At 34.4% G+C, this 72,089-nt stretch overlaps 1 protein-coding gene and 1 long non-coding RNA gene across 2 annotated transcripts; both read left to right on the top strand.

Annotated features, from left to right (window-relative positions):
• Positions 1–3,400: 3,400 nt before the first annotated feature.
• On the top strand, positions 3,401–3,922 carry LOC140744659 (uncharacterized). Its single transcript, XR_012102574.1, has 2 exons — positions 3,401–3,565; positions 3,661–3,922. It is a non-coding gene; the product is annotated as an uncharacterized LOC140744659 (long non-coding RNA).
• A 28,486-nt stretch (positions 3,923–32,408) lies between these two features.
• On the top strand, positions 32,409–33,231 carry LOC140744658 (GILT-like protein 1). Its single transcript, XM_073076271.1, has one exon. It carries the CDS (start codon positions 32,409–32,411, stop codon positions 33,042–33,044), a length of 636 nt encoding a protein of 211 aa, XP_072932372.1. The 3' UTR covers positions 33,045–33,231.
• Positions 33,232–72,089: the final 38,858 nt, after the last annotated feature.

Genomic DNA, 72,089 nt, shown 5'->3' with positions numbered 1-72,089 from the left:
GCGCAGTGTAAATGTCACTTTATATGGTAATCCTTGCCTTCAGTAGAACCGGGGCGTTATGGGCCGAGGCATCTTAACGTTATTTTTATGCTGCAGAAATTGCATAGGACACCGACTAAGGAAATTTCATGGCGGTATTAAAATTCTATGCTCAATGACGTGTGGTTTATGTGGAATTTTAATGTAAGCATTGGATATAACATATAATTTATAAAAAGTGTATGTAAACTATGTAATAAATAAGTAAAATACTTTTCTTGCTATAATAAAAATATACAACATGTCGATTGCAACGATATCAGATTTGAAAGAATAGTGTTCATTCAAGGCGTACGAACATGGTCTTGTGTTCGTACAATAAATAATTACAAATTATTTTATTACTTTATTATTAAAAGTCATATAATGCTTCAATGGAACTGCAACGAATTGATCACGAATTATAAATGAAGATAAAAATTTTAGTTTTTGAGAAAATTTTAGTTTTGTAAGTTGTCGTTTTATAAATTCATTCCTTGTGGTTTACTTTAGAAATATCACGTTTATTACGTTTTGAAACAATAAACATCTCGGCTCTAACGTCTATTGCTGCGATACCAACAGTTTCATTATATTCCCATTGCGCACCGCTTTGTCTAGGCTAAGTGATTTTATTTCTCTGAGAGTATTCTTTTGGTGTAGCCGGCTAACCGTGAAATTGAGAACAAACATGCCTCTGTTCCCAAAGGACTTATAAGTGGAAACTATTTCTGAAGCCGTGTTAAGGGATGTTTCCTTTTGGGGAGTAGTTTGCTATTAATGAAAGGATGTAAGTGTAGACGTAGATCTATCATAAACAATTACCTTTAAAGCATTGAATGTATTATTATTAAAAAAGGTGAAAAAATTAGCTAGTTGGATGGTTAAATAATATTTATTTAACTTTGATGAGTACTCGTAATTTTAGCAATTATGTAACAAAACATAAAATTTTACTTAGCACATCGCTAACATGTTGCTCATTTAAATTAAAAAAGAAGTTTAATGTTAAGAGACAAGAGGTGGTTCTTAATATACTGTAAAAAATGATCATAAGTACATGTTATTTGCAACCAGAAGAAGTCATAGGCAAGCATATTATATTGTTTAGAAAGCCCATATCCATACTTTAAAAGAATAGTGCATTTTAAAAGTACAATACTATTGAAGATAAACTCAAAATATATGAATAGATAAAGGAAGCAATGAATGTCCTAGAGAATGCATAAGAGAGCAGATTGCACCAAGAAATTTACTAGTTTGCTTTGTAGTTTTTGCCAAGAAAATTTTCCTGTGTATGTAATATTATTTTTATTTGATACGGAATAGAAAATATTTACATACAGAGTGGATTTTATTTTCAAGCCAAATGGAAAACCTTTTAAGTAAGTTAAAGCCACCGCCATGTTATATTTAGTAAAATAGTTGAAGTAAAATGTATATTCCAGAATAAAGTGTACTGATTCAAACTGCATTTATGTTTTTTTTTGTCAAATAATTTTGATAGTATTTCATAACCTAACTTCAATTCTCCTAATTTTCTAATTTTAGGTTGATTGAAAGCATCTATCTATATATCGGGTATGTTTTGTTACTTCCATTTAAAAAAGAAACGTAAATATAGAATTTTGTACGATATTAAGGTAAATAGTAATACCGTAATCGGTAAGCACATTAGAAAAAAGTATGACTTAAACAATTAAATTTTCATTAAATGGTTCGTAAAAATAATGCAAAAGAGATTGCACCGGTAATACAAGATGATGTTGTTAAAGTAAGCTTAGTAATTACAAATAAGCGCACAAGTTGTAACCGCTAAAAAGGCTTTGCAGTGTTGAAGAACATAGGAGTAAATCATACGAGCTAATACCGTTACTCGTTTTTGGAAACCTATTATACATAATATAGCACTTACTTATCCTTACCCTTTCAGCACATTATCCAATATTATGTTATATTCTGAAACAGAACCTCCGTATCACAGAGGCTCTCAAGACTCATTCCGCTATCTACGGCCACGGAACAAGAAATATTGTCTCCATAAACAGTTAAGATAACTTGTTATGCTCCCTATTCCCTTGTTAATAATACAAAAGCCATAACAATTCTCATTCTCCTTTAATAATGACAGTGCAAAGTCTTGGAAAATGTTCAACTTGCTCAGACAGAAGCAGAATGACCACTGCGTTGCATCCCAGGACCAATTTAGCGTTCTTCCAATTGCAGGAGTTTAAACTTTGTTGCCGAGTTTTAAGGCACGGAAGAGTAGCAAAAGTAAATTGGTGGCATGTAATCCGAATGAAACGTTGACACTGAGCCGCCAGCGACCGACGGCAAGAAAATTGTGAGATCAAATTAGGTCCGCCTTTGAGTCCTCACAATAATAAGAACAGCTCGAAAATGAAAGAGGGCGACTTTTACACTGAAAACTGGAAAGTTGGGGAATTTAATTGAATTCCTTTCCCGTCTGATTCTGCATTTCGCTATGCAGACGACGTTTAAAGTGAGGTGATTTTAATGAAAAAATCATTTCAATTATGATATTCTGGCGAAGGGAAATGGAACTAGAACTATTTTAATTTAACAGATTAAATTAAAGCTTTAATGGAGACAGTTCTTTGAAAGCGAATTTTGCAGACTTCGAAAAAGGAAGAGGTTATACGTCTGCCTTGTTTCTTCTTACAAATGTTACCAGTAGGTTACTTTATAATAAGCGTATTTTATTAAAATATATTAAAAAATACTAAAACAGTATTGTTGCACAAAGGTGTGAGCCTTTACAAGCTAACGCCTTTAACGTAAATGCTAGAAATATTTCTATAGCATTTACGTTAAAAAATGTGTAAAGATTATATGATGATTATATAATATGTAAACATAGTGAAAGGAGATGTTTCATTTTCGGCCATCTCATGTACACTATATCTAAAAAACACGAATAATTTGTATAATTGAAGAAAAATACACATATATTTTGATAACGTAAAGTATTCCTGTTTAAAAATATTTAAAATAAGCATTCCACATTGAAATATTAAATATGGCGGAACACTGTCAATGTCAAGTTTTCAAACCTGTCGATGTCGGTCAGGGAACCTATGTGTACCCCACACATAGGATACTATACTCTTTGGATGTCGGTAATTCTGTATTTCGCTGTTTTTGTCGTAAAGTTATTGTTACCTTAGTACTTTACAACCTGGCTTTTGTTTTGGGTATCCCGTCATTATTTCTGAATTTAATTAATTATTTATAATAATTATAACAAAACTTAACAAAACCACCTTTTAAATAGTATCTGGTTTAAAAGATGTAAGTGACATGTCAAATTAAAAAAGAAGAAGTTGTCAATTTGATATGTATAAAAGTAAGCGTGGAATAAATATGTACTGATGAGAAGATTCCATTTTAATCCTGAATATGTTTCTACTCTGTGCTGCTTACGATTTTGGACTGATTCTACCTTACTTGTTTACCCAGCTTATGGACTCTTGTGATTTTCGTGCGATCGCTGTGGATTGTGTTGACAAGGATTCAATATCATCAGGTAAAATATACATCAGTTAGTTGTATTAATCGTGAAATAATCGTTAATAATTTTAAACTAGAGAGGCTAATCTTTTTACATTTCTCTTTTTTTAGATAATTACATTAGCAAGACAAGAACATTCTTGGGATGACAAAAAAATCAGTTATTATTGCAACTGCATCGCTGGGAAACAAACCGTACTCGTAGGTAGTTGCGCTCACATTATGACCATTGTTTGATGTTTGGGCTGAGCTCGTCACAGGATATTACAGAACCTGCTACATGATTGGATGAAAATATTGATAAGGGAAGATATTGAAAATGAATAAATAATGTATCTAAGTGAAGAATAAGTAAAATATTATCAAATGTGTACTTAAAGTTGTTTTATTTACACACTTAAATGTTTTAACTAAAATAAATTGGTATAGAAGTACATATTGTGAATAAATAAATAAATAAATAAATAAATAAATATTTTGGTATGTTTGTTTTAAGTCAAGATTTATGAAAGTAAATATAATTAATGTTTATCAAATATAGGCATTGTTTCTCAATACATACAAAACAATATTTATATATCTACGCCCATTCGCATAAAAAATATATTAAAAAGTATATAATGTATATAGTAACTTAAAATAGAATGACAGATGACATTATTACTGTAATCACTACCGCCATGATGTTTTTCCACTGTTGTGTTGCAAGTTTAAGTGTAAATTATTGTTTTTTAACAATTAAACGAACATGATTTGAAGAAAATGAACCCCTTCGAATTGTTCTTTGCAAGTTTTCTTAGTTTTTAGTATAGTGTACAAAAGGTGGCCGGGAGCCCATACATTTTGAAACATCTCCTTTTGTCAAAATATAATTTTGTCAAAGTCAAAATTGTATATCTCTTGGCCATCATTTACTAAACTACAGCTGAAAAAGCAAGAATATAAAGCGAGACAAGTACGCCTTTTCAGAGTTTCGTATATTAAATTTTTGAGTCAAATTTTCCGTTGAAGCGAGCCATACTGAAGATTGAACGGTATCCGTGAGAAAATTAATATGGCCGCCCGAGCTACCGATTCAAGGAAAAAGTATGAACAAAATCCATTAGTTGGGTCCCGGCGGACGGTGCTTCCGTTTCGGAAATTACGTTAAAAGCGATACTTCCTGCTCGATAACTGGAGATAGTTGAGCGAATGCAAGAAAAAGGTTCTTTGAGACCCCGTTGTAAGTCTTCGTGCACTAAAAGAAATATCGAAATGGAATTTTGAAGCTTTTTACGCAATTTGTGTGAATTTTCACAAACTTTTTTGGAACATCTTTGTTGCGATATATTTATGAAAATACAAGTTTTTTCATGGATATACCAAAAAGAACCATGTCAATGACAAAACTTTTTGCATCCAGATTTTATTGCTTTTATGTGCATGCAAAATGAAAAAAGAATCCCACATCCCTGATTATCCAAATCATTCATATTTATTCTTCTATCAATTAGTGCACTCATCAGAAAGATGTTTAGGACAATGTGCATGACCATTCTTATTGGTAATGATAAATAACTAACTTTTTAAGAAGCCATTTTAGTTAAGTCCTTGGATTTAGCTAGGAGATTGTATTATACAGCTAGTAATATTGCCTATTAGATATACATAAATATATATTAATATTATTGTCAAGGTATATTTACATCTGTTCATGTTTGACCGTTAAGTGCTTTAGAGAATCATTCAAAGGGTGGAAAGTTACTTATATTGGTTCTTCGAGAGTATTTGAGTACGAGGAAACTTCTTTCTTACTTCGAGAACTCTCGTCGGCATTGATACTGGACTTGTATGAGATATTTGGAAGTATATCTAGGTTTATTAATATTGCATACACTTTTAGTGACGAATATTAACAAATAGGTACTTTTTCTTAGTTATAGTGGAATTGCCGTGTAAATTTATGTTTTCAAACGCACCGCATTGTCTGTCAATCAGTTAGTGCTCGTTTTATTTAAATACTGAGTTCTTAGTATTCTATAGCATTTCTCAACATTAAATTCTACCTATTTGATTTGTCCTGATGAGCTAAGGAGATTTCTGAGTTCCTAGTAACAAGTGAGTGTTTAGTTCACATTAGAAATACCAGAATAACACAGAGGCCTCGTGAGTAAATATGCAGAAAACTAAGCGTATTAAGATATTGCCTCAAGTACCTCTCATAATTGGAAGTAAATATAACTTCCAAATAATTCTAAAATAATGAGACTAAATAAAGCTGTAGCATAAAAAAATAAATTAAAAAATCAGATATACTCGCAGTTTGAAAACCGAATAAATTAGTTGCGTATTCCTGAAGGATCAAGAGAAAAAGAAAAATACTACGAAGTATTCAATATACAAGAGAGCAAGGAAAACAATCATCACATAACCAGTGAAACAAGTACTTATCTTAAATATTTTAAGCATAGGCCCAAAACAAAAAGTACTCGTGTCCTTATGAAATAGTAAAATGAAGACTTATAGTCTGCGTATTGTGTAGAAACATAAAATAGATTTTACCGTACAGCTAATCAACTTTTAAACCCATAAAATCTATGCGATCGAACACAATCCTCTCGAAAGGTACCAGGGCATCAAAACGTAGCAGAGTCCCAAATGTAAATAAGCTGAATAACCGAGCGCTAAAGACTCGCTCGAAGAGATAATCGGTCCAGCCCCAAACAGACGGTAAGCAATTTAGTCTGGATTAAATCTCGATTCCCTTGCAGTGCTCACCCCAAAGTGAATAATGCAGTCGGTTTATTTGTACTGTAAAGTTTGAGTTCGTGGGTCTAATCGAATAAAGTCTATTGAGGGATGTCGGGGACAATTTGGCGGGCTCTGTTCTATTTGAACGCTATATTTGAATAGTCTATGAGTACACGTTGTAACGATTATACCGCCGTCTTGGTTAATATACTCATGTTTATATTTGATGACAATTGTTTTAAGTTTAAAGTTACAGTTACAAGAGTAGTGGTATGAATTTCGACGTTAATCTTGAAGTTTAATTAAAAGCAACATTTTTTTTTGTAATTGGTACGTCAGCGAAGTGTCAATCTTTAGGTTTTTAAAATAGTAACCTCGTCAAACATTGTAAAGTACGACCTAAGTCGTAAGATTCCCTTTAGAAAACTTTCAGCATCAATATCGACAAGTTGCTTATGATATAGGATAAAATAAGTATTTTAATTTATTTTAAAAACCTATAAAATTAAAGCAGGGTTTTTACATAATAGGATGATTACATCCGATAAATTGAAATTACTATCTTTTTAGTACAGTTATTTGAGAACCGATTCATGCTCTGCAAATGATAATCACAAACAATAAGCCTTAATAAATATAAGCCAATCATTTGGCAAGCACGTGTATTGGTTCACATGTCATTTGAACAACTATCAAACAGTTATTATGTATAGTAAGTGATTTCACAGAGCCCGTCTAGTTATTACTTCTACAATGACATATCCGCTTCGTGCAATTTGCTCCGAGGTGCCCATCGATATACTACTAATAAAGACGCATTGGAGGTGCCCCAGTTCCTTGATTTTAATAATAAAGTGATTTAATTCTAAATCGATATCATAACTTTCTTGGAGACAGTTATTTATACTTTGTGTAAAATTTTCATGATTTGCTGTAAACATTTAGTAAATTTAGACTTAAATTGGTTCGTCTGAAAGTTTTATATAAGTCGCGCTAATTCTTAACCTATTTGACATTTAACTTCAGTAAATGTAGTCGATAAATCAAATCCATCACAAAAGAAATACGAGTGTGAAAATGTTCCAAATATATCGTATGAGATTTACCTTTATGTCAAATTCACGTATTGCGAATACGTCTCATTATGTAACCAGACACTACGCTTGGCTGTAATGAGCTCGACCCTTGTCACCGAAATGTGTTGGACATACGACTTGTGCAACATTGCTTAGAACTAATACATACCTACTGGGTATTGATTTCTTCTTACGACTGGGGGAGACTTATACCATACTTCACCACATCGGTCATCATCTTCATCGCCGAACTGTTGGACATGGGTCTTCTCGCAGAATAAGAAGGTCACCACACTGACCAAGTGAGGCTTGGTAGAATTAAAAACTTGAAGTTTTTTTCTAATTATTTCTTAAGTATACAAATTTCCTTATGATGTTTTACTATATTAATAAAGTAAGAGATAGTCAATATGTAATACGCACATACCTTTGAATAATCAGAGTTTTTTTTTGTAATATAGAAGTAGCATACAAGCATGCCCATCTGTTAATAAGTGGCTATTGCCGCCAATTGACGTTTGTTATCAACTCCAGATGAGATTAGATTCTTACATCAGGTTGACCACAGGTGCGTTGCTATCTCTGAGGACTAAGTAGCAAAGCCTCGGATACATAATATATGTACGACTTTATCTCATTTTCTACTTTTATTTTATACAAAAAGATAGTAAATAAACATATGAGTATGCAACGAATGGTCCGTATACAGATTCGTTAGTAGCACACGTAACGAGCCCGACCTCGGTATTGTGTGGCCGGACAGTTGACCTCTCTAATATCACTTGGGAAAATATGAAAATAAATCTGCATTTCCAAATTATTCAGCTGGTGCTTCGTGTGTTTTTAGTTTGTTATGTTATGCAAGTACGTAGTATAAAGCATAGTTGTAATTATTATGATTGTTTCGGCTACTAATAACAGCAGTGTTAAGTGCTTCTATGTTTTCGTTTGAAAGGTGAAGGAAGACATAGGGGGATTTCAAATTTTCGTTCTCAAGGGTAGAAACTTATGTGTGGCCGACCTCAGATAGGAATCTTATTTTATCCGGGGTTGTCTACAGATGTCCATGGGCAGCAGTAGCTTTTGCCATCAGATGGACTGCATGCTCGGTTGCTACTTCTATATTAAAAATAGGTAGTATTAATCCTGATTATGAGCATTCTTTATGATTTTGGGAATCGTAAAAAAACTAATTGATCATTAAATTAGCTCTGTGGTGTGGAATTCTACCATTCTTTCTTACCTTGAGTGTTGCAGGAAGCTATACTTCTTGGGTACGCCAAAATTGTACTGGCTAAATAATTAAAGACAAAAAGTCGGTTAAATTAGCATTAGCTAACTGAATTACCATATGCTAATGTTAACCTTTTAAATATTTCAATAAACAGAATTACCCAAAATATCCTACAATACATTTGCTCCAACGAGAAACTTTATTAAAGAAAACTGAATGTACAATTGTACAAAATATATGTACCTACCTACACACTTTAATTCAGAGTACAATGAAGATGGTACAACCGCAACGTATTAAAACAGCAAATAAGTCTGTCTGTCCGTTGTTCATTCGGCGCACGTAGCAACCCGGAGCGAGTGCCAGAACTATGCATTTAATGAAAATAATACTACACTACTAATGACATCTTTGCACGTGATGGATTTCAGTTCGAGAATTGAAGTTGTGAACGATGGGTCTTTGAAGAGAGAAACATAGGAAGGAGAAATAGAGAAACACAGGAAGGAGAAATAGAGCATTGGTTGTCTATTCCTGCTTTTGTTAATCCTAAAGGTGGTACATTTCTTTGTGGTTGAGCCCGTTCCGTATATGTGGTAAAACTGAGGGTTTCGACTCTAGAAGCACTATACCTACACCTTTACCTACCTTACACCCACTTCTTACAACAGAAGTATTATGCGTTGCAGTGTTCTGGTTTGAATTTTATGGTAAGGGTATGAATACAGGGGACATTTCAACTTAATCCTTAGGAGTAACAACGTCTACCGTTAACATCAAGTTAGATTTCGATCTAATTTGGGGCTGATTAATATATGTTAACTATCTGACCCGGAAAACGTTGTGTTGCCAAATAAATAAAAAAATGTTAAGGGTGAACAATCCTTATCACTTAGGGGTATGAAAAATAGATAGTAGCCGATTCTCAGACCTACTGAAAATGCATGTAAAATTTGGTGAAAATCAGTAAAGCCGCTTTGGAGGAGTACGGTAACTAACATTGTGACACGAGAATTTTATATTTAAGATGGACGATAGTAATACCTTCCTAAGGTAGACTGTACGCTCCTTTGCTACTTCACTGCCATAAAAAAGTTAATTAGCAACAAACCGGCATGATTAAACATTTCTTCCATACATTACAATGTTGCCTACGGAAGTTACTTGTTAAACCTTAGTAACTTATAAACTATTCCTCGGCTAACAAACATCTCGTTCCCTATCAGAACAGATAACAAATATCGCTCTAATTAACTGCACTGGCTATGCGAGCCGCAGATACGCGGCCAATTTGCCCGAGATTAAGTCGTAATACTGCTATACCACCAGGAAGTGTAGGGTGGCCATAATAAGTAAAGTCCCATTAGTGCGGCAACTGTTAATGTCTGCTTTATCCACTAGATGTCACTATCGTTCGAGTATTTGCCTATGGTAGGCTTTATCTTAGTGGTAAATATAAATATTTTTCAATTTCTACATTTTATGGTTTTGATCTTTTACGCCACCCGCGTCGTCGCCTGGCAGTTCTAAATTCGATACCCGGCCAGGTGCACATCTAAGTATATTATATAAGTTTAGATATGTGCTTGAGTTTGATGTTTTTATACTTGACTCCATTGCACCTACATATAGATGTTCACCTACACATAGACACAGGAAATCCTAGGGTGGTGGTAGAAGACATGAAGAAAAACTTTCACAATCATAATATAAGTACTATATTTATATTATAATATAAATCTAAGAAAACATAATAAATATAGTACAACAATCTCACTCTATAATTAAATGCATAGGTAAAGGGAAGGACAATTTACTCGAGATTAAATCGTAATGCCGTATCACCCTAAAGTCAAGGGAGGCCTTAAATAGTGAATAATGTTGGATTACCACATTTATTTAATAGATGTTACTATTGGATTTTAATATTTAGAATATTATTCACAAAACGTATTTGCCCTGAAATATGAATTTCGTTTTTTTTTATTTATTTACCCGCAAACATCGTACAACCTCAGATTCTATAAATGAAATACATTTCATATTTACTCAACTTTCAAACCTTTCCTGGACTTCCACAAATAATTTAAAACCAAAATTGGCCAAATTGGTCCAGCGATACTCGAGTTTTAGCGAGATTAACGAACAGGAATTGGTTTTTATATATATAGATTGAACGGACTGTGGCAAAGTATTCACTACAGTCTTCATACCTGGATATAAAGTAATCCTATTTTACGCGCGGTGCAACGATACAGTCATGTGCTCTTCAATTCACTCTCTTTGTCTTAATTTGTCTGAAAATGTCTGAATTCGAACTGAACGTGATAAAGGTATTTAAAATCAACTTCAAATCTAGTTAGAAGCTGATCCAGTATATACTACGAGTTTATTTTCCTGTATATTCGAGTGGTAAGACAGCTATCGAATCCACCTTCGCTAACGAACGTCGCGGTAGACCTCATTTACCCAAGATTAGCGGTAATACCGTAACACCACTAGTGTAGGGTGGCCATAATTACCGGGATGCGGGTAACACCGCTGGATTTGCAGGATTATTTATTATTTAAGGTGCGACTAAGGCTTGCATCTGCGATTGGGTTCTTGGTTTATAAGGACTATGTTTGTTGCTGTTTCAGGGGAACTGAATTCAAATTAGCGAAACTAAGTCTTAGTCTCATATTACATCTGTATATCTTCGGCAAATGCTATATTGAATTCAACGTTAGATATACTTAAGTAAATAAGTAGCTAACTAAATTACATATTTTAATACTAATTTTGTGATACCAATACTAAAGATAAAGTGTATGTTTATTATTTTGGAATTAAGTTTCATTCTTTGTATCTAAAAAAAGCATTTCACAAATACCAACTGTGGATTTCGCTTTAAAAATATCAGTTTCAAATAATGTTTTGCAATTTTCATTGGATTGTTGCAGATTTTCCCATTTTATGGCGGGTTAACCAAAAATTACGCGTATCTATTGTGTGTATGCGCCATTTGTAAGTAATAAAATCCGTCAATAAACGCAAGCAATTTCCCACTGATCCCTAAAAGTGCGCATATATAAATATCCTTGCAAGTTACGATGGCGCACACCTCGAACAATATTCACTCTTAAATCCTTAATCATAAGGATTTTATCGCGTACCTTGGTGACATAGAACAACTATAAAACAGCGTAGTCCTCGGTGAACCCCTAAAATCGAAACAGAAGCCTCCGTATGCGATATGCATAGAACTAACTGATTAGGTCGGTTACACACGTAAGACAGACGACAATAAAGTCGCATTACATTTAAACAAAGGATCGGAACACGTCTACAGTACTTGATTAATTATTAGGTATTTAAATTATAGAAAAATATTATGCTTTTATGACAGAGCACATTTTCTTCTAAACCTTTAATTTAAAATATAATTGTGTTGTTAATTTTGAATTCATTCAAAGTCGGTATTTTGAATTTGTTTTTGCGATGTTAATACACAAAATCTTAATTTTAATGATTATCTATTTACCTACAGGTATAAGTAATGTCTTTTATAAGGCTCAGTTATATTTGCGTTAGTAGTTGTTGTTGGATTTGTAATAACTATTAAAAATCGCAACAAATTCGCATGTGTGTAGCACCCTAAGCTCAAGAGCCGTAGAAGGCGCATGGCCGACACGGCGGGACGACGCGACAAAGTGAGAAAAATATGGTTGTTCAATATTTATAGGATTTTTATTTCCGTCGTTTAACTTCGTATACACGTTCGTACTGAGGGGGACAATGTGTGATGTATCCAGCTGGAAGTGATAAGCTTGGAAGTTACTGAGACAATGCGAATACTGTTTTATTTCCTATACCAAAGTTAAGACGGAACAGGCTTATTTAGGGTTGTCACATGCCAAACATTACCTATATCATAAATAATGTATAAATATGATTTTATACGAATATATATTCAATATTGGACTGCTTCGGAGTAACAACATTCTATACTTACAATAAGCGGTTTCTAACTCTTATTACTAAATTTATAACAACCAGTTTATTATGAAACCTTGTTATAACAAAACGCTCGGATTGAATATCATAAATAATGGTCGAAACGTTGGCTACTCAAGTGAAATACTCAAGTATTTTATCTTTTATGTAACATATAACAAGAAAGAAGAGAAAGAAATTATTTTATTATTAGAACTTTATCAAATTGCTTATTTGTGGCTTATGTCGAAAATATTACGAAATTTTGTGTTCTGATTATAATACAAAAGTAGTTATTAACATACTTTTTATATCACATTCAAATGAAAATAAAAATAGAAAATAAATAAATATAAAAATAGTGAAGCCATTACGCTCATTACATATTAGAATCAACTTTTTGTAGAACATCAAAAAAACACGTGTCTCACCTAATTCATTCGTGTAACCATTACAATATAAATGTGTTGCCTTAAAAGGAAACTTATATTAGTAGCATTCTAAGTCCGCGTAACTCTCAACATCAAACCTCATGTTTTAATGTATACTCCTAATAAGAGTGTAAGAACTTACATCGAATTAAATTTTCATTCAGAATTAGGCGCGAATATTTTTTGTTGCCGCCGTAAATGGATGAAGTTGAGCTTCTAATTGTCGGGGTGTTGGGAGTGGTATTTATGGTATTATTATACGAACTGGGAATTTAAGGAGATTAATATAGACTTGGTACTAAGCACTTGATGACGGTTCAGGTGATAATTCTACTAGTTGGAGCGGGTTTTGGATTCAACTCCAGACTGGGTTGGTCTTTAACTTTTTTTTTTTGTGTTTGGCTTGGTGTGCATTAAAATGAATGTGGGTGTAATATGGTTGTGTACAGATAACGTTACTATTTTTACTATTTTACGCGGACTATACTGCGCCAAACTGCTAGTTCGCTTAAGTTGTTGCGAGCAGGTGTAGTCGTACAATTTACTATGGCGACGCGATTCATTTCTATATTAAAAGCGGACTAGCAGTTTTACGCGGACTATAGATACGAGTTCTTATAATGATCAGTGATAGTTGTGCCTAGGTAATACTAACCGTACATAGTAATACAGACTTTAGTAGCACATACAGCGTTCCGATATTATCTAGAGAGGTTAAGGTTACCTTTTAAGATAATTTGATAATAAATTTGTTTCATCAGGTTTCTTTTCATACTGGAATACTTTAATCGCAATAAAAAATCATATGTTAATTCAAGCTCGTATAAAAAGTCTTACAACTAACTGTAGTTTTATTTATGTCACATCCAGTAACTTTATATTGGTGGGAGCGTGTACGTTGTTTTTCTTGGGCGGTGCATTCATTTGGGCGGCCTTAGGCGGATAAATAATGCATGCGCCGCAGGGCATCGGTATTCTGCGACTGTGACGACACACGACGAATGCCGTCCAAATAGAATGCTTTTAAATCTTTAACGATTGCTCGTTTCGGTTTTACGTGATGTTGCGTTTTCTGGGAGGTTTCGTTTTGTTGTTTTTTTTGTATGACATGCAATATATATATTTTTTTATTTTGTTGTATAAGTTTTTGATTAAACATTAAAATACCGTGATTTGATTACGACTACTCCACAGCACACCCCAAAGCCTTAATTAAATATTCTATTTAATTTTCAAAACCTGTTCATATCAGTTCTGTATTTTTTATGTTGCCAAGTCTAAATTAAAAGTTAATGGTACTTTACGTGATTTAATTACTAAAATTAGCATTCCTAATCTTTTATATAATTTACTCTTCAGGTGTACTAAACATTTATTCTGCTGCTTCGACTTTTATATCTAACTTTCTCACGTTCTATAAATTTAAACACATGCACTTACACGCACCATATAAAGGTGAAATAATAATTTATAGCAGTAAATAAAACGAATAGTTAGTATTATTCTCACTATAAAATACACAAGTCTATATTGGTATACGCTTACAAAGCCTTCTAAAATGAACCAGTTAGAGACACTCGAGCCAACTTAACGAACTAAATCCAGCAATAAAGTTTTGTCCAAATCTTGCCATCCGAGATTCTTTATTTTATCCGAATTCAGCTGAAAGCCCCAGTTCTAACAGTACATTCTATTCTAAGTCGACCCATAAAAATAGCTTGCAAATCCTTGTAGTTTCCCCGAGTGTTGGCAAAATAGTCGAATAGAGCATGTGATAGCTTAGTCGAAAGTTCCTTTCGTGGGGAACTATTTGGTAACCGTGCGAAATTGATGGCTGCAATTTTATATACATATTTATATCTATCTGATTTTTGTGATTACTATAATTGACATATTGTAACGGAATTTAAATTGCATAATATTTTTTTATTTATTTTAATTTCAGGCTAAATCTCGTAAGTTATGAAGCATTTTAAAGTTACATATCTAAAATTTCCCTCCCTCATTATAATTTGTTATTAAGGTGCACCGTAATTTTCACAAATTATAATTTACTTTAATATTCAATCTTAGACGTAGAATTTTTTACAGGGAATTATTACAATTTTTATGATGAAGTGGCCTCTATAATAATTCCCAATAATATAATTAATCACAATAGTTATTATCCCTTTAAAATCAGTATACCATACAGAGAATGTCAAGTTTGGATCACAGTGCGGCATATATAAAGAAATTTTTGATAATGTACACAGACCTGTATTGTACCTAAGTATCTTTGCGTGTCTATGAATGGAAAAAATCTGCCATCGTTTAAAATATCCCTTACTTCACGTAATTTTAGAAAGCGAGTGCTTTCAAGATAGGTCCCCGGAATCCCAACGGAGTCCACTTTCATACTGTTCGCTATTTACCGCCTGCGTCTAGCAAATCGATATAGCGTCGCAGATGCATCTGCTCTTAGACGAGTTTGTTCGCAAATAAAATTGCGAATATGTGCATCGACGACGAATATATTTGAATGCATATTAAAGTTATAGACCATCTTCTGTCGTATTATCTTTAAATAAATATTTTTGAAAATCGTAGAATGTGCAAAGGTTATGAAAATAAACTTGGATTTTCTTTTTTAATTTAAATTATGAAATGTTAGTTTTCAGATAAAACATTCACTTTGTATAAATCCATTCTTATGCAACAAGATAGCCTATCCAATTTTTACTCACGCGATAGAAGCTATAGGCTGGTCAGCTTAGGTATGATTAAAGGTCATAACTAACCTTAATAACAAATACAATACTACCCCTGAGGACTGAGGTTCTAGCAATTTGCATGAGCGTGTCAACTGAAGTGCTAGAATCTTATGTACTTACTTTGAGGCTAGTGGCACCGCTGTCACAATTCCTTACAAATAAGACTATGGGTACAACTTAGTTTTCAGGGGTAGTAGAGCACCTATGGTTGACCACAAAAAGGGGTCCTACAACTGATTATTTACAGACCCTGCCAATACCCAAACAGGTTCTATTAGATAGAGATAGTAGCCAATAAGTGTATCAGTAGTATTGCAGTCAAATAGTATAAAGTCTGCCTCAATATAAAGTTTAAAGAAATACACAACATATTTCTGCTTCATATCGCAAGATCAAGATTCTTCGCGTTGAAAAATAAGAAAATGTTCATCGTTCATGTTACTTTATGCCACGAAAAGTGCTAGAAAACACATGTCATGTGGTAATTGAGACAAAACATCAATACGGAGTGCCCTCGGACATTTTCAAGTCTAGACGCTGTACAGTAAGTTTGAAAGTAAATTAGATTTCGTCTGCGAATGTAACAGAAACCGTTGCTGGCCTCTGCACTTATCGAGATGTGCTTGCAGGTTTCCGTTGTAGGCGCACGTCACGACATTTATATCGGGTAACATGAGGATTACTTGGACGCGGACGTGTGATATGTTTAGGCGTCTTCCATACTTGGGAGAGGTGGGAAATGTGAGAACATTTTTACTGTATTTTTACTTAAATGTAGGAACTACATTCAAGTATGTATGTTGAAGATCTATAATACTAGGCATACATATTCCACATAATGTATGATGTTCAGCTTGAAAGCAAGTGATAAGTATTGTTCCTACTCAGTCATTTGTACTAGTCACTTACTTTTTTTTATTTTTTTGTGATAATATAGGAGTAGCAGACGAGCATGCAGTCCACCTGATGGTAAGTGGCTACTGCCGCCCATGGGCACCTGTAATCAACCCTAGATAGGGTTAGATATTCCTACCTGAGGTCGGCCACAGATGCGCCGCTACCCCTGAGGACTAAGCTGGAACGCCTCGGAAAAGTATGTCTCCCTTACTGTCACACCCTTCAAAACGGAACACAGCAGCGCCTAACACTGCTGTTATTAGGTAGAATTAGGTGTGGCGGTGGTGCCGCCGGAGTCGAACCACAAAGGGTTCTACCACCTTCAACCAAACTTTATTTAGACTCGTGCAATATCAATAGGACATGTGAATTAAATAGTATATTTCATAGTAAGCATACGTTATGAATAAAGTAAAAGATATGAGTGTAGTGGAAACAGGACACTGAACTTCATATAAAACCGATGAGATCTGAAACGTAGGACTTCTTGGATCGCTGAGTGTACTAAGCACTGATTTTCTTTTTTATGTAATCTGAATTACGATATAATCTTACTCCGCTCAAATAATAGCAAAGGAATATCTAGAAAATATTGCCTGATGTTATCGTAGAAATAGTGACTAATGATATCGTAGAAAAATTCGTTGATTTTTTGTAAGCGTTTACCAAGTTTTGCTTCATTTAATGACCTGAGTGGCTGAGCGGTGACTATACCGGTGTGACATATGGAATGTTCTAAATTGAGGGTTCTAAATTATGTTCTAGTTCTGAGTGCTTGTGTATTCGTCTTAGTGTATTTCTATGGCACTCAGGACGCATGATATATTGCAGTTTCGGGTTATGAGTATAGAGTAGCTTGACCTCCACCGCTAAAAATAGACTTCTTACGATATCTACGGGGAGCGATTATCGTAGCAACCTAGTTCTGCTGTGAACAGGTTTAAAGCGAAGAAAACGCTGTTTTACCGCTATCGTTATGTTTAAAATAAAATAAAATAAAATATTAATAAGTATATCTACTATCGACTACATATAACCCCTCTTCTCCGTTAATAGAACGATTTATCAACACCCATAGAGGCCTGACCTATACCATATCTTATAGGTATTACGATGCATAGACCTTCGTTTTTAAAGGTGTGTAAAGTCTACCAATTTTTAATTAGACCATGTGTTTGTATAGTATAAACCTAGTTTTAATATAGCCTGAACGCACGATAGAACCGTCCCTGGAATCTCGTACGCAATAAAATATGAACGTAACCTAAATAACTTTTTAACAACACCGGGTGAAAATTGCTCGTAAATATTTGAGTTCATTACAGTGATGTGCATTCCGTTTTATTTTCATAAATTTATACCGAAGATTCAGGTTTCATGCAAAATTTAATTTTGTTTCAACATATAAATTGGTAATACGATGCCTCATTACCGATTTATTTCAATAATGCTCTTTTTCCCGTGTAGGTTTTATGTTATATATTATTTTATTGAAGAAAGAAGTAATATCGAAGTGTTAATAAGGATGTCGGCTGCCCGAACTTTGGTTGTTCGAATCCCAGATAACATCACTTACTTTCTAGGTAATGTAATTAGTAGAAAAAGCAGTGATTTGAAACACAGACTCTTAATCGTGGGGTCCTAGGTTTGAATCCCAAGCAGGCACATGCTTTAATGGCGAAGGGAACCTACATGTCTGAGAATTCTTTTAATGTGTGAAATCTACCAATTCGTCAGCATGGTGAACTATGCTCTAAGAAGCACGAGGCGATGCGTCATGTCGCACAATGAGAGACATCATAGGTTATTATCACAATTGAACCATGACAGTTCTACTACCTTTTAATTAGTATCGGTCGTTAATCTATGTAAAATCCATTATACGTATCAAACGATAGCGTCTAACAAGTTCTGTAGAAATTCTCCGATGAAGTCTGGATAAAACCGCTTTTAGAACTAAAAAGATTTGAAAGTAGCTTTCTTAACTAGTTAACCACGTCTCAACACTCGGCGACTCGTTTTAAAGTTGAATTAACTCAGTTCAGTTTGATAAATTTCTACCAATTTGAAAACAGCATCAAAAGGTTTGAAAGCATTTATCATTAAAACTTCGACGACTTCAAAAACAATATTTTATAGAATTTCTTAGTAAAGTGTATAATATTTCAGGATTGCTATGAATGGTTCATTCATTCTATAACTAAAATTGGTAAAATTCGCATTATAATAATTCTAACTAACTGAATGTTTTATCTTTGTTGAGGGAGAGTGTATCTAGTTTTTTTACTTATGATAATTAAGTTCAAATTAGCGATACAAAGTTCTAATCAAGGTTTTTGAATATAACTGTTGATAATATCTATTATTTAAAGGTAAAGTTCTTAGTACCTCCACTGCACCGACATCATCGCCATGCTCATTTTTTGCCTTGTAACAGCACTGTTCAAGAAGCTTCCTTTATTAGAAGGGTGGGTTTACTTGGATCATAATAAATTATGGACTAAATCATTTTCCGAGTAGACAAGTTCCCATCGTTGGGACGCTATTAGATGATGACGAAGATGATAATGAAGTATTGTTTGTTCTTTACGCTTCTACATATTCTACGATCTTGTTTTAGCGAGCAAAACCACAAACAGTTAGTAGCGAATCAACTTCAAGCTGAGTGAAGCGAAACTAACAAAAACATCAAAGACGGGAAAGCAAAACAGCAAAAGCGAGACGGGTAGCGGATGCGCCTGAAGCAGCTATAAAATACACATCAGCCGGGAACGGTGTTTTGTCACGTGACGCTGATGCCGATTTTAATTTGCATTTTGATTAAACAGAGGCGTCGGAGAGGCGTCTAGTCGACTTGCTTGCCAGTCGCGAATGAGTTTTGGATAGCTCATGTACTGATTATGCTTTGAATATTTCAATCTTTGGGAACGTTATTTATCAATTTTCTGTAGTAGTGTAGTCGTGTATGGAGGCTACTTTAGCGCTTAAAATGTACTTTATTTGCAGAAGTACCGATGTAATTGTGTGGTTGTGGGTGGAAGGAACTGATGTGTGAGAGACTACTCTTAGCATAGAATGTATTTAATTTGCAGGAGTAGCAATGCAATTGCTTACTACGAAAACTACTCGTATATAATGTTGGGTGCACATGCAGTGAAAGCTGCTTAAAATAATTATTTACACGTACGTGTAATGTTCGTTATACATACATTATGTATAAGATATTTAACACCAGTTATGACGGTGGTAGAACCCTCTGTGGCTCAACTCCGGCACACCTATTTTTGCCTTATAACAGCAGTGTTAAGCGCTATTTGGTTGTGTTCTGGTTTGAAGTGTGTGGTAAGGGAGACATAGTTTTTCCGAGACGTTCCAGCTTAGTCCTCAGGAGTAGCGGCGCATTTGTGGCTGATCGCAGGTAGGAATATCTAATTCTATCTGGGGTTGATAACAGATGTCCATGGGCGGCAGTACCAACTTACAATCAGGTGGACTGCATGCTCGTCTGCCATTCCTATATTGTAAAATAAAAATATAATTATCACGTATAATAAAGTTGTTACGAGTACCATATTCTACAAGATTCTACAGGTTTTACTTTCCACCCGGCTAATATAAAGATTCATAAATTACGAATCTATTACAATTCTATTTTGGGCTTAAGTTTATGTACTTCGACGGTCCCTACGTATAAAGCGACATGTCAAAAACGCAGGTTTACAGGAGAGCGTAATTAATGTTCAAACCACTCTAGAAATATTTCTCTATACAATTTTTTTTTATAATGTTGTTATAGCTTTTAAAAGTTTGTACTAGTATTTTTAAATATTGTTTTTTTTTTTTTATATTTACCAGAACAAATTAACCTCAATATAAATAAATTCCAAATATAATTAAATATTTGGAATTTATTTATATTGGAGGTTAATTTGGTAAAAGTTATTATAATAAACTCTAAGCCATAACTTGAAAGGGTACTTATAAATGTCAAAACTCTCCTAAAAAAAATATATTCAAATTCCCAGTAGCGGAAAATCAAAAGTAACCATTTAGGCACGTTACCCGACTTTCAGTTTGTAAATTACCATAAAAATTAAAAACCAACAGCGAGGCGAAACGACATCAGCTTCAAAGCTGCACCTGCTGTTAAAGAAAACAAGGTTCTGCAATTTTGATTAATTAAAACGCCAAATTATAGACACTGAGGGAGTGTCAAATGTCTTGGAGTTTCCTTCGAGCGACTCTCGAGTGTTTCTTAAAGGCGTACCCCTGTCTTCTGTATTTAAGGGAAAATAAGTCAAAGAACTTTGGAAAGATACAAATAGCTTTAACACGTTTTGCAAAAACATGTTTTTAAATAAAATTTTTGGACACCTTACTTGATATTGGACGTACTCGTAGGTATGTTGCTTTCTGTTAGGAGTAATATGCCTTGCATAGGTTGTTGGTCGTAATAAAGCAAATATAATTGATTGGTGGTGTCCATTTACACGAACTTCGAAGGTATACTTGTCTTTGTCATTATACACAAGTGGATCGAGCTGGAATATTAGAATTTAGCTTATTCGCTTTTATGTCCGGTGTTATGCAAGTGAAAAAGCAAAATTATCTAGACTTCTTGGGAAGATTTGAGTCGTAGTAACATATCCAATTGCGGTCGCGGCACATTACATTTTTCTCAGTAGACACCTAAATATTATATATATACAGACATAGAGTAGAATATAAAATAATATAAGTAAGAATAAAGACTAAGAAAGAAAAGCGCAATAAAATCATTGCAGGTGAAACCTAATTGGCCAGAGCGCACATCGAGCGAGTACAATAGCGTGTTCCTGTGCTGTGCATTTTGTTCCTTTCAACTGCGCTGAGCCGCACTCATTGTTGCGCCTTCATCCGCAGACCTGTGGGACGTAAACGCTGTTGTTGTTGAGATTTTATTGTGTAACATAGTTAATATAAATTGTTGTTTATACATTGTTATTATACATTGTTGCTCTTCAAAACTTCTTTGTTTTTTAAATTGTTACGAGTTTTCTTAATTATATTGATGTGTCTTACTTGTTCACAGATTTTTCTGGTATAATATAGCAGTATAGTGTGTTTTATATAATATATGTATTTTTAAAACAATTGTAAAATTTGTATTAAAGAAACGGTTTATAATGTATCAACGAGTTATGATTTATCAATCATTCGTGATCATGTTATACGTAGATAAATAATTGTAATCGGCAGGTACACCTAACGAATTCTTATGAATTAAGTTAACAAAATTACACTAAAATACTATAAGCCAAAAGTTAGCGCCAGCAATAGTAGTAGGAAACAAAGAGTGAATAAAATTTTTGCATGTAAAACCTATTAGGGCAGAACGCATACAGAGCGAGTACAATAGCGTGTTTCTGTGCTGTGCATTTTGTTCCTTTCAACTGCGCTGAGCCGCACTCATTGTTGCGCCTTCATCCGCAGACCTGTGGGACGTAAACGCTGTTGTTGTCGAGATTTCATTGTGTAACGTAGTTAATATCAATAAAAATAACTTTTTATCTTGAATTTTATATGTTCTGTTTGCTAAGTTACTTTTAGGTATGTAATGTTAATATGTAGAATTGTTAAATGATTGCTCAGTAATGTATCTGAGAATTATTTTATTTATACCAAATCAAAATAAAATTGCATTAATTTCCTAAACATAATGTACCTCGAATATATTATTTATTTATTTTCAGCTCATTTTATTAGTTACAACACGTTAGACCAAGAGTTTAATTGTAAAATTAAAAACTAAGTAGATTATTTAATTAAAACACGAAAAACCCGACTGGTTAAAAATGTACCCTAAGGTACTCCTACAATTTAGATGAATCCAAAGGCACCTCATAACTATGTAAAAAACAGTCATGTCGTTTGGGTCGCAGAGCGTACCAAAGAATGAGATACGAGTATAGGTACAGTCATATTATGTCCGAAAAACATTACCCTCCATAGTCGGGTAATAAATCGTGTATGATTTGTTTGTGTTTAAACAAACAACTGACCGGGCACTCCGTAAATGCTTAAATGTATACAAGTCAGTACATTTCAATTACCCAGCCCACATCCCCAAAAAGCCTTCAATTCCGCGGTAGGGTCCAATGCAATATTTTATTAAACTTTCAGCAAACCATAGGATATTTAGCCTTTTGTTCATGCACCCCTTTCTCATATTGTTTCGCATGAGTGGATTCATGTTTGCTCAATCTAATTGCTATTCAGTCACGGGAGGCATTCATTGGAATGAAATCATACAGTGGATGAAAAGCCTGTATGCATTTGTTAACGAACATTGATCATTTACCTGGTGCAGTATTTTAAGCACACTCCAATGGAAAAGTAGCGGATGACAATGGCCTTGCAAAAACCTGGGTTGCGTATTGTAATGCTAGTTGGGAAAGTAAATAACGGGCACCAAATGATGTTATTTTGACTAGAAATTTGTGCACTCACGCGAAATTCGGACTGCAAATTGTGATTTCAGTTGGGGTTTTACTGAAATATAGCGGGTATGTATCTTTCGTTGACTGTGATTTATTCTATAGTCCTTTTTTATAGTTCTACGCCAAATTATTTTTATATACGATTAAAATTTAATGAAGGTACTGAAGGTATGGAGAGAATGAACACGGTTTAAGGCCCAATTTACATCTATAGATAATGAAAGTATGAGACAGGCACTATGGCAGTTAAAATCATAAATACATGATTTAGAACAGAAATTGTGTTCATACAATTTCGAGCATATACCTAATTTACTTTAAAGGGGTGCTATTATGATTGTAACAAATCCGTTTTTATCTACTGAAATCTGCGGCCGGTTGCAGATTACGCTATCATATTTAGCTTACAGCGCCTATTCAATTCCGTTCCGTACCATTTTCCATTTACGCGCACCGCGTTATCTTTATCCCACTGTAGTATTGTTTAATTTAATATGCCGTTACGAAGTAGGTTAAAGAGAACGCCGAGCGGAGTCTTGGGAATAGGGGTGTTTTTGGAATGCTATGTAAAAATGCTTAATATAGTCATATATCTTATAGATTCCTTCTGAGGTATTCCCGGAGCTATGACATGGAGCTCTTAAAAAAAAGGTGCAAAAAAAGCTCTCCTTCAAAGACGGCGATGCATTGGCAACTCCTCTGGTGTTGCAAATGTCCATAGGCGACGTTAACTACTTTCCATCAGGTAGTACGTCTGCTTTATCGTCAGGATCAAATATAAAAAAAATGTTATGGATTTTATATACCTTTTCCACTCCATTCTGTTTTTGTGATCATTAACTTAATTCTTGAATATATATTTTTAGGAAGCAGGTACTATTTTTTATTCTAACAAACGTAACTTTTAACACAGAGTCGAAACAATATACATATTTTCAGGAACATGAATTCAATAAATTGAGGGATTAAATTCGGATCTGTTCCATTTAAAAGTTATGTATATATATATATTTAGTAACGTGTAAGGTACTTAGAGCTTAATAATTAACATCGAAAAAAGTATAGTTATAGGAGAAAAAAGAAATGTAATTAATTAATGTGAGATACAGATTTTTGTCATTCATTATCGATCTTATTTTAGATATAGTTTCGTACGCCCTACACAGAGCTTATAAAGACGAATAGTCATTTCCCAGATACTTAAATGAAACATAGTAAACGCTATAGTAGTTTGTCACATCGCAAACACCCCTTATATTTGATCTGTTAAATTGGCTCCTCTTCCCTCGGTTAATGAATAAGGAATGACATGCCGTGTATAATGCACAAGTAATCATGTGAAGTTGTTTGTGTAAACTAAATATCTGTTAATTGGAAACATGTTGACTTTGACGGTTTGACTCTACTGCGTTTCGTCTTGAATAATTTGTTACAGAATATTATATCTTTGTTACAGGATACAATATGTTAATAATACTATCATTGACCCATTACTGTCCCACTGCTGGGCACGGGTCGCCTTTCAGAATGAGAAGGATTAGGTCATAGCCCACCGCGCTAGCCAAGTGCGAAATGGAAGACTTCACATCCTTTGTATAACTTTTTTTAGATTTCTCAGGTATGCAGACTTCCTCACGAAGTTTTGCTTGTAACATATGAAATTGTTCACAGTGTTAAGACTTAGAATATTTGGATAATTGGTTATGTTTAGATAATTTGGGTATGTTTACAATACATAGCCTAATTTAACTTAAACATTATTATGTGTTTTACTTCAGAAGACAAATATTATATTTCAGGTAAAATGTTATTAATGTTTGTAAATACTTTATGTATGTATGCTGTAAATACGCTTGATTAAGAACGTTTAATAATTAATACTGGTTTTAGTTTTCTCCCAAAATACCGAGCTTCCTAGAATCTTCGTATCATATACAGATATTATTCATAAGCCAATACTCGAGACTTCCTTTGAAATCATAAATATTATTAATTCTGCCTCATTGGCATTTGTGTAATATCAAAAAATACATACAGCCGAACATAGAACCTTAAAAAATTACATTTACAATTATGAAATTCAGCTAGACCTTTTAATCATGCAAAAACAGCAAATCCACTTCAACAGCTTTTGTGCTACATTCAGTCAAAGATTTAATAAAATTAATTTCTTTGGTTCACAGCTTTTTCTTCAGTATTGAATTACCAGCAAAAGGAAAAGTCTGTTCCTCAGCTGAGACAAAACCATCGCGAAATCAAATGAACCCACCTTTATCGAGACTTAACCCTTAAGTGTATTCGGTGCGAATAAGTTCGGCCTAAATCTGCCCGAGCCTAGATTAAGCCGGCTCAAGTGACTTGGCCCGAGTTAGCTCCAAGTCGGGTGGCCATTAAGGCTTCAGTTGGAGGTTCATGTAAGTTAGGTGACATATACGTTTTGAGATCATTTCAGGACTTTGTAACACGTGCTACGATTATGTAGTAAGTGTCCATTAAGGAGCAGACTTTGCGGCTGCTAAAGTAAAAACGTACTGACAATTTTTAATTCGGGAAAAGCTCTATATAAATTAAATAAAGTTGCACTTCATACATTGCCGTTCTTTTTATTTTTTGTTTAAGCCCCTATTGTAAAAGGAAATAATTAAAACGTGGCATAATGCTAAAACTTTACCTGGCATATCTAAAGATAGGTAGCCAAGTTGGGTTCACTCATGAATCACAAAATATGATTCAATTAATCAAAACAGATTAAATGGTTTCGGTAATTAGTTTGTACGAATATTGATATTTGAAATTATATAACGATAAGGTAATAGTAGTAGAAGCAAACATGTGCGAAACATGCAATAGATGTGCGGAATCTTCTACGCCTTAGATATTGTAGTGAAAAGTTTTGGGCAGAATGTCTGAAGGTTGACGTTAAGATGATGAAGAAGGGAGATGTCCACAATTTTTATTAAAATAAGCATAGAAATTTCATTGAAATAGTCTAAATAAATAAATAAAATAGATGACATACATATATACATAGACAGATAACTTTCAAATAATTGTCAACTTTAAGTTTCCGGTCTTCGGAGGTAGTGTAGCGAAAAAATATAGTCTATGGTCAGATGACACATAAATCCATTGGTCCCAGGTCACTGTTATTGGTATAACACTATATAAAACTTCGGAGGACTTTTCCAATCGTATTTTGCCGCTGTAGTAACTGGCAGTATAGTGGTGTATACTCTAGGCCTTCCGCATTTGTGGGGCAGACCTATGTAAGGTAAAACAGTAGGTTAAGCATTCGTAGAAATACTATAGAATGAAATCGCACTATCGTATGACAACATTAAACAATACACAGACATTATTCGTACACGTCTGTGTAAGAATAATGCAATATGATGCCATATTGCATTATTCTACCATGTCTATGGTTAATTGATAGTATAATGTTGAATATGGCATCATATTGCACGAATTTCGTACATAATGACGGGAACGTGCCTATTACATGTAAAATGATCGTGTGAGCCATGCAATAATCTTTATTACATATTCTCGGGTTACTCTGTAATGTAACTATTCGAAATTAAACCAGAATAGCTACCCTTGTACATAATTCGGTACAAGGGCTTCTGTTGAATTTGCCTGCCTCAATTAGGGAGGGTTGATTATAGTTTCAAAGTGACATTTCTGTTCTATGCCTCCAGACTTCAGATCCAATAAGTTTTCTCTATTAACGACACTTCGAAGTGTTCTCCGAATCGAAGTGAAAACCTCAACCATCATTATCCAATAGTTTCATAAAGCAAGTCTGATCCCTTGTAATTATTAAAGTTTTGGAAGCAATATAAGAAGCATATTGAAAAATTATTTTTTTCCTATTAATTACTTCTTATTAATTTTAAGTATTGGTATTTTGTTGTCAGGCGTCAGAACTTATGATGTAATGTTGAAAGTTGGAGCAAACGAGCTTACGTTCCACCTAACCACCACTAATGGTAACCTAGTGGTCAGACCCATAGATCAGTTAAACAACCTCAGAAAGAATTGGAGTCCCAACTACGACTACAAACTGTGGATACGTTGAGGATTAATGTCTCATATTATTATGTCTCTTCATTATCTTTCAAATTAGACCACAGTAGCGCCTAACAATTGTTATTAGGGAGAGATTAAGTAGACAGTAGTGCCGTTAAAGTCGAACCAAAAAAGGGAACCATCAAAGGTTGATTAAGTAATGTACCGTGCGGTAAAGTGTTTAATTTCAGTTTTTATGAATAAGGGAAGAAATCTTCAAAAGTGTAATGTGAGTGACTCTGGGTTGTGTGGTGTTTTCACTTATTAAAATATCCTTACTGGCCGTTTTCAGAGTTACGTGGAGGACTCCGGGATCTCCGACGGAACACAACTGGGGTCTTCAGTCAGTGTCCCTATCGGGCTCTAGTCTCTATCCAGTCGATTATTTACGCTTATCACATATTCAGATGTTTATAGGTGTTACAGGCCACATATATCGTCGTTCATCCCGAGGTCCCAGTCGTGGGGGTTCGAGCTCGCGCTCTTGCCACAACCCCGGAGATCTCTTTTAGTCACCTACGATAAGCAGGGTACACCGTATCTCTATTCTGGTCCCGAGACCATAAAGTGTCCTACGTAGGCTTTACGATGCCATTAAAGCAAGACACGAAATCAAATTAATTATGCGACCTGATAACATTGTGTGTGATTTAAGAGGTCACAGTGGAGTGCTACGTGATCATTTTCCTTAATTAGTACGGAAACGTCTTTGATATTCAGATGATGCTCATATCTCGCTGATTGTAATTCCGAGGAGATAGTTCGTTGTTAGATATACTCGTATATAACTTAATGTTATTATTTCATGTACTACACTAATTTTCTTGATAAATATGTGTGTTGATTAGGTTGTTATTATAACCTGCTAGAAAGTGTTAGTCTTCGTGGAAATATATACGAAATTTCTAAATCTATTAATCTATTAATTCAACCATCATATGTATTTCTGCTAAATAATAGTAAAGTACTACTGTGTTTTGGTTTGAAGGGTGTGGCAAAATCGTACGTTTCAAGGGTAGCATTGCATCTGTGGTCAACCTCAGATAGGACTAAAAAAGAAAAACTAAACTTAGGAAATTTAAGGTTTATAACGAAACTTCACTATGTTTCGCAAAATGCTGTTATTCGCGAATACTCTTCATTTCTAAGATTCGTAGTCTTTCCTAGCTGCTTTTAAGTTGAAGCTTTTAGCTACTGCATTCCTTTTATTAATGAAAACTACTAAAACGGTAGTAGTTTTTTATTATCACTATCACTTAGACTTTTAATAAGTGGAACCTGTGAATATAACCTGACGTGCATACTTCCCTTTTAGATCGTTAGTGACAATTACAAAAATTGCCTTCAAGTGGAACAAAAACTGTGCATTTTATATCATGGTACGTTTTACCGTCAAGTGGAACGCGGCCATAGACATACAAATCTTATTCAACCTGCTCCCTTCAAACTGATGCCAATTTGACAGACGATAGATTCAAATTGGATTCATGCCACTCCCACTTTGGATGCAACGGAATAATACTTCAAGTTGATTGAAGTAGGTACCAACGTAACATGATCTGATCTGCCTCTATCATTGAATATTAAGGGACCTTTCGGCTATGTTTTACCTTTATATATTATAATATAAGTGTTTATTGGTCAGTATGTTAATAAAAACTAAAAAAAAATTCAATTTAAAACTGTTACAATATTACATTATTTATTATTACTTAACAAACAGTTACCTACAGAAGACTGTAGAATATAAACTTCTATGATTTTACTAAAACTATAGAAATACCAAAGGTGAATTTAAATGTATTTAGATAATTTCTGACATTTCGAGGAAGCGAGAAACACCCAAACGACCCCTTTTTAGAGCGTGAAATTGAATCTTGTTGCGGGTGGAGGGTGCACGAAAACTTAAATATTTAAGGGAAATAACCATAGAACATAGAGATAAGCAGAAATGCTTAAAAACCGGTTGTTCAGGTATACTAATGTTGTGTATATCCGCGCATGTTTTTTTTCTACCGGGATAATTGACACAAATAAGTAAAAAAAAATAAACACTCGTACGGTCTGCATATAATATGCATGGTAAGTAAATAATAGTTTAACTCACGTGTACTTATCTTAATTACCTGATTTTTGTATTATTGTAGGTCCTGTCATGTCAGGTCCGGTCATGACCAGATAGGTCTAAAACTATTTGAAAAATCTTGAAAAATCCATGTGAACTAACCCACCGAATATTTACTATATCTTCTATACTTATAATAAATCTGTAGAGCGGTCAATTCTGTACATGAAATATATTTCAAAAATAACTCTCATTATGTGCATTTGCACATACTCACATCATAGACGCAAGTTTTTTTAGATGACATTTCTATACAACCATTGGCCTGTGGATATTACCATCCAGAGACGGGACCTGACGATTTAGAGGTGAGGTATTAATTTTATAGCCCCATTGTAACTGACGGGGATGTATGAAGTCGTTAAGTTTTAGCAGTCGTTTGTAGACGGGGTTCTTGAAACGGGGTTTTTGGACGGCCATGCGAGCAGAGTTTTGTGATTAGAATTAATTAAAATTAGCAGGATTTAGAGGGTGTGACGTATCCCTCGTAAGTGTCAATAATAGTTTTATAGCGTAAATCGCGCACAGGGAAAAATTGAAATCATTACACGGTTTATTGATACGAAATTTCTAAATCTATTGATTATAGCACTGCTATTTCATGTGAAGAATTGTAGTTTTGATGTGTTCCGTCTTATTCGAAGTTTAGGTAAGTAGAGATGAATTATTAATGAAATCTATGGAGGTGGTGACGATGCCCCTGAAGTTTAATTTGTAACGCCTCATATAAGTGTATCTTCCTATGTATTAACTCTGCTATTTTTAAGAGAAATAACTGTGACTGTGGGCAATCTATGTAATATAAAATATTATTATTAATTATACCATTGTTTATATAAAAATAAATGATGTACTAATTTATTTTTATCATTATTTATATTATATATGCGTAAGGGTAATTACAGGACTCAGTGGGCATGTATGTTCTTTTCTTTCGACACAGTGGGTCGCCTCGAGCAAAAATAATAAGCGGGGAAAAGATTTGCTTCCATTTAATTTCCCATTGAAGTCAAATGACAACCCTCTTGCTGTACAAACGTGCTTACATAATTTGGATAATCAACCTCCATGCTCCGACACAGATATGAATGTACAGTCAGCTTCATTAGTAAATGTGCGGAAAAAAAATCAAAAATACCTATACAACCAAACGTGCATAAGTAGATAATAATTAGATGAAAACTAATGCGTCAAAAGTAGCTGAACACCATATGTACAAAATGCCTAATGTAACTAATATGATATACGGGTATCACTGTTCAGCTAGTTTTGACACGGTAGTGTTCATCTACTTTTGAAACTTAACGACATTCATCCAATTGTAGTGCTAGTTGTCAAAAGACAAAATACCTATAAGCTAAAATACCTATAATACACCCAAGTGTACCTATATACCCAAGTGCATAGGTATTTTTGAAGCCATAATCTAATCATCTACTTTTGTAACTGACAGTACCTACCTATTACTGACTCATTTATACTTTTTGCAACGTATTTCCAGCACAAGGGGAAAATATTCATAATATTTTTTTATTTTGCATTCTTCCTAAATACATTGTTGCTACGTCTGGTTGAAACAATGGGAGCGTAGTGGAGACCTGCCGTGCGGAGGGGCCGGGTTCGGTCCCCGGGGAAGTCAATTTCATTAACACCGCGGTTGGATCTCGTGTGGGGGATTACACTTTGTATAATATATTAACCGTAATTGAGTACCTGTTTCTTGTGCAATGAATTAAGATTAAGATGTCTACCGGATGGTGTCTTGGAAAGGGGATCTAAGAGTTTAAAGTTTGTTTTTCTTTTAAAAGCTTTTTCTTATTAATTATTTGTCTTTATTTCTAAATTTCTTGGTAAAATCGTATTTATTTACGCGCATTTATATTATTTTAAGTACACAAACACATGCACAGCTCAGAGAAATGTATATATTTAGCTCCAGTATTTAACCGGTATTGACCAGACCTGTATTTTATACAAATTTAACTTTACGCTTAATTTAAATCTTATGACAAACACAAAAAATCACAAAATTAGAATAAGTAAGTTTCAAAACGAATTTCTATGTTAATAATATTAAAAACCTAATAATCATTTTGTATCATCCATAGTAAAATAATGATCTATTTATTCATTTTAAGCGAAAAACATATGTAAAACATTTTATGGTAAACCAATAGTATTTTTTGGAAAATAGTTATAAGAACCTGTTGTATAAAACGTATGCTTCAACTGCTATTTAATAAATACTTTTACAAAATGAACATTTAATAATCCTCGTCTAATATACTACTTGTAGCAGCTGCAAGTATCACAAGGTGGAATTTAAAATACGATCCTAATAAAGTTACTGGCAGCAAAGACAACGTTTGCTACAAATTAAAAGAAAAAAAAACAATTTTATCCATAAAGAAAATATGGGGGCTCAAAGAGTTTCGAGTTTTCGTGCAGTCTTAGGAGATTACCTTGAAATACTTTTAGAGGGGAGCATTACATCAACGAAAATTGTTTTAGAGTTGTTTTTGTTTGCAGAGTTCATGAGGGTTCTATGGTAGGTATTCGGATAGCTTCATTATAATATGAAGAGGATTTTTGTCTACAATTTTTTTATGATTTATTCGAGAGGGAAGGAATGATGGACGGCGGTGGACCAAAACTTTGAATTTAGGTAATTGAAAACAAGGCGTTTTTATAAGGAAGTTTCAACTAATTAAAAATAAAATAAATTTAATAGGAAATAACAATAAGCAAATTATTTAAATTTGTACTTTGAGATTATTTAATTGAAAAGCATTTTAAAAGTAATATAATAATTAAAGTCAGAGATAATATTGACGTAGCTCATAGCCAAAAAATATTTTTTTATAAACAGTTGAACAATTTTCGTAGTTCCAATAACAATCAGATAAGTCTGATAAATTTAAAATGAAAATGACTTTATTTAGTGCATATTCATATTAAGGCTATCTTATCTGATTATAGCATTGTTACAATGAAGCCAAATCAGCTATGTGATAATGATATTCAATTATCAAAATCGATAGCAATTCTAATTTAACGGCATTTCAAGTAGTGCGTGACTTCTGAAATCATGGCTAATAAATACTTGACCACATTTATTTTAGTCTTAACAATTAGCTTTACGAAGGCTGCCATTCAAACTGTAAATGGGAAGATCAAGATCACAATAGGAACAACGTCGGCATGCTCAGACGCTCTTAACTTCATGACTCAACATCTTGTTCCAGTCTATGCAGAGTACAAACAATTTCTGGAGGTCGAATTTGTGCCTTGGGGGAGGACCAGATTCGAGAATGGGAACATGGTGTGCCAGTTCGGACCGAACGACTGCTGGGCGAATCGTCTGCACAGGTGTGTCTTGAACATGCTGCGTGGAAATCAAGACGCACAAGTGAATTACATGGCGTGCGAATTCACGAGACCGAGACAAGCGTTTGAATTGGGAACATACAATTGCGCTTTGGCTACTGGTCTCAATCTCATTGATGTCGACTTCTGCATGTCAACTACCGGAGATGCACTCGAAAGACCAGCTCAGGAAGCTGCGGCCGAACCGATGGCAATCATCAACTTCGTTCCGTATATTCTCATCAATAACGTCATCGATCGGGAGATTCATAACCAGGCGAGGACAAGACTGAGAAGTCTTATTTGCTTTGCTTTGGCGGACGATCCTACTACTGGTGTTACTAACTGCCAGGTTTAAGTATCGAGTAGGATCATTTAGATTGACAGCGCTTTTACAGTGTTTTTTTGAAAATCTATAGTTGTAATACATTTAACATTTATAGTCCGCGCCAAACTGCTAGCTCTGAAGTTGTTGCGAACATGTGTAGTCATCCAATGATTTATTTCTATATTCAAAGCTGACTAGCAGTTTTACGCGTACTATACCTACAAATAATTGATTCAAGTGATTTCAGTGGTGGTGTAAGTCTTTAAAAATGTTTTTGGATCGCTCTATAAAATACTTGTTAATAATATTTTAGTGTGACGCGACCCGAAGAGTAGAAAACATTTATTATTGAAACCTTTTGAATTCTAAGATAATTAGAATAATAAAACATAAGGAATTTACTTATGATAGTGACATTTTATACGAATAACGTATCGAAAATTTGTCTTCCAATATTTAACGTATAACAATAATATTTCATTATTTTTTAAATATTTCCATCATTTTTTTTATGTGTTTTGGAATTGTTAATATTTTTGTCTTGTAATAAATAATATTTGTTAATTCAATAAATAGAGAATGAATTAAATTTTTCGTTTTTATTTGAATTTCTCAACGAATTTCAAATGATATCACAATACCAAAATTCAAAATTATTTGATACACACTAAATTGCTAGCTATTTAGAATTGGGTTTTAACAACAGTTTTTTTTATATTAGTAGTTCTATGTAATTTTTGTTGTGAAATGTATGACATTACATGTTTTACTGACTTTTTACAATTTGTAAATATCCAACCATTTACAAAAACAAACTCTGCTTCAATTAAATATTTAGGTATTTATCTATTCAGTCTTGTTAGATAAAAAACTAATAATGATTTGGTCAAATCTGATAAAAACCGATCCACTAAATATGCGATAATCGTTAAATTATCACAATTAACTCATGTGATGCGGTGCGTAATTTCTGGAATTTGGTATCTTTTATTATCTTTTATTTCAATGAATTTAACGATTATCTTTATCAAGGCAACCATTGTAAGTGTGAACAGTAAGATCAAGACCACAATAGGATTAATGTTACCATGCCCAAATGCAACCAATTTAATGGATGCAGGAACAAAGAGTAGGTACAAGCATCTGAAGATTCACAACAGAAAATTAAAAACACCATTCAGATATCTGCGGTAGCTGGAAATTTAATTCGGAGCAACAAGTTCCACACATACGCACATAATTTCTAATTGCGACATAAAAGAAAATATTCAATTTTAACAATGATGTTGCAGACGAGCGTGCAGTTCACTTGATGGCAAGTGGTTACTGCCAATGGACAACTGTATCTACTCGTAACTCCTTATAAAATAAGGGTTATACGTGACTCTGATCCCAACTGCGTTATAAGTCATTCGGCATCAACATCTACCTATCAAGGGACGTTCACAAACGTGCATTCAACATAATGTCATTAAGTCAACCATTCATTACCATTTATGAATACAATATAATAAATGAAACAATACGAAAATCAAAACATTTATAATTCCGTGCATTATTCCAAAAAGCTTAACAGCGAACATATGCACTTCAAACACCATTAACAAGCTCAAATGGTTGCAGTGAACGCCAATTTCCAGTTTATTTGTATAATATAAACAAAATGGCGAATTGTACTGTGATTGTGAACTGGGAAATTATGCGAGAATAATAGATACTTTCGGTAGTACAATTAAATTGTATAGCTACAACCCTTTTCTATGTTCTACCGATAGCAGGGCCGTGTTAAGGAAAACCGGAGCCTCTGGATATACAACAATTCGGGGCCCATTGGAAAGTAATAATTGAAGAAAAAATAAAATCAATGAATAAAAAAAATCAATTCAATTTACAAATGGCGACCGTTTCTCTTAGTATCAGGTACCTAACTTGTTGTGTAAGCGAAAAAATTGTTCTTTCGGGGCCTGAGGACGGGGGCCCTGAACGCAGACCCAAAGAGCCCGTGGGTAAATATGGAATAGACTGCAAGGAACAAGTTTTTCAACTGCCTACTGAAATACTAAGGAAGACCTGGAGTATTACAATATGCTAAAAAGCCGTCACTATGTTTAAAAGCCATCTTCCATCAGATTTTTTCAAAACAGTAGGGAGTCAAGATTTTACGACTGTTCCAATAACCCAATGATACAATAGCAATGACGGTCGTGCTTTCAAAATCAAATCAAATGAATTTTTTTTATTCAAAATAGGTTCATTACAGAGCACTTTTTGAATGTCAATACAACTACCACCACATCATAAGGTGTTTCGTTATGGAGAAGAAGCGGCGAAAGAAACTCCATAACACACATCTTTAAAAAAAAATGTTTTTGACAATGTAACTTAACGTAATGGTACATGTGGAGCTGGAGCTAATTCAGACCACACCGTTTTGTCAGTCAAATAATCACTTACTTTATAGTACGCTTTTTTACATAGCGTTAGTTTAACGACATGTTTGAACTTTTTTTCTGTGAGATTCAAAATGTGGTCGGGTATTTTATTGTAGTAGCGAATACAGTTGCCCATAAAAGATCTAGCCACCTTACATAATCTATGTTTAGGAATTGCTAATTTGTTTCTATTTCTGGTATTAAAGTTATGGTGGTTACTACTTTCAGAGTGAAACCAATAAATTCAAACACTAATAGTTTAATAATTGCAATAAACATTTAAATCAGTCACCTATTGAGTAGTATAATATCTATTCACTGCAATAGTTGCAGCTTTTGAATAATTTATATAAATGATGTACCTATAATTCCTCACGTATAATTTGGTTCGTCTATTAATGCGTTATTAAACGGCATATATCGTTGTTTAGTAAAAAAAACAAAAAATATAAAAACAAAAACACTACCATATTAAATTGTCACCATCACTGTCTTTAGGCAAGGTTCCCAAGACGCTGGTAGCATTTTCTTCTGAATTGCTATACTAATTCTTTAAGCGAAATGCATGCCAGCTCCTAGGTCACCAGAGACGTCGACCAAACGAGCTGACAGTTGTTTAAACAACTAATTATTTAATAAGTAGTGGTTTAATTAATTATTTTTGTTTTTCATTTCTTATTTCGATATTTGATTGGATATAAATCTATACATAGAACAGTACAGTAGTAAATTAGGCTCGTCATTATACAGAACATGGATTGGCATGTCGTGAGCTCATGAGGTACTTGACGCTAATCGCAGCGGCAATTAATCTGACAAATGGATGCTGTGTGCGATTGATCTGGGCTATCTGTCGATTGATTTGATCTCGAAGAGATCTGTTGTGTGTCGGTGTTTGTAGAATCGATTTTGTATACGACTACAGTGAAATAAATAATGTCTACAATTCAGTGCAATAAAGTAAATTTACTTTTAGCGGACATAATGTTGTATCCTCCTAATATATTGACATATCGATGGGATAGTTGTGACAACGTTGGATTATTAAATTGTTACAGTAGATGGTATCAAAGGGGTTAAATGTATTAAACGATATGCGGCACATAAAAATCCTCCAAACATTGATAATATTTAAATTACCAATATGAAAAATCATCCTAGGTGATACCCGCTTGAGCCCCATTAGGTCAACGACTTTTAAGGCGAATTGCGACTTCTGCGACTTACATTTTTTTCACTCTGATTAGAATGATAAATTGGCTTCTTAAACAAATAGACTGACACATGTCGTTGGAAGTGCATTGATGTGGTCCGTATTCCTTCTTAGTATCACGGACCAATGAAAGCATTCGGTCCAGATTATACTAGCATACCAGAAACATTGTGTAACATTTAACTTCGCTCGTAAATTACCAATTGAGGAGCTAACATTCTAAGAGCTATAGGTGTGGTTCCAGAGCATCGTCCAACAATTTGAATATTCAGTCACATTTTTCCCTACACCATAAAACCGTGGCAATACACTCAGGGCGGGAGATGTAGCGTTACTGAAGTAGGCGGCTGAATAATTGAAGAAGTATGGTTCCGGACTCCCTGGCGTGTCGGATCGTCTAGCCGGCGATCGATACCGCCCAATGTACGGGATACAATATGCGCTGCCCATTATTTTAGGCAATTTCTAGAGTAGCCGGTTGCTAAACGGTATCTGAAATATGATTCAGATGAAGTTTAGTTGGCACATGTTGGGATATTTTCTTGTTTTTGGTACATCAGTAGATTGATCATTGTTTAGACAACTTTCAGTATCGCCACTTGAAATAAATTCATAGCTTATTCCAAAGGCTATATTAGCACAGAGTAGTTTTTATTTCTTTGCATACAATATCATTCCGTGTACTGCTCCGCTGAGTTCGTTTAAATTCGTTAAAATGTTTAATATTAAAATGAATAATCTGTTATTAATGTGGATATTGTGCATGTTTTATTATTAACAGATTTATTTGATACAGGAACAGTCCACAGCTACTACAGCCACAGCAGGAAGTTATATTGTTACATATGAATTCTCTTCCTATTTTTTTTAGAATTTGGGGTCAAGGCAACGTTTATAAATGTAGCAAGCAATAATTTTAGGCAACCTTCCAAGTCAGCACAGCAATAGCCATAGTTAAAAAAAACGAAGATATACTAATAAGGAATAGTTTAAGAAAATATGCTTCCCGAGTGTTACTTAGCTGAAGGTAATGGATTTATGAGCTTTTAATTTTATTTACTTTCATATCTCGAAAATATCACTTTTAAATCTCGAGGCAACTTAATAGGAAAAATCAAAAAATGCGGAAGTGTATTCAAAAGAAACGTTTACGGAAAATAGTCTACGGAGCATTAGGCGTGCGAATCGCAACGGAATTATGAGCATCGGCACGAGATATAAGGCTTGCTCTTATTGGCAGTAGCGCGAATTGCTATTCCGTGTATCGGTCCGCTGAGTTCGTTTTCAGATTTTCTTTGTGGTACGTTACTAATTGGTTCCTGTTTGAAAAGTTTAATATTGAAATTAATAATCTCTTATCAATGTGCATATTGTGCATGTTTTATTATTAACAGATTTATTTGATATAGAAAGGACCCACACCGACCAAATCCTATGAAGACTACACCTGAAGTTATATTGTTACATATGAATTCTCTTCCTATTTTTTTTTGTAATTTGGGGTCAAGGCAACGTTATAAATGTAGCAAGCAATATTTTAGGCAAACTTCAAAGTCAGCACAACAATAGCCATACTTAAAAAAACGAAAATATATACTAAAATGGATAGTTTAAGAAAATATGCTTTCAGAGTATTATTTAAGCTGAATGTAACGGATTTATGAGCTTTTAATTTTATTTACTTTCAATATCACTTTTAAATCTCGAGGCACCTTAATAGGAAAAATGAATAAATCGGAAGTGTATTCAAAAGGAACGGTTACGGAAAATAGTCTACGGAGCATTGGGCGTGCGAATCGCAACGGAATTATGAGTATCGGCACGAGATATAAGGCTTGCTCTTATTGGCAGTAGAGCGAATTGCTATTCCGTGTACCGCTCCGCTGAGTTCGTTTTCAGATTTTCTTTGTGGTACGTTACTAATTGGTTCCTGTTTGAAATGTTTAATATTGAAATTATTAATCTGCTACCAATATGCATGTTTTATTATTATAGATTCGCTGAAATTGAAACGGTCCACGATGCGACTAAATTCCTAGAAGTCAAGAAGGCGTAAAGAATAAGTACGACTCACACGTCTCAGATTTATGAACTTCGTGCAATAAATGAAACAAATGCAAACTTTCTTTTGAGACACCTTATCATAGTTTCTCTTCATCTTTTACTCATAATACATCTGGTGTGTCATTGACTTTTCTCTCAATCATAACCACAAGACTGAAAAGATGTCTGGTTTGAACGGAAATAAAACTGACATAAAATTTTATTGAAGTTCAAAATAAACCATTAAAGTGAGGAACTTAAAATAAATTTCGTAGCGAACTCAGACTAAATCAGATAAAAACTTACTCTTCTCTATCAATGTTGGCAGTCCGAAAGTAAAATTCGAGACCTTCTCGCCGATTCGTATCAGTTGAACTTCGTCCAACACGTTCTCGATTTCGATAATTAAAAAATTATATTTGAATTTTAAGTTCATACTGTCTTTCGAAGATGGTAAGCGGTTTCACCGAGTAAGGGATTTTTTAGATATTTATATGACAATGATTTTATGTACCTATTTAGTTAAATTGAAAGACACCTTTGCCATGCTATAATACAATAATAGTAACTGGAACCCGCTGCTATCTCCAACGCATTCCAAATAACACAGAAATTTAAGTTAAGATTGACCTATAATCATACAAATGATTTATTATATCTACAACGAACGTAGAACGTATGAGAAAATAACAAACAATATATATATATTTGCTACTCTTGCAATAATTGAAATGTACAACAGCTAAACTGCGAAAATCTGGCCACAACAACACTTAAAGTGGTACAATATTTCACTTTTATTAAGTTAACGAAACGTTATCAAAAAGCGTACGAGCCACATCCGACAATAAAACGGCACTGGTTTTTGAAATATTACTTGGATGAATGCCCATCGTGATGGTAATATCGTAGTAATAGTTTCCAATAAGCAATATCTTCCAAACGGGTGGACTTTTGGTCTGGCTAATTTATTTACATGTTTTCCTCGGAAGCCCGAATAATGGGATAACATTTCTTATTCAGACCCGATCGTGACTTCGGAAACGCAATACAAACTCTAAGTTGAATAATAGATTACCGAAGAATAGAATCGAATATATTTGTTGACCGACTTTCAGAATGAATGAACTGCTTTATTCTGAGACGTATTGGCAATGTCGTTCTGATTTAGCTACTTATGAAAGCTACTTATTGATCTCCAACAAGTGTTCTATTGTTTACGATCGAAAAGGTCTTGATCAAAAGTGAGAATATTAAATCGCAATATTTAGGGAAAAGTGAATCATAAATTTAGATTGTGCTTTAGGATTGGGAATTTCTTTTTCATCTTTATGGTTTGTCTAGTGCATGTGTAAATTTCGAGTTACCTCTTAATATTCTTTAAATGTTAATCCAACATTACGCTTACGATTAAGGTAATTCGTTGTAACTGCTAGCGATACGGTATTAGGTATTGTTTCTATTATCGATGTAATGTTTTATACTAGAATAATATTTTCAAATGTTAATTTCATTTGTTGTGCCCAAATCAATATATCAATGTACATGAATGTACACGGTTCGCGCTCTTTAGTTTAAACAAAACACATTGTTCAGCTGCGAACGTTGCAATGGACCGTGACAAAACTAACATCGCCGTGCGCCACAAATAAATCATTTCGTTAACATTCTGCCGCCACAAAACTGAATTGTTCGAAAACGTTGGATTTTCATGGTTTATAATAGCGGGAACAATTTCGCTAAAACTCGCCCGGAGCGATCAAAATAATTCAAGATTCATACGAAAACCGGGCCAAGCGTTACAGCACACGATTTTGCCTCAATTTTCCGTGCCAATAGCCTCCTTGGTGCTTCGGGTGGAGCAGAGCTATTGCCAATAAACAATATCTTCCGCACGAATGGGCCACGAACGAGAATTTGCTAATTAGGGACATGGAAACGATCAAAAGCGAGCCTTTGATGCGAAATTGAAAAGGTGACAACTACTCGCTAAGGCGTGGGAGACGCTTCGCGCTGGGTGTTCAGTCGATAGGCGATATTGTCTTCATTTTTCTTGGAAACTTCAAAGGTCTTCATGTATACTTGCCTGAAGGGTTATAAACTGATCGCTGTAGAGACTGCGAAAAAGTTTCTAGTTCATAGAAAATATGTTTCCGCGAGAATGATTTTTGTCAGCACATTTTTTGTACGGGGTTAGTAGTGAAACTTATGCTATGTTTTGTGATAAAGTTACTGCTTAGATAGTTGTAGGATTACGATTTTTGGATGATAAGTATTTGTAACAACGTCTGGTTGCTAAAGAAGTGTAGCTTGAAATACATTGTAGATACAAGGTCAAAAATCTAAACTGACAGGCCTCATATAATCTTTTCTCCACCCATCAAACCAACCAATACGACTAGTCTAAGGTAAATTTTCTTGCCTTCCTTTACTAGGATTCATGGCTTAACATAGTGTCCAAAGCACGAAAGCGCGCATGAAAGTCAGTCACTTACGGTCACCCATCCAACTCCAAATCGCGCCGGGAGTTGCCTAATTTTGCAGTTAATTTACTGTAGACACGAGACCCTGGACTACGTGTGCTTCATTTACTTACTTATTTTTTGTGACTACATACATAACATAAAATATAACATTTACGAAGCAACGTGAAAAAAATTACATTATTAAAACATACAGGCATACGGAGGGTTTACGATTGGGGAAGGGAAAGGTTCATCATATTGAGTAAAACGTGACTTCTACAGTTGATGCTTGTTATTTAATAAACTGACTGAAAAGGTTATTTTGGAATGAAAGTAAATGTTACATTTTTTTCGGATACAAGTGAAAATATGAAATGGATTGCTACTATTAATGTTGTCTACTGAAAATTGCATGATCTAGAACTTTCCGCATATCTCATTAGATAGCAGTCAGTAAACCTTTTCGAAGGCCTTATACTCCACCTTATACTACTCCAGGGGGCTCCTAAGACATAGGTATCAGGTATCATATGGCCACTTAGCGCGGTAATGTCAACGACATGAATTCTTTTGGAATGCTGCCACTGTATGTAGTAAGTTGGAAAAATGTTTGTAATTGATTATATTATTTATACTTATATTACCCTTATATTGTCGTTGCAAAGTAAACAATTAAAAATATTGCAAATTGAAACTCCAAAATATTTTATGTTAAAAAGTAAGAACAGGAACGTATTGCATATTTATTACGTCGATTATATCTTCCAGAATTCCTTCCGGTATGAATTCCGGTAAAATCCGGAGTGCCAATAATAAAAATAACGCAGTGTCGGTACGGGTCGATTTCAATAAGCGATAACTTCTGCATGAGCGCGGCCGTCCTTCAGAACTCTCGGCCGCTGATCAAAGCGGATACGTGCGGGATTGAATACTGAGGTATGACCTAAATTGTATCCCCGTTTTGTACATACTTCCTATTTGTTTACAGCTTTGAATGCACCATGGATTTTAATATTTTTATTAATAATGAATTTTATATTCACAGTAACTTATGAGTGCTACAGTCCTTCAGATCTCTCGGCCGCTGATCAAAGCGGATACGTGCGGGATTGAATACTGAGGTATGACCTAAATTGTATCCTCGTCTTATACATACTTCCTATTTGTTTAAAGCTGTGAACGTGCCATTGATTTCAATATTTTATAGATATTAATTATATATTCACAGTGCCACAGTTCTTCAGAACTCTCGGCTGATGATCGAAGCGGAAACGTGCGGGATTGAACACTGAAGTATGGTCCAAACTGTATCCTTAATTTACACATACTTCTTATTCGTTTACATTTCTGACCATACATTTCATTCAATATCTATATTGATAGCCAAATTATTTATTGCGTTTACACGAACCTCTTATAAGTGCCATGTTACAAAAGTGTTACTTTTCTTGAGATCTTGGCCGCGGATCAAAGCGGATACACGGATCTGGAATTGAATTGTGATATTATGTTCAATTATTATTATCTATAGCGCGAATAATTTGAAGTATCCATTATAATAAGTAGGATGTACATTTTATACGTAGGATCGCTACAGCCCTCTGAAAATTATATGGGGTTGAATATGATTCACACTTATATGGGAGTCTATGATTAAACTCACATGATGACTACAGCAAGATGACAAGAGTAGATGAATAGTACATTAATAGCAGGATGACGTGGCTACCCATTACCAAGATTGAATGCGTTTGAATCCTAGGAGGCCAAACTCCTACGATATGTATGTAACATTACTGTTGCCATTCTTGGTCAATACTAGATGGTGAATTTCTTGAATATTACAAAGATTTACAGCAATGATAATATAATAAAAAAAGTATTCAAAGTAGATCTTTTTAATTTTTTTTGGACGTTAATGATCTACCACCGCTTTAAAAGGTATTTCTCTAGAGAAGAAGTGGCGAAAGAAACTTCAAAACACATCTTTAAAAAAATGTCTACAATAACAAACCTACGCAAATGTAATGATGATGTGCGAGCTACTTCAAAACCATTTTTAATATAATAATAATAATAATAATAGTTTTTTTTATTATGTACATTTTTTTTTTTTTTTTACAGTTCCAAAAGTGTTTTTATTTTCTATTTACAAACTATAAATCTATATACAATATATACAGAAAATATAATTTAAACAAAAAAGAAATATTAAAATGTACATTTAGGTAATTATGATGAATGTAAGAAAGAACAGTATAAAGGAAAACAAAAGCAATACAAAATCTTATTAAATATCGAGCGTGGATAATATTACCATTATTCAAAATTTATACGCGTCCGAAACGAAACGACATGCATCTTATTCACTTAAAGTAGGAAAGACAGAGGACGTTACAAGAAATACATATTTTACACTTTTGACAGATGTGTCCCTCCCTTTAGATTTATTGTTCGGAGAATATGAAGTAGCATCTTCGTGTAGAAATGGGAGAGTTTTCGTTGTTTTCCACCAAGATAATATCCCCGTTGGTAGTGACACAGGGGATATATAAATCAAAGCTTCTGTGAATCCAGGTGCAGTGATGTGTGAAACTTGGCCAGTGCAGTGCATAATGTCTTCAGTGCTCTTTGTTTTGAGGATATTTTAAACTTGCGATAAGCTACGCAATTTTTATCCCAAACTTTTCTTATCCAACTTTTATCCTGTCACGTTATTGCTACATAAGTTTGAAATTTTTATGGAATATAATAATATTTTGGGGTAAAAGTAGGTTAAGAAAAATACTTCAAAAGATTTAAATCTTTTGTCGGTTCTATTTTCATACACTCACCGTTAATTAATTTTAATGGTTTCTAAACTGCGATAAATTCGAATATTTATTCGAATTGGAAAAAAAATTGATATCCATGTTGATATAAGTTAAAAAAAATTATACGATTTTTCTGAACAAAATGATTTTCTTTTGGCGTTTGACACTCTTGTGATATTAATTAAATAAACCCCTCATTACTTGCAAAAAATTTAAGTAACAGGCGAAACAATATTTTTTAACCTTTCAGTGTATATCTATTCGTACGTCTAAATTAAATTAACATTATTAAAATTGAATGTAGAGGGAAAATGTTTCTAACAGGTATTTAAAAAATCTCCAACTTCGTCCCCTAACAGACTCCCGATAAAAATGGGGAGATTAACAAAGAACTTTTCATCTCAGGACTCTATCGACCGTTAAAGATCTATCTGCGGAGTTTCCCTCGCGATTTCTTATAGCGAAGTGCCGGCAAATTGTCCTGAAATATATTAGCCATAATCAAAGCTAATGCCCCCGTTATAAGCGCTTTGGGATTTTGATGTTTATAGCCAATTTGTTTGACGTTATGTTACATACATATGCTTTGAACATTGTAGTAGGTACTCTTTGTGATTTAACTACTTACTTGGTTTTATATCTACGCCTAATTCTCTGTTAAAATGCGGCGAACAACGTAAATACATAGATAGTAGAAAAAAATTCGCGTCTTCATTTGGATAGATTACAAATATTTTTATAAAAATACGCAATAACAATTATTTTCTTTTGTTACGGCAACTACTCGTATCTATAATATAGGAGAAGCAGACGTGCATGCAGTCTACCCGTTGTTAAGTGGCTACTGCATTGGCATGTTGGCATGTAAAATCAACCCCAGATAAGATTAGTTTCCTATTTGAGGTCGGCCGTAGATGCAAAGTAGTTTTTACTATGATAGATGCGTCTACATCCGACACCTACCCCTGTGGACTAAGCTGAAATGCCTCGGAAAAGTGTATAGTGCCCTTTAGAACTATTATATAACTTATGAATTATTGAGATATGATATTTACTTGTGTGAAGTATGAAATTTAGTTGCTCTGGTAGCACTTATTCCGAACTTGGCTGATATAATTCAGTGTATCCTCGATCCAAACGCTAATATAAACAAAAAGCACTAAAATAATATAAATGCCAAAATACTAAAGTGCCTATGTTAGAAAACTATCTAGACTAATAAATGGCCTAATCTTATAACAAGTATAGTTTTATTGGAATTGAAATTGACCATTTCGACAGATAAAACGAAAACTTTTATCCGACCATGCCAGCAAAACAAAAAGAGACATTTGAAAAAGTGTATGTATATTTTAGAAAAACTGGCCAACCTCGTGTCGGGTCAACATGTTCAGTGTTCTGTATATTAATATTAAAATTGCCTTTCTTGTTTTTATTCCTTTTATTCCACAATATATATTTTATGTAGTTTCAATTTTTTACAATTCTTTTATATTTACTATCTAGATATAAGTTTATGTAAATGTTTAAAAGTATAATTATATAGTTTTTAAATAATTGTTAAAAGTTTTCTTACTATAGTTACAAGTTATTCGTAAACTATAAATAATATTGGCATCACACACCATTTAAATGTGTGGTTTAACAAATTTTCCGAGGAATACTAAAAACAGACATAAGATAAAGCAATATCATTATACAAAATGTCCGTTTTGAATGTTCGCAAGATGAAAGCTTTATTCGATTATTGTGAAAGGGTTTCGACGTGTACGGATAGTTCGAATTGGAATGGGGTCGATCCCTCAGTGACGTAATATCAAGTAGAAATGTCTTCTTGGGAGGCTGAAATCCATACCTCAGTGGTATGGATTGTCGCCTTTCACGTCGTCATCAAAGGTTGAAGATAGCTTACCACTGTTTCTAAGTCATGTCAATGAAACACAAACACACAGATATTTAAGTTAGCCCTCAGAAATTGGCAAACTTAATTATATGACTATATGTTTGATTAAATGCATTCGACGTTTGCAACTTTTAAACATTATTTTTTATACAATTTTTGATACCGTGAAAATATTTATTTGTTACTTAAATTGTGGTTCTTAACTTTTCTAGTTAGCCTTTATGAAGATAGTAGAAATATTTTTGATTCGATTGTGGCAAAACAGTAACGCTAGCAAGACCATTCTGTCTTCTAACAGCGGATTAAGCTACTGTGTTTTGGTTTGAGGCAAGCGGTAAGGTAATTAGGTAATTTACGTACTAATGAGTTGTCTTAACTTCGTTTTGATTTAAAATACAAGTGTGATTAACCACAAAAAGTTGTTTCGTTCAATTTGAACTTTTCAAAATTGTTCAATCCCGTATATTAAAAGCACGAATTCAACAGGTCATTTCTACTTATTATTCGCTCTACGGAGTGAATCCCTTTATCTCCTAAAGTATGTACATGAGTATTGGCAACGTAGGGGTTCACCCACGCGAGACATTGGCGAATTGCGAGGTGGAATATCCTATAACTTAAATGATCGGCCACTTATAGGGTATTTCTTGTTTTGAGGAACCCTGGCTCCCTCATGATTAATGGCTGAAAATGTATGATAGATTTTCGCGGAAGAATTTTGACGGCAAAAGTAATGGGATATTGTCTTGTCCATTTAATTAAGGCTCTTTGTGAGTTTACTTGGTAAATGTTAGGTATTACCTATTCTTAATTATGTTTATTAAAGTTATTTTTTTAGGAAATAAGTAATATGTGCTCAAATATCTTTTTGGCTTTTGTTATTTCTGTCCAATAACAGCAGTGTTAGGCGCTGCTGTGTTCCGTTTTGAAGGGTGTGGTAAGGGAGACATACTTTTTCTAGGCGTTCCAGCTTAGTCCTCAGGGGTAGCGACGCATCTGTGGTCGACCTCAGGTTTAATCCTATCTGAGGTTGAGTGCAGATGTCTATGGGCGGCAGTAGCCACTTACCATCAAGTGGACTGCATGCTCGTCTGCTACTCCTATATTATAAAAAAAAATATTTTGATGTTTTCTGATACGCATATCACTACTCAAAGCAAGCTGTCGAACCCGGTTTTCAGTTAATTACAAAGGTCCATTAGGTGGTATTAATAATGACAAACGGGTATGAAGCCGTATGGTATTAATAATGAAAAACTTCAGCGAAACCAATCACATATGTGTTTCCTTGCCTGAGGACTATGATGATCGCGATTATATGTAAGTCAGCCGGCATCTATACGCTTCGACCAAAACTCAAAAACTACTTCAAGTTAGACATAGGCGTGGCATTAGTACCTTCTCGCTCGATCTACACCCATGAAACTTGACTAGTATTATATTAAAAAAGAAAAATAAATGCAAACATTTACAACCAAAACACGTTGGAGTAACTTATCGAATCGCAATGAGATTTAGTCAACCGTAAATGCTATTGTAGCCTCAAAACAACACGCAAAGTCAATAAACCTAAAATTCAAGTTTATATTTAAATGAAGTCCCGACATCCCAAATGTAGACAGTTTAATAATTCGCTCAGTCTTACATTGTTATTTCTTCCCAATAACTTTTGTTTCAAAATGCGTCAATTTTTTTCAGGGCTAAAATGCTACTCTTGTAAATTATAGATGCTGAAATTTTATCTCGGGGCGCGCTGTATTTTTAAGGCTTCAAAGATCATTGACCTTTCGAATTCCCTTTTATTGTTCAAGCTTAAAGATCTCATCTTGTTTTTATATTAAATTGTATGTGTTATAAATAAATTACACTTGCCGAATGCAAGTTCAAAGATAGCTCTGATCTTGGAGATATTTCTCAACAGCGACTGAAGTAATTACTTTCTTTGTAAAGCCAACAAAGCTTGGAAAACATCATCAAACACTTTTCCTTCAAACCAATTATTTTAAATTTGGTTTGTATTTACCAGCCCGTATTTCTTTTCTAAATGTGTCCCATAATTATTTAATAAAGGTGTCCTTTCTGTAATTAATGCGTGCATATTGATGCTACATATTACACATAGGTCATATGTCGATTAATCGCATCGTTATCAACAACAGTGTTCATCAACAGTGACACTTAACATGATATGGACCACGTGTTCGTGACTTCTTAAATAAAAACACCTTCATTCTATGGCATGGTAATCCTGCAAATTAACTGTTAAAAAGCATTTGAAAATAACGTATCTATTTTCAATAGAAATCAACAACATCATAATTTCTATACTATAGACAGTTTATCTCTATTTGATCAAATAAAACGAGGCTTAAATAACTAACTGAGTAAATAAGCCACCCTCAAAAGGCAATAGTCAGTACATCACGAAGCAGACTTAATATTAAAGCTAAAAAATGTAGGGAAAAGGCCGCGACAGATGTTCTTGAATGATGAAAAGTTTAAGGCGATTACAGGATTCCGTCTCGGTTCAAGTTTAATATAAAAATAAGAAGATAATGCTCCTTTAAGTGTATGTACTCCTGGTTGTGATGCGACATTCGGAAGTTTCTTTCCAACTGTTTGTGTATGTGTCGGAGGGAGTTAAGTATAAGTGAATGTCAATATTTCTTTAAGCCCTTCATATTTTACTTTGAAGGTATGTTGTTGAGGACTGGTGTAGTTATTGCCATTTGTAGGAATGCGTATGAATATGAAGAGGAATAATAATTGCAAATGGAAATGAAAGTTATGATTGACAAACAAGTTCAAGGAAATATAGAGTTATAGTGATGAGCGACACCAATATAGGATACGTGGATTATAGATGTACGAGTACGTGACCGACTTCTAGGTTCTTCGATGTTCCACATTCGATATCTTTTTTTATATTATGAAATATTAATTACATAACCAATAAGAAAAACATTTAATTTGTACGTTATTTAAAACAAGTAAGTAACCTTTACATTACTTAAGAAAGGTTTTTAGAACATAAGCTGTCGAAAATACCATATTCGATATTCAATATGTTAGTAAATGATATGAAAGATTGCAATTATTTAATTATGACATTAATTGTATGTTTAGTAACCCAATATACATTTAGTAATTTTTAATTTCATAAACCTATTTTGTTTTTTACACCGAGAAAGAGCGTTTATTCCTTATTAAACTGTAAAACAGCTTATAAATGAGCACCACGTTTATAATTTACAAAAGCAACTGCAACCTTGCTATAATATCGTGTGTCGTGAACGCAGTCGCGTGATGCTTGCGCAGCGCCGTATCGCGACGGCTTATCGAGAGGTGCCGCCTGCGTGATCCATCTTCGAGGGAGCTGGCTCTGCGTAGACGGGCGGTTTGACGACGTTTTTAGGTAATACAGGTAGAAAATGTGAAAATTCTTAAGAAACTTCAAACATTATTAAATTTAAAATGCTGCTTATAACTGTGTGTCACGTTTATAATTTTCAAAAGCAACCTTGCCATAATATCGTCTGTCGTGATCGCAGTCGCGTGATGCTTGCGCAGCGCCGTATCCGGACGGCTTATCGAGAGGTGCCGTTATAACTGTGTACCCAGTGTACCACGTTTATAATTTACAAAAGAAACTTCAATTTAACACAGGTAGAAAATATTAATAAGTAAACAATATTTTTTACGATTTTAGATTAATAATATATAAGTAAGGAATAAATAAGTAAGTAGCCAAGAAGTTTGTATTACATTTCAAAAAGTAATGTAAATCTAATTATAAAATAATTATAAACTAAGTACGTTAAAATGTAGTTTTACTACATAATGACGTCAGTACCTGCACACATTAATTAACTGCGGTTTTTACGAAAATCCTGTACACGTGTAAGTGTCTACAAAACGATACACGTAAGGAGTAAACACGCACACCAAGATATGTACTTTGAGGCAAACTACGTCATTAGTCAAACTACAATACAACAGTGTAATAAGCAGAAATTAACGGTTATGTTGATACAGTCTAAACTTGGGGTTCTTCTTGACCATTTTAATATAAAATATTTAATTATTAGCCGTACATACGATCAATTCTAGTTTCATGTTTAGCCATAATTGTTAAGCATTTAAAACGCGCGTCTAAATCGCAGCGGTTGAATCGCCAAGCACGGCACCAGTTGTCGCGCACAGATGATCCATCTTCGTGAAAACGCGCAAGCGACGCGTGATTCCACCAACAAGGGTGCGGCTGAGGGCTGTGAAATATTTTTTCCACCCCTAACGACTAAGTTTGGTGTCAAACTTACAGCGAGGGTGACAAAGGACAGCAAAGTCCGATGTAATGTGCCGTTAAAAAAACTATAGAGACGCCGTGTTCTTTTTCAAAACAGACTAATTCTTTTATTTTGTTCTCTTTGAAACTTTAAGGAGCTGTCTCGACGTGAGAATTGTTTTATTTTTTTTAGTCTTTATAGTGATACTTACTTTGTTATAACAAGCTCACGTGGAATATGTAATGCTTAAGTAACTCTATTTTTCGTCTCAATTGTTTTAAGAACTTGTTTGTCACGGGTTTGACACCCAGCTAGGTGCAAGTACTAATCAAGCACTTAAATTACCAAGTTTCATCATACTTGACGTAATATTTTTATCATCAGATGCTGTAAGTAAAACAGAATCACGTGACTCGTAACATAACATTTGAACTCTGTTTTTTATTATATTGAAGTAACAAACGAGCTCGCACTCCACATAATAGTAAATGGTTAGTCTATAGACATCTGCAATCAACCAGAGATAAGATTAGATTTTTACCTGAGATCGGGCACAGATACGTTGCTGCCCCTGAGGACTAAGTTGGAATGCCTCGGATTAGCATATCTCCCTTATAAAACATTTTAAAGAGGATACAGCAGCGCTTAACACTGCTGTTATTAGGCAAATGGGTAGATATGGCGGTGGTGCAACCCGCAAAGGGTTTTACGTAGTACAATTCTAAAGTAGACGTCTATAGTATTCTCTCATACCACCCTTATAAAAGCTGCAACTCATATAATTTATGCATAGTTAATTACAATAATCAAGTGCCTGAACCAACCCTTGCGATAAACGCCAAACAATTAGAAGTTTCACCCATATTTTCGGGTTATTAAGCACGTCAGTGGAACCCTAAGTTCGAAAGTGAATAAATTTTCCCTGGCGATTAGAACTGTGTAAAGACTTATACGCACAATCCGTGCTTATTATGGCTATGACGGTAAATAACATATTTTATGTATAATATCCTGAAAAATGGTTATAATCAATGTTTTATTATAAAACATAGTTGGATTTAACGGAAAATATTAGTAAAACATTTTGCATTCATTAAAAATAAATATAAGTAAAAAATAATGAGGATTTTATTTTGTGATGGAGCAAGTGCAAGTAAAAATATTTTTAAATGTTGTCTTTTTTGCTTACTTGGTTGATTGGCTTTCTTCTTACTTGCTATTTGTTAGTTAATTAATTTATTTATTATAAATTAAAATTAAAAATTGAAATCTTCTTAGTTGTGTAAGTAAGTAATATTCTTAGTTTGTTTTGACAACGTCATAACACTACAACAAAAAAGCGTCATTGTATTGAAAACTAAAACAAGAAATATAAAAATAATATAGTTATTTAGTATATAGCTTAGCGTGTACTGCATACATTTTCAGAGCCAAAGGAACAACTCACACACAACAAAATGGTAGGTGCATAATATACCCGTAGCTTAAATTTTCCCCATCGATTAGATCGTTGTAACGTGATTCACGCATTACTTGCCCCAACATGTTTAAATGCGCATTACTCGATCAGCGAGTAAACGATATTTCATGGTGCACATTCGTCTTTTTAGGGTTCCCTCGTTAAGTCGTGAAAGCCTTATAACTGATTATTAATAGCGTTTTGCGTATCATACTTAGCGTATCATACTTTGAATTCTTTAGACAGGTTTAGACAGGTTCTTTAGACATCATGCCTTGTATTAGACAATTAAGTCAAGGTAAAAATATGATTAAACTTTTTTTTTCTTATTGTATCGTACATTTTGTTATTATGTTGAATTAAATGAAGGTGTTAATAATTGGTTAATTTTTAATTAGTTATGTTACCGATTTGATTCAAAAGTATTATGTGCTATGGCGGATGCCCACGTTTTAGTGCATTTCTACATTCCTTTGTAAACTTTTGTATCATTTATTAAAAACTAAGCTATATTTACTATCAGAATTTGAATATTGCAAATCGTCCTTTATTTCACTTTATACGAACATTCAATTCTCAAAGAAAGTGTATTAATCTTGCCTTTCTTTAAATTCGATCAAAAAATAGCAAAAACATTTTATTAATAGACTATTCGCTAAGGAATTCTTACAAAACTCCATTGTAGTCGCACTTGACGGGTTTTCAGTTATTTTGACGTGTGCAACGAAGGCGAAAACCAGCCAGCTCGAAGGGCGCGGGTAAGTGAGACGTCAGGGGTCGATGGATTGATTTCTACCGTCGACTTAGGGCCGCAGCAGACGTGCTACTTCTGAGATCGACGATTGCCGAATAAACAGCTTTTTAAGTTTTGCTGCAATGGTCATACACTGGTCATGCAGGTTATAGCTACTTTTGGATGCTCGATGCAGCATGAATGCAGTCGCCAAAACGCGTGTTTTCGACGCGATGATAACAGCGGTATTAAGCGCTGCTGTATGTATTGAAGGGTGTGATAAGGGAAACATACTTATCCGAGGCATTCCAATTTTATCGTCAGTGGTAGGGGCGGACCTAAGCCCAATCTCAGACAAGAATCTGTTTTTATTTGGGGGTGACTAAAGAATAGATGTCCGTGAGTCAAATTGCCACAAAACTATAACCTAATATAAGAAGTCGTCAAAATGTGATGCAGCCTCAAGGAAATCGCAAAAACGCGGATCGCTGCTACTAAAAGTAGCATGTCTGCTAAAGCCGTTAAAATGCTTGTTTAACATCGTCAGTCATAACTGCACGCATACAATGGATAAGGTCTATACAATCCTATTCCAGAGATTGATCTTTATAGATAAGATATTATATACGTACGTGTATTTGATGTAATACAAACAGGAGATGATTATGCAGTCCGTCTGATGTGAAGTGGCCGTTGGGGCTAATGGATTGGTAGTCAATTTCAAAACAAACATCTTACATGAAGTTGGTCACATATAAGTTGTTGTACTATTATGTATGGTTTTCAAAGATATGCCTTGCCAGAAAATGGTGGATTAAGATACTGTTGTAACTTAAATATGGGCAGAGAATAGTGAATATACTGCGGTCAAATTACGAAGTGTACCATTTTCACCTTATAGTGCAATATTAGCTGTGAGTTTTTAAAAAATAAATAAATACATATTTTATAAGCAGTGATAGCTTAGTGGTTAAGAAACTCGGCCTCTCGATCGAGGGGCTCGAGTTTCAAATCCCAGGCACGCACCTCTGATTTTTCAAAGTTATGTGCGTATTAGAAATGAATTATCACTTGCTATACGGCGAAGGAAAACATCGTAAGGAAACCTGCACACTTGAGGGATTTTATAAAAAAAATCTCAAGCATGTGTGAAGTCTACCAACACGCACTTGGCCACAGCACGGCGGACTATGGCCTAATCCTTCTCATTCTGAGAGGAGACCCGTGCCCAGTAGTAGGACAATAATGGGTTGATGATGACATATTTTACTACTTATGCATAAATGAAAAATAAATGACGCTCATTAAATTTATTGATTTGCACTAGTAATCCCTGTAACGTGAATAACTGTGACATATACAAAGAAGAGCCTACATATGCCCAGATTTTAATAGCAATAAAAGCTCACAATTAAGAAGTGTTTTTGACCAGGGATCGAACTTGGAACTTTTTAGGTGTTTCACTCATCTATGTTTTGCGGTAGTACATTTGAACGTGAGTTTTATAACACAATGGAAAGGGTGGGTGGGGGCGCGTGGAACGTTAGGGGTCGATGGATTGATTTACACCGTCAATCATAACTTGTGCACGCATACAATGAGCTGTTAGTTTTTCGTGTTTTGAAAAGGAATTCAATTTTGAGATTGATAGTCTAGTCTAAGAGTCGACGGCATGAAATCTATATCTATCTGATTTTACATATCAGAAAATAAATATAGTTTTACTAGATTTATTATTAGAAACGGTGTCTAGAGGCCTATAGAAATTATTGTACTTTATATAAAAAATATGTAATTTATAAAACCAATTTTAAAAATAAATTAAGTATATATTTTTAAATATTAGAGGCATGAATTTAAATAAAAATGCTTACTATTACAATTTTATATGGAACCCGTTTTTAATAATTATTTAATTACCTATATTATCTGTCTACTTGTGAATCAACCAATTATTTTTTTGCTTATATGTTGTTTTACACACATATTAAAAATAAAATATCTCAAAAAATTGTTTAAGTAAAAATATGTCCATACATAATTACCTTCCATAGGTACATATAATCTTTATTATTCTATGAACAAATCTAAAAAGAGTAGCCCTATCTGGACGTGTACTGCTGCTTACGAAAGCATAGCTAATGGTTCCAATTGATTTATGATGCTGATGCACCTATTTCCACATGGCTTGTTCCATTCAGCAAACAATCAATACCACATTAAAACCGTAAATACGATTGTACGTCCATGGGATTGTAATTGTAAAACAGTGGCAATTTGCCTTTGAATTTTTAAAGTTTAAAGAAATGATATAAATGTTATATGACAAAGCCCGTTTTTATTGATATTTATGATTATATACATTTAAGCGCAACAATGCCAACAGGTGCAGTTAAGTGGTGCAAAAACACGAAATCGAAGAAAAAGTGTGGAGAATATCGTTTTATTCGTAAATACTCTAAAACCTACATTTTTTTGTATTTTTCAAACGAAAATGGATGACAGTGACAGTTTCAATTGTCAAAACTGGTTACATTTTCGTGTTATGAGTGAGTAAACTTTACTAATCTATGACATGAATACACACAGTCAGATTCCGACAGAAGTATGTATATTACTTTTGAAAATAGTTAATTCGAAACGCAAACAAAAATTATGTACCAAATTATTTTTGCAGATGTGTCTGTAAATTTCTTGTGATAAATGGCAGTGATAGCCTAGTGGTTATGAAACTCGGTCTCTCGATCGAGGGGTCCGAGATTCAAATCCCAAGCACGCACCTCTGATTTGTCAAAGTTATGTGCGTATTAGAAATTTATTATCACTTGCTAAACGGTGAAGGAAAACATCGTGAGGAAACCTGCATACCTGAGAGATTTATATAAATAACCCTTCCTTGGCAGTCGGGTAAAAATCTTAAAGGTATGTAAAGTCTACCAATACGCACTTGGCCAGCGCGGTGGATTATGGCCTAATCCTTCTCAATATGAGAGGAGACCCGTGCCCAGCAGTGGGACAGTAATGGGTTGTTGATGATGATGATGATGAAATTTCTTGTACAATCCATCTTATAAGTCGTTATATCTACGGCTATTTAAACTTTACTTACATAAAGTTCTTTCGTAGTTTCACGATAATTTGTTCTATAAAATCGTATTGTGTACCGTGGACTTTCTTAACTGACCACTCACCCCAGTAGTGATTAAACGCAGTGATAAAAGGGAAATTGAATAAAACAACGGTCGTGGAGCGTGCATTTCAATCGTAAATCAGCGCGCATTCACTTCGCACAGACCACTGCTTCCGTTCTATTAAATTTGCCGACAAAACGCGTTTGTTGCGAACACGATGCTTTATTGCGTTGCAGAAGAATTCAATAAACGTTACGCCCCTTTTGAATAAACGAATTTTAAACATACTCGTAAAGTTGTAGGACTACAGTAGCAATACGCTCGGAAATATCCTAAACCTTACAACAGAACAGATGAAAACAACACTGATAATTTGTTTTACTGAAACCGAAAAATAGATAATATTTATCTGATTACTATTTGCTCCTGCTGGAGAATTGCCAATGGATCGGCTTTGAAGTCTGACTTTTTGCCTTTTAATGAAGATTCTCATGAATGTCATAGCTCTCTGCGTAATGCCTTACCTTGAAGTACACTCACTGTAATAACTTGAATTTGTCTTATATTTTTCACACATTATCTTTTGAAATAATACATATTTAATTAAGTAGATAATATGTCTTTCCATTTTGAATATAAAAAATCCAGTTTACATGATTTTTACAGTAGGCACTCACCACTTATCCTTAAAGAGTCTGATTAAGCACACTGATAAAAGGGAAATTAAATAGAACAACGGTCGTGGAGCGTGCATTTCAATCGTAAATCAGCGCGCATTCACTTCGCACAGACCACTGCTTCCGTTCTATTAAATTTGCCGACAAAAAGCGTTTGTTGCGAACACGATGCTTTATTGCGTTGCAGAAGAATTCAATAAACGTTACGCGCCTTTTGAATATACGAATTTTGAACATAGAGTTGTAGAAGTACAGTAGCAATACGCTCTGAAATATCCTAAACCTTACAACAGAACAGATGAAAACAACACTGATGATTTGTTTTACCGAAACCGAAAAATAGATAATATTTATCTGATTACAATTTGCTCCTGCTGGAGAGTTGCCAATGGATCAGCTTTGAAGTCTGACTTTTTTGCCTTTTAATGAAGAGTCTCATAAATGTCATAGCTCTTTGCGTAATGCCTTACCTTAAAGTGCACTCACTGTAATTACTTAAATTTGTTTTATATTTTCCACACATTATCTTTTGAAATAATACATATTTAATTAAGTAGGTAAAACGTCTTCCCATTTTGAATATATAAAATCCAATTTACATGATTTTTACAGTAGGCACTCACCACTTATCCTTAAAGAGTCTGATTAAACGCACTGATAAAAAAGAAATTGAATTAAGCAACGGTCGTGGAGCGTGCATTTCAATCGTAAATCAACGCGCATTCACTTCGCACAGACCACTGCTTCCGTTCTATTAAATTTGCCGACAAAACGCGTTTGTTGCGAACACGATGCTTTATTGCGTTGCAGAAGAATTCAATAAACGTTACGCGCCTTTTGAATAAACGAGTAAGTCATATAAAAATGCTTGTGAAACTACTGTAGTTCGTTATATAAAATAGGTGCATGTAAGGTGCGTGCAAAAGTGCATAAAAAAGCAGAGATAGCCTAGTGGTTAAGAAACTCAGCCTCGATCGAGGGGTCCGAGGTTCAAATCCCAGGCATGCACCTCTGATTTTTACTTGCTAGAAATTTATTATTAATTGCTGAAACGGTGAAGGAAAACATCGTTAGGAAACCTGCATACCTGAGCGATTTATAAAAAAAATATCTTAAAGGTGTGTGAAGTCTACCAATACGCACTTGCCCAGCGCGATCGACTATGGCTTAATCCTCCTCATTCTGAGGGGGAGACCCGTGCCCAGCAGTAGGACAATAATGGGTTGATAATGAAAATAAATAATGACGGTGCATGGGTACTTCAGTATCTACGAGTATGTAGTTATTATATGGCGTCATTGCCAGTCATTGACTCTGCCTAAGATTTGCATTCGAGAGTTTATATACTTTGGAGAAAATAATAAAGAACTCTCAGTTAAGTAGGTCTTTTCACTATGAAATTAACATGTATAAGCTTGCCTCAGCTCACGGGTCTCCTCTCAGAGTGAGAGGCGTTTAGCCCATAGTTCACTGTGCTAGCCAAAGTGGGAAGTGGCACGAGTAACTTGACATCTTATGGAATCCTCCCTTCCTCTTTTACAATGAAGAAGCCTTAAGGCATATAGGTTTCCTTGCGATGTATTCATTTACCATTAAGTATAGCAAATGATAATAATTTACAATACGTAACATAACTGAAAAATCAGAGGGGCGTACCTGGGATTCGAACCTTGTACCGGAGGCAGAGTTTCAAATCACGAACACTGAACTTGTAGACTATAGATACAAATCTTGTAGACAATACTTTACAGAGATTTACGAGACGCAGATGAAGATAAACCATCATTATTAATATAAACATATTGTATAACAGTGTACAGTAATAATTTATTAAGATCCCGATTGTCGGTGCTAGATGGCCGATAAGCCAATCATAGGCTTACATCGACGTGTCAGATTGGAGACCGGCCAAATGGTTGCTAGCTTAAGGTTTATAAAGCCTTCAAGTTAAACTAACTAGAAGTAATTGAAAGGTTTTGTGAAATATATGTTGCAAATCAGCGGGACCCCCCCGCTGATTTGCAACATAATTTACATAATTAATTATAAGAGTAACGTATAAGGGGTTTTTACCTCGACCTATTCGTTTATAGGTTTCGGAGCGTAACACAAAAGTATCCGAATAACAAGTAATTAATTTAAAAAATCAAAAACCCGACTGCACCAAAAAGGCTGAAGTAGAATTTCCAAAAGCAGTGAAATAGGCATTTCATTATTTTTATCCAGAAAGCCAAATACAAAGTTTCATAGTAGGTGTCTGCTTCAAAAACAAAAGATTAAAGATTATTAAAATTAAATTAAAGATTCAAACAATATTATCCTATTTTATCCCCGTAGTGTTCATTTACGCTATATAAAGAACCTATGTGTTAAATTCCAGCACGCTTAAGTTCAGCGGTTTCCCTTTGCGTTGATCTCTGGCACAGCAACTCTCTCGTTTAGTCAGACAGTCATCTCGATGTGTATATACGAGTATATATGTACTAGCTGACCCGGCTAACGTTGTGTTGCCATATAAATAAAAAAAATGTTAAGGATGAACAACCCTTATCACTTACGAGTAGGTGTAAAAAAAAAGATAGTGGCCGATTCTCAGACCTACTGAATATGTATATAAAATTTGGTGAAAATCGGTGAAGCCGTTTCGGAGGAGTACGGTAACTAATACGAGAATTTTATATATAAGATATATTATATAATATATCTAATATATATAAAATATATATATATGTAATCTCTTCTTAATTTCCTTTATTTTGACACCCTACTCGATAGGTTTGGTTAACTTTTTTTAAAACGTGTTACTATTTTGCGAAAAAATTCACCATTTACGGTCTATAAAATATATAACTTCAGTAAATCAAAGTTTCGGTCATTATTTTACCTCGTTAGAGGTAGCATTTCATTATTTTTATCCAAAAAGCCCGATACAACATGTCATAGTGTTTGCTTCAAAATTGACGATTGTTCAAATGAACTTTTAACCCTTATTTTACCCTCTACGGGGTTGATTTTTCGGAGGGGGATAAATAAGTGCGTCCTTGTTCCTATCCAGAAAGCAAAATAAAAATTTTTATAGTAGTTGCTTCAAAATTAAAGGATTTCAAAAAAACTGTTTTCCCCTATTTTACCCTCTTAAGGGTAGAATTTCCAAAAGGCCTTTCTTAGTACTTATTCAAGCTATATAGAGAATCTGTGTGCAAAATTTCAGAACTGTAAGGTCCTTGGTTTAGGCTGTACATTGATTTCTGAAAAATGAAAAAGTCATTTAGTTAGTCAGTCAGTCAGTCACCTTACTGTTTTATATATATACAAATATGTTTTTATAATCTCCGTTTAATTTCCTTTCATTTGATACCCTACTCGATAGGTTCGGTTAACTTTTTTTTTTTAAATGTCTTACTATTTCGCGCCAAAAATCCGCCATTTTGATTTTTTTTTACTAACACCTATCTAAGGACACTCGGGTCGTTGAGACAAATATAATGACACTTTAACTGTTGAAATTCATCCAGCCGTTTGTTAGATCGGATCAAATAAAGAAAGACAAACATACAAGATACGCGCGAAAAACATAACCCTTCCTTGGCAGTCGGGTAAAAAGTGCTCTAAACGTAAATAAAAATAGTATGATAGCCAGTTATCACTCTATTTAGAAATGGATCGAATATCAATAATATTGTTGCGTATGGTAAAATGAAAAAAGCAACGAAAAATTATCATTATTTAAACGTCATACTGCTCCTTATTGAGTTTTTTAGTACGAGTAAATTAGAAAAAATATATATATTATATTGAAGATTTAATATTGTTGGCATATTTATGTTGGATATTTACTTTACGAAATTTGTACCAGATCCATTGATTATTTATATACCATGCCAATGTGTGTTAGGATTATTTAAAAGTTTACGATAATTTGCGCATTTTGTTCACATATTTCACGATCTAGCTGACAGTAAATGGTAAATGGACAGTAAATGTCATAATTATTAAAATCTTCACTCCCTTAGTCTTTTCCAATCACATTACCCTTGGTCCTTTAGGGAGTGCCATTTTCTCTTATTTTCGTAAAATTACCTTCAAATTACCTTTAAAGGTTGACCCTCGGCTTCTCACGTCGTAAACCAAGAACCAGAACACGTCTTACCTGTAAACAAAGTAGGGAATTCAATTTGCTTACTGCACCTGAGGATTTCAACATGACCATCCAACACTGATACCGACAGAAGCTTTACAACTCGCGTTAAATCGCGACCGGCGATAAAACTGTTATAAATCGATTCCGCCAGGTTAAAGAATTAAATGGATCGTAAAAATTAATAGGTCTCTGTCGTGCGGGACGAATCGGCGGGGTACCGGTGGAATGGCACTTTCCCAGTTTATGAATTACTTGGGAACTTTATGACGGCTTTGTCAGGCTTGGCTTTTTGGGCGTCACGTGTTGTAGACGGATGCGAAATTGGATTTTTTAGATAGCGAATGAGAGAACGTTACGATTTAGGGGAATATTCCCGTGGACGTATGAGTCGAGCTTGAGGAATTGTTTCATTTGCTTCAGGGATTTCCGAGACGAATAAAATGTCTCAGCAAATTCGCGGAGTATATCACGTTTAGTGCCGTCCCGACAGGTTTAACATTCTTGTAAAATATTGTCGCACAAAGGCATTTGTAAATCTTTTTATGTATTCGCGCCGCCGTGACAGTAGCGACACGTACCAGGCACACATAAAGGAAAGGAAAACATATCACAGTGTAGACCTTTATTTCGCGCATTCATTCGACCTCCTGCCGAGCTCTGCACGCCTGGTGAGCAACTACTGAGGTGGCGAATGAAATGTTTTAAATATGATCAAAGCGGAAAATCTTAAAATGGCAAAATGGCTTTCATGCCCGGAAATCTTTTGCTTTTTGTGCTTTAAAATACACGAGTTGGCTGGGAAAAGGTACTTATAAAATGTACATTTTAAAACGAATGTTTTTGTCACGTTATCCTATTTGTAACAGTTAAATTCAAGATAAAGACTAACGTTAGACGTTGATATAATTTTATTACGAGGATATTTGATAAATATAAAGTAAGTATACAGTTATCGTCGAATAATAAGTCATTATCTTCTTAGTGGACGTATTAGTACCTAATTTGGTAAAGTAACTAAAACAGAAATGACGCTACTAGAAAAAAGTACACATTAGTATAAAACCGTCTAAAATGAAGGCGTCTATGTTTCCCTACGTTATTTTCGTTAATTGTAAAAAGGATTTATCATTACTATATAATACGCGTGTTACTTCGAACCTAAAATTCAAATTGAGGCCTACGTCGTTTTAAGCATTAATTATTACTACACAAGCTATTACTAGACCACGACAATAGCCTATGTTTCAACTACGGGTGGTAGGTAGGAACCACCCAACATATAATTTGTATTGAATGCATATATATCTAGGGATTCAATGCAGTTCATAACCATAAGGTTCTCCTCCCATTATACGTCATCGAGCTTGAATACGCAAATCCTTACATCTAAGACAAAGAGAGTGATCAACATAATTCGTATTGTATCTCATCGACAGTCTGCGACGATTCGATTCACCAAGTGTGTGGAGACCCTTAGGTGCTGCAGGCGCGGCGTGATGCGACGAGCATTAGTTTCGTGCTGGTTTATAGCCAGCCACACCCCACTCCGGCTTTGGGAGGAGGTCTTGACACTGGAGCCTGCCATGGGCAATACCTATTTAGTAAGGAACCGTACCTACTTATCAAGCAAAATCGATTTGCAGTAATGCTGTATGCAATTAATGGCAGCTGTACTAAAAGGTCATTAGAGTTATATTTTTGAATGTGTATTTTACGATTTTTCCCTTCATCTGATCATTTTATAAAATCAGTATGTTTGAGTACTTGTGTATAAGTGAGTAATACTCATACATTGATTTTTTAACTGATGGACACCGAACCTGCACTCAAAAACTTCTTAACGTAAAGCATTATTAAATAATATGTAATGTAGCGTCAATTATCTTTGGCTTAAGCAACAGACGTCACGTCATTGCCGTTTTGTGCCGTAAGATTATGCAAAAAATAAACTGAAATGATAAAAATATTAGATAATAAATATTTCCGCAATATTGTGATCTTGTTTATAATAATGTTCATTTATAATTACGGCAATCAATTTGTACCTACAAGTATCTAAGATGCCTTAAAACTTTTTTTAGATTTGTTGCATTAACTAGTATGTCTATATAAAACGTATGTAAAATATCATAAATAGATATTAAATTAAACGAGTAAAACCTTGCAACATCGTGTATGTCCATGTACGGTAGTGGCCCAAGCATTCGTTGCGCTGGCAAGTGCTGGCAACACACCCCTCTCCGCGTTTGGTCGCCTTGGCATTTTTTAGTGACGTGAGATCTTATCGAAGTAAAGGTATAATGATTGAGACACATTATAAACAGGGAAACACTAAGTTTTCCAAGTAACCTTAACTCAATTTGTCCTAAGGGTAAAAAAGTAAAAGTAAAAATAAAAGAAAAAGTCGTGCAGAAATATCTATACTAATAAGACCTGAAACCTATCTGATAGGTCTTAATAAGGTTGTTAAAAGTTTGAGCAGTCTACGAAGTATGCTAGAGCTGAGCCGAGAAAAGCAATAGTGAGCTGACATGAATGATGATCTATTGAAAGTTGATTCAATTGTGCCACAATAATACTTTCGAATTCAAACACAGTACAGTCACACACAATTAATAAACAGTATAGAATAAGAAAGCAGGCAGTAGTTTCCTACGGAATAGAATCGTGCAAAATTAAGTGTTTTTATTCAAGGAAATCGTTCCACCGTCTTATTTATAACTCTATATCTGGGTTATGTTAGTAATGACACGTAATTAATGCTTATACGTTCGTCAATAGCAATAAAGTAAAGCGTTTCTAACCGTTTCTAATGTGTACTGGAAATAGACTCAAATAATATGGTATGGTGAATATTCGCTTTATTGCACACGGCAAATCTACCAAGCATATTTATATTTAACGTAGTTTTTTCTTGAATTCTTTTTGAACCCTTCTTAAAAACTCCTTCTTGAATTCTTTGAAGGTTGTAGAACCATTTGCGGTTTGACTCGTCACCACCACCACCACCGTCACACCCATTTTTGCCTCATAACAGTTTTTTGGTTTGAAGGGTGTTGTAAAGGAGACATACATTTCCGAGGCGTTTCAACTTAGTCCTCAGGGATAACGGCGCATCTGTGGACGACCTCAGGTAGGAACATCTAATCCTATCTGGGATTGATTACAGATGTCCATGGGCGTCAGTAGTCACTTACTCTCAGGTGGACTGCATGCTCGTCTGCTACTCCGATATTATATAAAAAAACTCTGCCATCACTTCATGTATTAAAATTTGGTTGGTAAAAGAAGGGTCATATTCCTCTTACTGTCTTGCATGCGGATTTCCTCTTAGAGTGAGACGGGTTTGAGCCATAGTCCACCGCGCTTGCCAAGTGCGGATTGGTTGACTACATACACCCTTGAGATCGTTTTTATCAACTCACAGTTATACAGGTCTTCACACGAAGTTTTACTTAATCTTTAAAACAGTGGTAATTAATTTCGATAACTCGTACGATTGTATAGCGACTATTATAATTATCTGACCAAACACTCCCCTTAAAAGTTTTTTATCCAACATTTTATGAATAAAGCATTAAAAAAGTTCAGTTAAAAATATATAATCCTCGTTAAGTAAAAGTAAGACCGAAAAATATTCAGGTTGATTTTTAAAATCCGAAGGACCTTTGAGGTCCGAAGGGCAAATTTGAAATGTCATATTAATCCCTTTAACTTCGTTCAAGCTACACAGATCTGTAATCAGCACTCAAGTTTATTATTTTTGAACTTATTTTGTACCGTGACTTTGGTTGTAATATTAAATCTAAAATAGTTTTATTTTTGATTTATAATGCTTTATGAAATGATTATGCATTATGAAAGTGATAAGAAATATAGAATGTACTCTTAGTTTATAAGCAGTAATTTGGATTCTTGGAAACTGGAACTTGGGACTTTAACATAAGTGTTTTGGGTCAAAAAGTTAAGTAATATATTTTAAGAAAACATGATCCATTATCCGGTGCCCATTTGTTAAACTTTATATTCATAAAAACATTAAGATTACATATTCCTCCCAAAATTGAAAAAAAAATGGGATAAATAAATTCAATTACATTTCAAAGAGACACTGTGACGTGACTTCATAAATACAAACAAACACCAATTCAATATTTGGTTTACTGAATTATTCAGTTCGTTTTTATCTTTATCAACATTCAACAGTGACACTCATTGTCTCATTTTCACTTTTAAATAATCCCACTTATGTTAGAAGACGGGCTTACAGCGATAAAAAGTTGAGTCGACGTCGGATGAACTGTGTTTGAATAATTTACACTTAAAGACATTGAAAAGACGGTTCTCCATTGGAAACACATAAACCTAACGATTTGCAACTCCGTCTTTATGTGGAGAAAAATTGAGTTCAGTTTAGGAGTTGGTAACGTTATTCCGATGAAAATAAAAGGTTGTACATAATATCTTGCGATCTGGAGCCGTCACAAGAGGTTTTCTTTATTCGCAACCACGTCTAAACGTCAGGTTATATTGCGTTAGGGAATCCCTTTATTTAGTGACGCGGAATCGGTTTAAGTCGGTGGTTATCACATTAATCGCAGATAACGTTAATCTGTATCGGTAATGCCGAGTGTAGATAAAGTTTTACTTTAATTGCTTTTTGTCGTTTTTTTAAGTGGTCAATGTCACAGAGAGTATTAAACATACCGTTTTTTAATTTTTTTCTTTGCTAAAAGTGTTCCCCCTTCAGAAAAACTTTCATCTCGTTTTCATTTTAAACTAATTCATTTTAAAGGAAACATAATGTATAATTGAATCATCCGTTTACGTCATGGTTCTACACTGGTCACGTTCTTTGAGTGTATTTATGTATGTCTCATTATTTGGCGCGCCCTGCAGTCGAAAATGCTTGATGGATTTTAACATTTGTCGAAGTAGCGTCGTTATACTCGTCTAAATTGTGGAAGAGACATAAGATATATTTTTAAACAATTGGGGTTTTTTATATAAAAAACTTACTTTATTTTTTTGTCTTTTCTTCATGTTTTGTTGGTTTATATAATAATTCTCAAGTAAGCAATTTGAAAACACAGACAGACAGTCTGTTCACTTGTATTCATTTCTGATTAAAGAACCTAGTTAGCAATACCAAAGCAAAGCGTAAATGTGTCTGCTTTACAAACAACCGCAGAGCTAAATAACTTTTAACATACCATCAATCATTGGACAGATTGATGAATGGTCTACTGGCTGACATAAATGATTTTTACGCCCGCATCGCTTGCATTTGCCACGGTAATTACGTCTCGGAGTGGACGGAGATCGGACAGATTACTTCGAGATCCTTTTTGTGTTTACGATACGATGGCGCCACGAGCGCGGCACGTGAAGGAACTAAGTTTTGTTTAATAGATTTTAGGCTTGATAAAACTTAATGTCTGTTGGTGGTGGTCAAGTGATAATGCGCGTAAGATATACAAGTGCGTTCGCCTAAAAATTATATTTTCGCTTTTCGGAAAATACTGACACTGCAAAGTATTCTACTGTTTGCTTGTTGCTGATAGATTTAAACAACATGTATTTCATGTTTCTGAAATCTGTATTAAGAAATAAGTTATTTATTACGCATACATGCGTAGTACCTACGTTTACTAGAGATCTGATTTATTCTGTAATTATTAAACTTAAAATTTATTTGTATACGTTATTTCAATATCAATCAAAGTATTGTGAAGACAAGACATATTTTTAACCACCAAACTAGAACAAAATAAATTTCTTATATTGATGAAATATACTTCCAACACTTGTATTACTCCTACGTCATGTCGTAAGTCGTCACATTCCCATGACTTGTAAACGGTTCTCCACGGTAAAAGATCGTTACGTATGCGTCGGAATTTCATTAAGCAGAAGGAACATAGGACAGTTTAACGAGTTCCCAAGATCATCCTGTCATTTTATCTTGTTCAATTTAAATATATGCAATCGGTGAGTCTGTTCTTTTCGCTTACATTTTTCAAGTAACGTTAATGTATTGTTCACTACATTTTTATAGAATGTTTCATATTTGCTCAAAAAAGATTTTTTTATAATGTAAGAGTAGCAGACGAGCGTGCAGTTCACCTGATGGTAAGTGGCTACTGTCGCCCATGGACATCTGTAATCTATCACAGATAGGATGTTTTTTTCACAATATAGGAGTCGCAGACGAGCATGCAGTCCACCTGATGGTAAGTTTCTATTGCCGCTGAACTTCTGTAATCAACCCCAGATAGGATTAGATATTTCTATCTGAGGTTGGGCACAGATGCACCGTTACCCCTGAGGATTAAGCTGGCAGTATGTCTCCCTTACCACACCCTTCAAACCAAAACACAGCAGCGTTTAACACTGCTGTTATTAGGAAGAAATATATGTGGCTGTGGAGCCGCCAGAGTCTATGCAAACAACCTAGTAATCGGAGCAGCAACAAAACTTTGAGTAAGACTTAATCTATCTGAAGTTGGTTTTATTAACCTTAAAAAACTAGGTAAGCTCAGATTGGCACCATTCCATATGTTGCCGAAGTGACATAGATGACATGGCTAGCAGACTCATGCTGCTAAGTTACGAGTATTTGTCTAATACGGTTACCTTTGTCATATAATTATTTTCTAAGGTACACATACTTATCTTAATGAGACTTATATGCTGAAGGGTAGGGGAAAATTATTAGTGAACCACGCCACAACTGTGTATTAAAGACTCAAACTATACATTTCTTTGATCATAAAATATTTTTTTCTTTAAAAAAGGAAAATCGTAAGACCGATTTGTTTGAAATACGAATATTGTTTTTTTAATGAAAACGTTTTGTTTTTTCTCCGTTTTCGAGTAATTTTAGAATAATGGTCTTTGTGACATGAGATCCTTTGACGTTTCGTTATTGCTGACGATAATTTTCGTTCGGTGCCAAAATTATTTCTTTTTGAACATAAATGTTTGTAATGTTATCCTAAATTACGGTACAAAGGGCAGAATTTTTATAAAAATAAATATATTTTAATTTTGGCAAGTCTAGTGATCCTATTTTGAGATTGATTGCGTTGATGCCTACGGATTTGGTTGCTTGTGTTAATTAAATTTAATGAGAATATTTTAATGTGCTTCTAATTTGATGAGTTTTATTTTTGAGAGTATAGCGGCTAACCAAGCTTAATGATATTACGGATGGATGCAGATTAGATCGCAATGACGCATCGTGGGTGAATCGCCGGGAGGTATTACCACGACTCCTATTTATAAGCGTGTAGTAATTCTGCGTTTGAAGGGTGATTTTTTTTTTTAAATATAGGAGCAGCAGACGAGCAGACAGTCCACCTGATGGTAAGTGGCTACTACCGCCCATAGACATCTGTAATAAATCCCAGATAGGTTTAGATATTCCTACCTGAGGTCGGCCACAGATGCACCGCTACCCCTGAGGACTAAGCCGGAACGCCACGGAAAAGTATGTCTCCCTTACCACATCTTTGAAAACGGAACACAGCATCGCCTAACACTGCTGTTATTGGGCAGAAATAGGTGTAGCAGTGATGCCGCCGGAGTCGAACCACAAAGGGTTCTACCACCTTGCCTATGTGTGGATGCCGGCTGACATACATACATATGAGGCGAAAATCTTAGTCTTTAGGAGTGACGTCGTATCTGTGATCGGCTTCATGTTCTATGTGTAGTTGGTATCAGATATTCTTGCGTGGTCACTTACCATCAAGTGGACTAAATGCTAGTTTGCTACTTCTATATTATAACAAAAATAAGTACGAGTACTCTTTAATTTTCTTACGTTTCTATTCTGATTTTTCTTGCTTTATTTAGTTTTATTAATTTCTTTTCTATCTAAAATAAATCGGGAACAAATATAGACATATTTTTTTTCTTTTTTCTATAGCAAACAATTCAAACAAAGGTTTGTTTTCCTTGATCATCTTAGTCTAATAAAATCTCCACAATATTATCCTTGTAAGTACGATAATTATGATGGTGTAGTAAGGATAATGAGTGTTTGGATGTTAGCGCAATCGGAATTATACAAATAGTTAATGATATTATGGAACAGGAAGCTAATAGATATGATAATTAGCGGCATTGTCTACATTACCCATTACATCTGTAAACAATGTTGTGGTAGTATGAATTTGTGTGGTAATATGGAATTGTATATAGTTTGTTGCTTTATTCGACTGTGCAGGGCAATGTGCATCGCTCCTGTGCGTGCTAATAACGTTTTCTACGTTAGGATTTGAGCAGTGATAGTCTAGTGGTTAAGAAACTCGGCTTCTCGATCGAGGGGTCCAAGGCTTAAATCCCAGGCAGGCTCTGATTTTTTCAAAGTTATGTGCGTATTAGAAATTAATTATCACTTGTAAAGCCGTGAAGAAAAAACATCGTGAGGAAACCTGCATTCCTGAGAGATTTAAAAAAAAAGAAATCTCAAAGGTATGTGAAGTTTACCAATACGCACTTGGCCAGCGCGGTGGCCTATGGCTTAATCCTTTTCATTCTGAGAGGAGACCCGTGCCCAGCAGTGGGACAGTAATGGGCTGTTGATGACGTTAGGCTTTTACCTGTATCGTGGGTGCTATGACCACCTAAATACATAAACACTTATAGACCCAAAGATATCTAAATTCATCTTTTAGATATCTGTCTGGTCGGGGATCGAACGTGGAACCCGAAACTCGCTTCACTACTCGCCAAAATTATTCACCAAATTAAAATTAGAAGTACAACATGAAATAAGTTTATAATATTTCTGTATGGGTCTGGGTGTTGGCACATTTGTCATTGTGTACGTGTGTGTCAGTGTGTGGCTATGAGTGCAGAAGTTTGATTAATTTTATAACAAACTTTGCAGCCCTCAACGTTTCAATGCAGGCAATGCCGCAGGCAAACATACTACAGAATAATTAACGTTTCTTACCGCTTCTTACTTACCGCACATAATTAGATTTTTAATTCAAATACATAAAGTACAGGGAAAGTTCCAACATGGTACACCGTTTAGACTTGCAAAGTTCCGAACTTTGCGTTCTACACGAAACCACGGGTCTCTACCGTAAGGTTCAGTTTGGAAGTGTACCTGAACTTCAGTTCCACATTACCCAGTCGATAATGATATGTAAAATTTGACACAAAGGTATGGAGTAGTGCAGTATGCATGAATGCATAATGTTGGTCTGGAAATCGGTGGGGCAATAGCAAACATGCACGGGAAAAGCGCCCATACCCGCTCCTGGCTTACGATCTTCCGAATTACTTCCTATGGAAGTTTCGAAAGACTTGTGTTAAAAGGTCCTAAGAGCCATTGTAAATAAGGGTGTTTTTTGTTCGCGATCCTGTAATGTTTATTGCTGTGATTTATCTACGCGGCTGATATGACGTGTGCGTTGAATGTTACGTTGTTTGCTGGTGGCAGTTTTATTGTGAAACTTCGGAAGTTAGTGTCGACGACCTTTGGGGTGAGCGCATCTCGTATAAGATGATACTGGAATATAAAGATACGAGTACGTATGTATTTTTTAATTTACTTAAAATATTAGTGTGGCGACTTTATTAAAAGCTAAGTGATCTAATTATTCTATTATACATATATTTGTTGCAAGTAGGAGCTCTAAAATGTTTTTAGACAAACCACATTATATCGACATGAAATAGGCCGCCTGACACTAAACAGGCTTATATTTTTTTGAGATAGACAGTGGTTTACTTTTTTTTTTAATATGATTGATTGATTCCGTTACATGATTCCCTAATGTAATCTTCAGTCTTAATAACGCGTTACGGTTTTTTATAAATATTTTGAATTGTAATTACCACAAGTAAAAGAGCATGACGCTTTCTTACTTTTTTTATATAATATGGGAGTAGCAGGTGAGCATGCAGTCCACCTGATGGTAAGTGGCTTCTGCCGCCCATGGACATCTGTAATCGACCCCAGATAGGATAAGATATTCCTTCCTAAAGGTCGGCCACAGATACGCCGCTACCCCTGAGGACTAAGCTGGAATGCCTCGAAAAAGTATGTCTCCCTTACCACACCCTCCAAATCAGAACACAGCGCTTAACGCTGCTGTTATGAGGCAGAAACAGGTGTGGTGGTGGTGCCGCCGGAGTCGAACCACAAAGGGTTCTACCACCTAACCACAATATATAGATACACTCACAATATATAGATAGCAACATAGCGAGACAGCGCCATGACGTCATTAATAAAAGTGCGAATGACACAAGGCATTTAGTGAAGATACAGCCATTAATAACACTTGTCGAACACTCACAGGCGACCAAAGAAATCCGAGGACAGGTAAGTGAAGTGGTTAGACTCGAGTACGTGGAACTTGACTGGAATAAATTAATATCGAATGTAGTAACAAATTCATGAAAATGATTCAAAAAAAGATATGATGATGAAAAAGTATAATATACGGGAAAGTTTCTTAAAGATGCAAGTGTTTTTAAGTTTCTTCATCTATACTAAAATTATAAACAGGAAAACTTTGTTTGTTTGTTTGATTGTAATTAATAAGCTCAAAAACTACGGGACCGATTTTAAAAATTCTTTCACCATTCGAAAGCTAAATTATCCACGAGTAACATAGGCTATATTTTATATGAAATATGTTTGATAAATTGATTTTGAGGCGGTACAAAGTTTGCCGAGTCAGCTAGTTTGATATAAAATGGAGTTTGTTACAGATGCCAGATGGGCAGTGACCACTTACAATCATGTAGATTACAAAACACTTACAAACATGTTAGGTACTCCAATAATATAAAAAATATATATAATTTACGATTGTTATTTTTTTATAAAATACATATTTAACGATTTTTGCAAATAACTGTACATTTAAATGTTATTATGAATACATTTTATACAAAATATTAATTCAATTGTAGCACTTTTAGTTTGGACGTCTCTGAGCGTAAAACAAGATCTTCAAAGAGGCAAATGCGCCATTTTAGTGTTCTTGCCACGTCACGGCCATCAATAATACTCCCCGTCATATTACAAAAATTCAATGAAAATTTATCTCCAAAAGTTATAGTTTTCACACTAGTATACCACTTGTGACTTGAACACTCAAATGGATTAAGTCTTTTGAGTTGTGTTGAGTTAGTGATTGCACTGTTCACAGATATACTGGAATTGATAGATTTTGATGAATTTATTGAAGTAACTGGAGTTTACGGAGAATTTATTTCGGAGGGTGAATAAGCTTAAAAAATGACTTAACTTTAATGGAGGGTAAATGAAACAAAATTATACGTTGAGTTCAAATGAAGTAGATAAACAAGTGTAAAATTTTAGATATAGGTCCGTCTGTAAAATAGTGCGTTTATAATTTGTAATATAAGTCATATTTTAATCGTGAAAATAAGCAAACTCGAGATAATTGACTTATTTCTACGATAGCGAACACAAATAACTCTATACTTTCTATATTTTTCTGCTTATGTTGGAATCATAGCAAAAATAAAGAGCGGAGAGTGAATTTGTTTAGTTCTGCAATCTGCCTTTTGAATTACCTGATTGAAATATTACTTTCGCACAAATGAAATTTGTAGGGCACATTGGACTTTATCTTAAAATACCTATATCTATGTAGAGGTACCCAAGCGAAGTTCTCAGGGAAGCTCTTTAAAACAAACCATCTCACTAAATATTATTTCTATTTTAAACACAGTCTAACTAGAAAAAACAAAACCCGATAAACTATTCTGAGAGGCACCC

Source organism: Epargyreus clarus, unplaced genomic scaffold (genome assembly GCF_041222505.1).
Source record: "Epargyreus clarus isolate Ecla_fem2 unplaced genomic scaffold, WU_Ecla_fem_2.2 ptg000009l, whole genome shotgun sequence".
Classification (NCBI taxonomy): Eukaryota; Metazoa; Arthropoda; class Insecta; order Lepidoptera; family Hesperiidae; genus Epargyreus; species Epargyreus clarus.
This window is presented reverse-complemented; position numbering and strand designations above follow the sequence as displayed.

What these genes read in the sequence shown, in the direction of transcription:
- LOC140744658 (XM_073076271.1), top strand. Translation starts at nt 32,409, where the DNA reads ATGGCTAATAAATACTTGACCACATTTATTTTAGTCTTAACAATTAGC.